This window comes from Thalassophryne amazonica, chromosome 23, assembly GCF_902500255.1.
Source record: "Thalassophryne amazonica chromosome 23, fThaAma1.1, whole genome shotgun sequence".
Classification (NCBI taxonomy): domain Eukaryota; kingdom Metazoa; phylum Chordata; class Actinopteri; order Batrachoidiformes; family Batrachoididae; genus Thalassophryne; species Thalassophryne amazonica.
This window is the reverse complement of record NC_047125.1, coordinates 35,633,331-35,705,419: the sequence shown is the minus strand read 5'-3', so window position 1 is coordinate 35,705,419 and position 72,089 is coordinate 35,633,331. Positions and strand designations below refer to the sequence as shown.

General features: G+C 42.8%; 3 protein-coding genes across 3 annotated transcripts; 1 reads left to right on the top strand and 2 right to left on the bottom strand.

Annotated features, from left to right (window-relative positions):
* Positions 1 to 19,017: 19,017 nt before the first annotated feature.
* LOC117504988 (early growth response protein 1-B-like) lies at positions 19,018 to 20,677 on the bottom strand. The gene is made up of 2 exons (XM_034164492.1): positions 20,344 to 20,677; positions 19,018 to 20,284 (listed from the first exon to the last, which is right to left on the bottom strand). Exons 1-2 carry the CDS (start codon positions 20,468 to 20,470, stop codon positions 19,293 to 19,295), a joined length of 1,119 nt encoding a protein of 372 aa, XP_034020383.1. The 5' UTR covers positions 20,471 to 20,677; the 3' UTR covers positions 19,018 to 19,292.
* Positions 20,678 to 26,665: 5,988 nt separating this feature from the next.
* Positions 26,666 to 30,162, top strand: LOC117504680 (steroid 17-alpha-hydroxylase/17,20 lyase). The gene is made up of 9 exons (XM_034164175.1): positions 26,666 to 26,720; positions 26,933 to 27,053; positions 27,188 to 27,326; positions 27,461 to 27,690; positions 28,036 to 28,122; positions 29,167 to 29,367; positions 29,463 to 29,632; positions 29,697 to 29,800; positions 29,870 to 30,162. The coding sequence occupies exons 2-9, from the start codon at positions 26,952 to 26,954 to the stop codon at positions 30,133 to 30,135; spliced, it is 1,299 nt and encodes a 432-aa protein (XP_034020066.1). The 5' UTR covers positions 26,666 to 26,720; positions 26,933 to 26,951; the 3' UTR covers positions 30,136 to 30,162.
* A 3,729-nt stretch (positions 30,163 to 33,891) lies between these two features.
* On the bottom strand, positions 33,892 to 44,681 carry LOC117504785 (mucin-5B-like). The gene is made up of 6 exons (XM_034164281.1): positions 44,550 to 44,681; positions 43,065 to 43,778; positions 42,626 to 42,787; positions 42,345 to 42,549; positions 38,990 to 41,326; positions 33,892 to 38,949 (listed from the first exon to the last, which is right to left on the bottom strand). The coding sequence occupies exons 2-5, from the start codon at positions 43,207 to 43,209 to the stop codon at positions 39,073 to 39,075; spliced, it is 2,766 nt and encodes a 921-aa protein (XP_034020172.1). The 5' UTR covers positions 43,210 to 43,778; positions 44,550 to 44,681; the 3' UTR covers positions 33,892 to 38,949; positions 38,990 to 39,072.
* Between the last annotated feature and the right edge of the window lie 27,408 nt (positions 44,682 to 72,089).

The window sequence follows — 72,089 nt, the reverse complement described above, 5'->3', positions numbered from 1 at the left end:
CCTCATTGGGAAATTCCCCTTGTAATATAAATTAACATAAGTTTATGGCACTCAATTCATGTGATTCTCGAGGATTCACAGCCCTGGTTCTTCTTTCCTGAAATTGTTGGCCATCAGTAAAGCCCCTTTCATACCAGCGCAAATGTAGAGTTGCGCATTGTGGCATACCTATTATGTTGAGTTATGCAGCTCTACGCAACTCAGTGCCGAGTTTTTGCTCCCTAACGCAGCAGTAAGTGGAAGAAATTAAACATGTTTAATTTTTTCTGCGTAGCACTCTGGATGATTAAAGTGTGATGTTTTAAGCAAGTTTGCGCTTCTGCATTTAAGTCTGCACTCCACTGAGCTACTGCATGCAAATCTACACAGCTGTACAGTACACTGTAGAAACTGAGTCGGTGGCTCTGAACGTTGCATGGTAGAAGCAGAAGCTGGTTTGTGAGCACTCCTCATTGCCGACACAATCATTGATGACTGTGTATTTAAGTTCACAGCAGGGAAGCTTTTGTTGTAGCTGCTGAGGGCTGACACGTTGATCTCTCAGAGCAAACTGCACCTCGGTTTGTGCAAACCAGTTTACAAAAGCATGACTTCAAGTGTGAAAAGGTTTCAGATTTGCATGTGAGCAGGTTTGATGCATGCAGCACTTGTGATCCAACGTGCGCGAGTCTGTGATAAATGATCCACACAACCCAGCGCATGTGCATGAGCCAGCAGGGATGCATCTGTTAAAATACACAATGGAAAACGTGGTTACATTCTTTCAATTCATGAAATGGATTTCTTTTGAAATCTAGACAACACAACAGCAGGTCTCGGAAAAAAAACAGCAGACAGAGACACAACGTGTGCTCTCTCTCTCCCTCTCTCTCCATATGCAGGAAAAATGAAGAGTATGCACACATTTCAGGCATACTCTAAACGCAACAAAACGCTACTCTATGTTTGCACCAGTGTGAAAGGGGCTTAAGACAAATAAAACAAAATATACAAAAACATCAGTGGTGGGCACAGCTAACTAAAAATTTAGCTTTGATAATTGGTAATCAGCTAACTGAAAAGTTATCTTTTATAACACTAAACCGATAAACTGCTTAAAAACTTGTTGGCAGCTACAGCTAACCAATAACTTTCAATTTTGTCTCCCATATGCTCTCAGCTACTAACAAACTGATTTTGAGTTTAAACACTGCCAAAGCTTCTTACAGAATCAAAGGCGATCACAAACCCAAACAGCCAATGAGCCAGCACTTCTATCTTTGTGCGCTCTGCCCCCTGCTGTAGGGAAGCATCATTTACCTTGACAGGATACAGTGGTCCAGCCATGAGGCAGAGGTCTTGAAATGGAAAGCAGGCTTGACTTATGGTTTTGTTTTATAAATCAAATTATTCCAGATAGTATAACTACATTAATGTAAACTCTTAAAATGTACAAAGTGATATATATATAACACATATCTGTTAATTTTAAAATAATGCACTTATTCTGAAGATTTGAACATTAACACACACACACACACAGATGCCCAAAGGGATTATGGGTAAACTTAGTCTCTGCTCATACTGATTGGTTGATTCATTCATTCTATGTAAAAACCAACACAAGTGAATCAATGTAACATGTGTTGGTGTTTACAAATAAATGTGCTTTTGTAAAATATGTCATTTTATAGTCATCGCCTTTTGAATGCTTGAATAACAATGTCAGTCGCACAAAGAAATTAAATAATAGTGAAAGCATGTTCATTGCACTCAGAATGTTGGTATTTTGGTCATTGAACTTTGTGGCGTGGTGTCATAATAACACATCAATCAGTCACAATGGATCAATCAGTCATTCTGTGAGGTGTCATAACATCCGATCGGTTAGCTCCATGTGGTGTCACAACGGATCAATAAGTCACTCTGTGAGGTGTCATAACAACAGATCTGTTAGGCCTGGTTCACATGGCAAGATAATTAGGCCCGATCTTCCCCTTCCGACAATCTTAAGGTCGCCCCGACAATCGTGATGATGCTAAATATAATCTTATCAGATAGTCCTGTTAAGAGCTCTCTGATCTGCTCGAAAGGACGTGAGGAGCTAAATGTGACGTGCAGCCAATCAGAAAGCGAGGTGTCTGGCCAAGTTACTAGCTATGTAAACAAACAAACAAACAAACAAACAAACAAACGTGTTAGCTAGGGATGTCCCAAGCCGATCACGTGATCAGAAATCAGGCCCGATCACATGGTTTCAGACTTGATCAAAATTGGATGTTGCATCCCGATTAGGAATCTGATATAGATTTTATCCTCATTATTTTGATCAGCGCTATTTCAAGGTCATTATTGCAGATTCATGGGCCTTTCACATGTCGGAAGCGTCAGAGGCATCAAAAATTGGTCTAAAAACCATTATTTTCAATGAGACGCATTACTTTTTAGAGACGTCAGAAGCGTCACGTCAAAAGCCGAGCTAAAGCGACGCTTCTAACGGGAGAGCGCATTGCCGCTTGTCAGCAGTCTGATGCGTTCAAAGTTCAACCCAATCCAACTTTTGCTGCTCTGAACAGTGACGTAGCTTTGCGCTGTCCAATAGGAAAGACGCGTCGGGCCAAAACACAGAAGACTAGTGGCAGAAACCACTGATCTGTACAAAACAGAAATGTGTCATATAAAGTAAGAATTACAAAACAAAAAGAAGAAAGAAAAGGCAAGGACATCTAAAAAGGAAGCAAAATCAAGATATATCCCCACAGATCTTTCTAGTTATTATGTTGGAGCGGCAAGATGAACTGCACATACAAGTGACAAGTTCCGAAGTTCTGGCCCGGCTCGGTTCAGTCCAACGTGCTGGTTCCAAATGGTTTCCACTAACACCCCCCTCCTCCGAATGGTTTGTGCCGACACCCCCCACTCAGCCCGTGCATTAGTCTCACCTGCTTTTCAGCCACCTGCACACGCCCAGCTGATGACGTATGATCACGTCACAGGTCAGATTGTCCTAAGCATGGAAATAAAGACCTGGAATGGACGTGTGCGCCTCAATCTATTAGCATCACTCAGGACAGGAAGGCGCCATTACTAAGGGTTGAGATGTGCAGATCATCAATAATAATTCTTAACGGTTTTTAATAAATGTAGGCTTGTTTGAAAGCCCTTTGAAAGCTCTTTCCAGTGAACCCATGCATGTGTGGATGAAAAAAACAACTTATATGTAAAATGCGGAAATTTGGGGAAATTATGACAAACTGTGCTGCTTTTCTCTCTCTATTGTCACTATTTGTTAACAGATTTTAATAAAAGTAGGCTTGTTTTAAAGCCCTTTAATTGATCTTTCTAATGAACCCATACATGTCTAGGTAGAAAAAAATGTTTTATGTAAAGTGTGGAAATTTGTGGAAAATATTCCATTCTGTTCATTTACTGTAATTTTTTTTTCCTGTCATCATAATTCTCTATGGATTTTTATAAATGAAACCTTGTAAGTTGTATTCAAGCTGATTAAAAGCTCGGATAAAAAAAAAAATCCTTATGTATTAAATATAAATCTGAAGTCTTGACATTGTGCTCATTTATCTTGCTGCTTTTTCCACTGTAATATTACTGCTAGTCTTTTAATGACAACAACATATATATGATTTTTACTAACATTTTATTCCAAGTAGATATAAAGCCATTCAGAATTGATGACTTTTGTCCCTCAGTCAGGGTAAAAAGTACCTCCTCCATCCCCTCCAACCACACTGTTCAAATTTAAATGCCGCCTGTCATCACCATGTACATATCATATTAAACAATACTGCAAGTATATAGACATAAATATATTTAAAAAATTTTGTTTCCGTATCTCTCTGCATGTGAACGTAGCTTAATGAAAAGAACTTATGGCGTTGAGTTATAGTCTCAGTTTATCGATATTAAATTGCGACATAAGGACTTTAAAATAGACATTTGTTTTACATAATTACATTAAAGCTCTTGTACAGTTCATTTTAGTATTGGAGAATTTGTTTTTCTAGTTGGTGCAGTTGATGGTGAAGCTGCCTTTTTTCCCTCATTTCTCTTCTGTTTAACAGGTACCTTAACTGGCTCAAGGTCTCTCTCCACCCTCAGTAATGGCCGCCGTGGAGCTAGTCACGTGACGTCCATTCCAGTCTCTATTTCCACGGTCCTAAGTTCTTTGAAACAAACCAAAGTCAACAGCGCCCCCAACAGTCCAGGTGGCGAAATGCAAAGAATAAAAATCTGCTGCTGGACTTACAGCTGGATGAAACATTTTAAAACTCTTTCATTAACAAAAAGAAAGAAAACAACATTTACAAAAAGTATAAATTCAACATTATTTACAAACAAATAAAAAATAAAACCCAATCTAATTTGCGTAAAAAATAGACCAAAAACAAAACCCTTAAAGTAACAAATGATCAACTTTAACCATTAATTTCTACGTGAACGTTTCTTTTGGTTTGGTTTTAGAAATTAACGGTTGGTTTTACTCGGTGATGTCTGTTAACTAGATCCTGATGGTTTTATTTTTATTTATTTTTTTCACAACTTTATGAAATCGTTGGTTTTACTGACCTGAGCACCTCCATGGCCTGATGACGTCACTGGAGCAAACAGCTGCTGTTGTGCTGTTGCTGGAACACTGGGGGGCGCCAGTGGCCTGCAGACGTGATAAGCTGGGTGGGAAAGATGACGATGTGCTCTTCATCATCTTCCTGAAACAGTAAAAGTCAGTCAGTTGTTTTCGTTCGGGGTGCCGCCGGATGCCCTTGCTGACACAACTCCACACTGCATGGAGAAATGTGTGGAACACTGTCAGAAACCAGTTATCACCATGGTAACATTCTTCCACGGGCTCACAACCGAACCCATGTCTAAAACGAAGCTCACGTGTCAGTTTTGAGATTTCACCCTGATGAAAAGAGCCCTTGCTAAATGTGCCAAACCTCAACACAATCACTGTAGAGACTTTAAACATGTGATGATGTTCTGGAGAAGGTAACAATCTGACTCCAAACATCAAATATGTCCTTTACATTGGAGGGAAATAAATCGGACTAAATCATCCTGAAACACTATTAAGTCAAATTGATTCATTTAATTTTAATTTCTACAGTCTTTTTGTTTGCTCATGTTTGTTTGATATTATTTAATGTTTTCCATATATTTTAAAACAGTATTGTCGTGTCTTACCATTAGGACCATAGGGGTCAAAGGTCAAAACTGACACCTGCGCTTCTTTTTAAACTTTGGTTCTGTTATGAGACCATAGAAAGAATGTTACCATGGTGATAAGTGGCTTCTGACAAAGTGATCTATTTACATCTCAGAAACTTGCAGCTTACAAATAACTGATTTTTATCTTGGAAAAGCTAAACCACATAACCAGAAGCATAACCACCACATCTGCAAACACATGCATGGACTGAATACCGTGCACTGTCTCTATTATTTTGCTTGGGATGTGGATCTCGTAAAAGAGGAAAAACAAATTGAAAAAAAATGTCATCTGTTGCTCTTTCTATGACAAACAACAGCTGTAACCATGGCAACAAGATGTCCACTGCAACAGTTTAGAAAAAATGATAAATAGAAACATCGTTTCCTGGCAACAGGAGAGTGGATGAACATCACAGTGCCAAACCTCACCCATGGTGATGACGACATCACAACCTCAGCGACGATGAAGATACAGGCGACAGTGATGACATCACAGACTCGATGATGATGAAGATACAGGCGACAGTGACATCACAAACTCAATGACGATGAAGATACAGGCGACAGTGACAACACAAAATCAATGACGATGAAGATACAGGCGACAGTGACATCACAAAGTCAATGACGATGACGATACAGGTGACAGTGACGACATCACAGACTCGATGACTATGAAGATACAGGCGACAGTGACATCACAAAGTCAATGATGAAGATACAGGCGACAGTGACATCACAAAGTCGATGACAATGAAGATACAGGCAACAGTGATGACATCACAGACTCGATGACAATGAAGATACAGGTGACAGTGACATCACAAAGTCAATGATGAAGATACAGGCGACAGTGACAACACAAACTCAATGACGATGAAGATACAGGCGACAGTGACATCACAAACTCAGCGATGATGAAGATATAGGCGACAGTGACAACACAAACTCAATGACGATGAAGATACAGGCGACAGTGACAACACAAACTCAATGACGGTGAAGATACAGGCGACAGTGACAACACAAACTCAATGACGGTGAAGATACAGGCGACAGTGACATCACAAAGTCGATGACAATGAAGATACAGGCAACAGTGATGACATCACAGACTCGATGACAATGAAGATACAGGTGACAGTGACATCACAAAGTCAATGATGAAGATACAGGCGACAGTGACAACACAAACTCAATGACGATGAAGATACAGGCGACAGTGACATCACAAACTCAATGACGGTGAAGATACAGGCGACAGTGATGACATCACAGACTCGGCGATGATGAAGATACAGGTGACAGTGACAACACAAACTCAATGACTATGAAGATACAGGCGACAGCGACAACACAAACTCAATGACTATGAAGATACAGGCGACAGTGACATCACAAACTCAGCGATGATGAAGATATAGGCGACAGTGACAACACAAACTCAATGACGATGAAGATACAGGCGACAGTGACATCACAAACTCAATGACGGTGAAGATACAGGCGACAGTGACAACACAAACTCAATGACGGTGAAGATACAGGCGACAGTGACATCACAAAGTCGATGACAATGAAGATACAGGCAACAGTGATGACATCACAGACTCGATGACAATGAAGATACAGATGACAGTGACATCACAAAGTCAATGATGAAGATACAGGCGACAGTGACAACACAAACTCAATGACGATGAAGATACAGGCGACAGTGACATCACAAACTCAATGACGGTGAAGATACAGGCGACAGTGATGACATCACAGACTCGGCGATGATGAAGATACAGGTGACAGTGACAACACAAACTCAATGACTATGAAGATACAGGCGACAGTGACATCACAAACTCAATGACGGTGAAGATACAGGCGACAGTGACAAGATACAGGCGACAGCGACAACACAAACTCAATGACTATGAAGATACAGGCGACAGCGACAACACAAACTCAATGACTATGAAGATACAGGCGACAGTGACATCACAAACTGAATGACGGTGAAGATACAGGCGACAGTGACATCACAAACTCAATGACGGTGAAGATACAGGCGACAGTGACAACACAAACTCAATGTTGATGAAGATACAGGTGACAGTGACATCACAAACTCAATGTTGATGAAGATACAGGCGACAGTGACAACACAAACTCAATGTTGATGAAGATACAGGCGACAGTGACAACACAAACTCAATGTTGATGAAGATACAGGCGACAGTGACAACACAAACTCAATGACTATGAAGATACAGGCGACAGTAACATCACAAACTCAATGACGGTGAAGATACAGGCGACAGTGACAACACAAACTCAATGATGATGAAGATACAGGCGACAGTGACATCACAAACTCAGCAATGATGAAGATACAGGCGACAGTGACAACACAAACTCAATGATGAAGATACAGGCGACAGTGACAACACAAACTCAGCGATGATGAAGATACAGGCGACAGTGACAACACAAACTCAATGATGAAGATACAGGTGACAGTGACAACACAAAATCAATGACGATGAAGATACAGGCGAGAGTGACGACATCACAAACTCAGTGATGATGAAGATACAGGCGACAGTGATGACATCACAGACTCGGCGATGATGAAGATACAGGCAACAGTGACATCACAAAGTCAGTGATGATGAAGATACAGGTGACAGTGACATCACAAAGTCAGTGACGATGAAGATACAGGCGACAGTGATGACATCTCAAACAATGACGATGAAGATACAGGCGACAGTGACATCACAAAGTCAATGACGATGAAGATACATGTGACAGTGACGACATCACAGACTTGGCGATGAAGATACAAGTGACAGTTCTGACATCTCAAACAATGATGATGAAGATACAGGCAACAGTGACAACACAAACTCAATGACGATGAAGATACAGGCGACAGTGACATCACAAACTCAATGACGATGAAGATACAGGCAACAGTGATGACATCACAGACTTGGCAATGAAGATACAGGCGACAGTGACAACACAAACTCAATGACGATGGAGATACAGGCAACAGTGACATCACAAACTCAATGTTGATGAACATACAGGCGACAGTAACAACACAAACTTGGCAATGATGAATATACAGGCGACAGTGACAACACAAACTCAATGACCATGAAGATACAGGTGACAGTGACAACACAAACTCAATGACGATGAAGATACAGGCGACAGTGACAACACAAATTCAATGACGGTGAAGATACAGGCGACAGTGACAACACAAATTCAATGACGGTGAAGATACAGGCGACAGTGACAACACAAACTCAATGACGATGAAGATACAGGCGACAAAGACAACACAAACTCAGTGAGGGTGAAGATCACAAAGTCAATGACGATGAGGTTACAGGCGACAGTGACGACATCACAAACTCGGCGATGATGAAGATACAGATGACAGTGACAACACAAACTCAATGACGGTGAAGATACAGGCGACAGTGACAACACAAACTCAATGACAGTGAAGATACAGGCGACAGTGACAACACAAACTCAATGACGATGAAGATACAGGTGACAGTGACGACATCACAGACTCGCGATGAAGATACAGGCGACAGTGACATCACAAACTCAATGACAGTGAAGATACAGGCGACAAAGACAACACAAACTCAATGAGGGTGAAGATACAGGCGACAGTGACAACACAAACTCAATGACGGTGAAGATCACAAACTCAATGACGATGAAGATACAGGCAACAGTGACATCACAAACTCAATGACAGTGAAGATACAGGCGACAAAGACAACACAAACTCAATGATGATGAAGATACTGGTGACAGTGACGACATCACAGACTTGCGATGAAGATACAGACGACAGTGACAACACAAAGTCAATGACGGTGAAGATACAGGCGACAGTGACGACATCTCAAACAGTGACGATGAAGATACAGGTGACAGTGACATCACAAAGTCAATGACGATGAAGATACATGTGACAGTGACGACATCACAGACTCGGCGATGAAGATACAAGTGACAGTTCTGACATCTCAAACAATGATGATGAAGATACAGGCGACAGTGACAACACAAACTCAATGACGAAGATACAGGCGACAGTGACATCACAAACTCAATGACGATGAAGATACAGGCGACAGTGATGACATCACAGACTCGGCGATGAAGATACAGGCAACAGTGACAATACAAACTTGGCAACGATAAATATACAGGCGACAGTGACAACACAAACTCAATGACGATGGAGATACAGGCAACACTGACATCACAAACTCAATGTTGATGAAGATACAGGCGACAGTGATGACATCACAGACTCGCGATGAAGATACAGACGACAGTGACAACACAAACTCAATGATGGTGAAGATACAGGCGACAGTGACATCACAAACTCAATGACAGTGAAGATACAGGCGACAAAGACAACACAAACTCAATGAGGGTGAAGATACAGGCGACAGTGACATCACAAACTCAATGACAGTGAAGATACAGGCGACAAAGACAACACAAACTCAATGATGATGAAGATACAGGCGACAGTGACATCACAAACTCAATGACGATGAAGATACAGGCGACAGTGATGACATCACAGACTCGGCGATGAAGATACAGGCGACAGTGACGACATCTCAAACAATGACGATGAAGATACAGGTGACAGTGACATCACAAAGTCAATGACGATGAAGATACATGTGACAGTGACAACATCACAGACTCGGCGATGAAGATACAAGTGACAGTTCTGACATCTCAAACAATGATGATGAAGATACAGGCGACAGTGACAACACAAACTCAATGATGATGAAGATACAGGCGACAGTGACATCACAAACTCAATGACGATGAAGATACATGTGACAGTGACGACATCACAGACTCGGCGATGAAGATACAAGTGACAGTTCTGACATCTCAAACAATGATGATGAAGATACAGGCGACAGTGATGACATCACAGACTCGCGATGAAGATACAGACGACAGTGACAACACAAACTCAATGACGGTGAAGATACAGGCGATAGTGACATCACAAACTCAATGAGGGTGAAGATACAGGCGACAATGACAACACAAACTCAATGACGGTGAAGATCACAAACTCAATGACGATGAAGATACAGGCAACAGTGACATCACAAACTCAATGAGGGTGAAGATACAGGCGACAATGACAACACAAACTCAATGACGGTGAAGATCACAAACTCAATGACGGTGAAGATACAGGCGACAGTGACATCACAAACTCAATGAGGGTGAAGATACAGGCGACAATGACAACACAAACTCAATGACGGTGAAGATCACAAACTCAATGACGATGAAGATACAGGCAACAGTGACATCACAAACTCAATGACAGTGAAGATACAGGCGACAAAGACAACACAAACTCAATGATGATGAAGATACAGGTGACAGTGACGACATCACAGACTCGCGATGAAGATACAGACGACAGTGACAACACAAACTCAATGAGGGTGAAGATACAGGCGACAGTGACGACATCTTAAACAATGACGATGAAGATACAGATGACAGTGACATCACAAAGTCAATGACGATGAAGATACATGTGACAGTGACGACATCACAGACTCGGCGATGAAGATACAAGTGACAGTTCTGACATCTCAAACAATGATGATGAAGATACAGGCGACAGTGACAACACAAACTCAATGACGATGAAGATACAGGCGACAGTGACATCACAAACTCAATGACGATGAAGATACAGGCGACAGTGATGACATCACAGACTCGGCGATGAAGATACAGGCGACAGTGACATCACAAACTCAATGACGATGAAGATACAGGCGACAGTGATGACATCACAGACTCGGCGATGAAGATACAGGCGACAGTGACAACACAAACTTGGCAACGATGAATATACAGGCGACAGTGATCAATCAATCAATCAACTTTTTTCTTATATAGCGCCAAATCACAACAAACAGTTGCCCCAAGGCGCTCCATATTGTAAGGCAAGGCCATACAATAATTATGAAAAACCCCAACGGTCAAAACGACCCCATATGAGCAAGCACTTGGCCACAGTGGGAAGGAAAAACTCCCTTTTAACAGGAAGAAACCTCCAGCAGAACCAGGCTCAGGGAGGGGCAGTCTTCTGCTGAGACTGGTTGGGGCTGAGGGAAAGAACCAGGAAAAAGACATGCCGAGAAGGGGGGCAGAGATCGATCACTAATGATTAAATGCAGAGTGATGCATACGGAGCAAAAAGAGAAAGAAACAGTGCATCATGGGAACCCCCCCACAGTCTACGTCTAAAGCAACATAACCAAGGGATGGTCCAGGGTCACCCGATCCAGCCCTAACTATAAGCCTTAGCGAAAAGGAAAGTTTTAAGCCTAATCTTAAAGTAGAGAGGGTGTCTGTCTCCCTGATCTGAATTGGGAGCTGGTTCCACAGGAGAGGAGCCTGAAAGCTGAAGGCTCTGCCTCCCATTCTACTCTTACAAACCCTAGGAACCACAAGTAAGCCCGCAGTCTGAGAGCGAAGCGCTCTAATGGGGTAATATGGTACTACGAGGTCCCTAAGATAAGATGGGACCTGATTATTCAAAACCTTATAAGTAAAAAGAAGAATTTTAAATTCTATTCTAGAATTAACAGGAAGCCAATGAAGAGAGGCCAACACGGGTGAGATATGCTCTCTCCTGCTAGTCCCCGTCAGTACTCTAGCTGCAGCATTCTGAACCAACTGAAGGCTTTTTAGGGAACTTTTAGGACAACCTGATAATAATGAATTACAATAGTCCAGCCTAGAGGAAATAAATGCATGAATTAGTTTTTCAGCATCACTCTGAGACAAGACCTTTCTGATTTTAGAGATATTGCGTAAATGCAAAAAGGCAGTCCTACATATTCGTTTAATATGCGCTTTGAATGACATATCCTGATCAAAAATGACTCCAAGATTTCTCACAGTATTACTAGAGATCAGGGAAATGCCATCCAGAATAACGATCTGGTTAGACACCATGCTTCTAAGATTTGTGGGGCCAAGTACAATAACTTCAGTTTTATCTGAGTTTAAAAGCAGGAAATTAGAGGTCATCCATGTCTTTATGTCTGTAAGACAATCCTGCAGTTTAGCTAATTGGTGTGTATCCTCTGGCTTCATGGATAGATAAAGCTGGGTATCATCTGCGTAACAATGAAAATTTAAGCAATACCGTCTAATAATACTGCCTAAGGGAAGCATGTATAAAGTGAATAAAATTGGTCCTAGCACAGACCCTTGTGGAACTCCATAATTAACTTTAGTCTGTGAAGAAGATTCCCCATTTACATGAACAAACTGTAATCTATTAGACAAATATGATTCAAACCACCGCAGGGCAGTGCCCTTAATACCTATGACATGCTCTAATCTCTGTAATAAAATTTTATGGTCAACAGTACAAAAGCAGCACTGAGGTCCAACAGAACAAGCACAGAGATAAGTCCACTGTCCGAAGCCATAAGAAGATCATTTGTAACCTTCACTAATGCTGTTTCTGTACTATGATGAATTCTAAAACCTGACTGAAACTCTTCAAATAGACCATTCCTCTGCAGGTGATCAGTTAGCTGTTTTACAACTACCCTCTCAAGAATCTTTGAGAGAAAAGGAAGGTTGGAGATTGGCTTATAATTAGCTAAGATAGCTGGGTCAAGTGATGGCTTTTTAAGTAATGGTTTAATTACTGCCACCTTAAAAGCCTGTGGTACATAACCAACTAACAAAGATAGATTGATCATATTTAAGATTGAAGCATTAAATAATGGTAGGACTTCCTTGAGCAGCCTGGCAGGAATGGGGTCTAATAAACATGTTGATGGTTTGGATGAAGTAACTAATGAAAATAACTCAGACAGAACAATCGGAGAGAAAGAGTCTAACCAAATACCGGCATCACTGAAAGCAGCCAAAGATAACGATACATCTTTGGGATGGTTATGAGTAATTTTTTCTCTAATAGTCAAAATTTTGTTAGCAAAGAAAGTCATGAAGTCATTACTAGTTAAAGTTAATGGAATACTCAGCTCAATAGAGCTCTGACTGTTTGTCAGCCTGGCTACAGTGCTGAAAAGAAACCTGGGGTTGTTCTTATTTTCTTCAATTAGTGATGAGTAGAAAGATGTCCTAGCTTTACGGAGGGCTTTTTTATAGAGCAACAAACTCTTTTTCCAGGCTAAGTGAAGATCTTCTAAATTAGTGAGACGCCATTTCCTCTCCAACTTACGGGTTATCTGCTTTAAGCTACGAGTTTGTGAGTTATACCACGGAGTCAGACACTTCTGATTTAAAGCTCTCTTTTTCAGAGGAGCTACAGCATCCAAAGTTGTCTTCAATGAGGATGTAAAACTATTGACGAGATACTCTATCTCCCTTACAGAGTTTAGGTAGCTACTCTGCTCTGTGTTGGTATATGACATTAGAGAACATAAAGAAGGAATCATATCCTTAAACCTAGTTACAGCGCTTTCTGAAAGACTTCTAGTGTAATGAAACTTATTCCCCACTGCAGGGTAGTCCAACAGGGTAAATGTAAATGTTATTAAAAAATGATCAGACAGAAGGGAGTTTTCAGGGAATACTGTTAAGTCTTCTATTTCCATACCATAAGTCAGAACAAGATCTAAAATATGATTAAAGTGGTGGGTGGACTCATTTACTTTTTGAGCAAAGCCGATAGAGTCTAATAATAGATTAAATGCAGTGTTGAGGCTGTCATTCTCAGCATCTGTGTGGATGTTAAAATCGACCACTATAATTATCTTATCTGAGCTAAGCACTAAGTCAGACAAAAGGTCTGAAAATTCACAGAGAAACTCACAGTAACGACCAGGTGGACGATAGATAATAACAAATAAACTGGTTTTTGGGACTTCCAATTTGGATGGACAAGACTAAGAGTCAAGCTTTCAAATGAATTAAAGCTCTGTCTAGGTTTTTGATTAATTAATAGGCTGGAATGGAAGATTGCTGCTAATCCTCTGCCCCGGCCCGTGCTACGAGCATTCTGACAGTTAGTGTGACTCGGGGGTGTTGACTCATTTAAACTAACATATTCATCCTGCTGTAACCAGGTTTCTGTTAGGCAGAATAAATCAATACGTTGATCAATTATTATATCATTTACCAACAGGGACTTAGAAGAGAGAGACCTAATGTTTAATAGACCACATTTAACTGTTTTAGTCTGTGGTGCAATTGAAGGTGCTATATTATTTTTTCTTTTGAATTTTTATGCTTAAATAGATTTTTGCTGGTTATTGGTGGTCTGGGAGCAGGCACCGTCTCTACGGGGATGGGGTAATGAGGGGATGGCAGGGGGAGAGAAGCTGCAGAGAGGTGTATAAGACCACAGCTCTGCCTCCTGGTCCCAACGCTAGACAGTCACAGTTTGGAGGATCCAAAAAAATTGGCCAGATTTCTAGAAATGAGAGCTGCTCCCTCTAAAGTGGGATGGATGCCGTCTCTCCTAACAAGACCAGGTTTTCCCCAGAAGCTTTGCCAATTATCAATGAAGCCCACCTCATTTTTTGGACACCACTCAGACAGCCAGCAATTCAAGGAGAACATGCGGCTAAACATGTCACTCCTGGTCTGGTTGGGGAGGGGCCCAGAGAAAACTACAGAGTCCGACATTGTTTTGCAAAGTTACACACCGATTTAATGTTAATTTTAGTGACCTCCGATTGGCGTAACCGAGTGTCATTGCTGCCGACGTGAATTACAATCTTACCAAATTTACGCTTAGCCTTAGCCAGCAATTTCAAATGTCCTTCGATGTCGCCTGCTCTGGCCCCCGGAAGACAATTGACAATGGTTGCTGGTGTCGCTAACTTCACATTTCTCAAAACAGAGTCGCCAATAACCAGAGTTTGATCCTCTGCGAGTGTATCGTCGAGTGGGGAAAAACGGTTAGAGATGTGAACGGGTTGACGGTGTACACGGGGCTTCTGTTTAGGGCTACGCTTCCTCCTCACAGTCACCCAGTCAGCCTGCTTTCCCGACTGCACGGGATCTGCCAGGGGGGAACTAACGGCGGCTAAGCTACCTTGGTCCGCACCGACTACAGGGGCCTGGCTAGCTGTAGAATTTTCCACGGTGCGGAGCCGAGCCTCCAATTCCCCCAGCCTGGCCTCCAAAGCTACGAATAAGCTGCACTTATTACAAGTACCGTTACTGCTAAAGGAGGCCGAGGAATAACTAAACATTTCACACCCAGAGCAGAAAAGTGCAGGAGAGACAGGAGAAGCCGCCATGCTAAATCGGCTAAGAGCTAGTAGCTGCACTAAGCTAGCGGATTCCCAAAAACACACAAAGTGAATAATGTGCAAATAATCCAGAGGTGATTCAGCAGAAGGAGTGCCCCAATCAAGGCACCAAACAGGCCATGAAGCAGCACAGGCAACGCACGACAACAGCGAACGCACGACAACGGTGCTAAAATAAAATAAAAATAAAAATAAATAAAAAATAAAAACGAAAGCGTTAGCAAGCTAGTTAGCTTGCCAACGCTAATGAAAGTTAGCTGATAAAAGTGCTCCGTCGCGATGTTTCGACCGTTAGAGGATATCATCGCCGATGAAGATACAGGCGACAGTGACATCACAAAGTCAATGACGATGAAGATACATGTGACAGTGACAACATCACAGACTCTGCGATGAAGATACAAGTGACAGTGATGACATCTCAAACAATGACGATGAAGATACAGGCGACAGTGACATCACAAAGTCAATGACGATGAAGATACATGTGACAGTGACAACATCACAGACTCTGCGATGAAGATACAAGTGACAGTTCTGACATCTCAAACAATGATGATGAAGATACAGGCGACAGTGACAACACAAACTCAATGACGATGAAGATACAGGCGACAGTGACATCACAAAGTCAATGACGATGAAGATACAGGCGACAGTGATGACATCACAGACTTGGCGATGATGAAGATACAGGTGACAGTGACATCACAAAGTCAATGATGATGAAGATACAGGTGACAGTGACATCACAAAGTCAATGATGATGAAGATACAGGCGACAGTGACATCACAAACTCAATGACGGTGAAGATACAGGCGACAGTGACATCACAAACTCAATGCTGATGAAGATACAGGCGACAGTGATGACATCACAGACTCGGCGATGATGAAGATACAGGTGACAGTGACAACACAAACTCAATGACGATGAAGATACAGGCGACAGTGACATCACAAAGTCAGTGATGATGAAGATACAGGTGACAGTGACATCACAAAGTCAGTGACGATGAAGTTACAGGCAACAGTGATGACATCACAAACTCGGCGATGATGAAGATACAGGCGACAGTGATGACATCTCAAACAATGACGATGAAGATACAGGCGACAGTGACATCACAAAGTCAATGACGATGAAGATACATGTGACAGTGACGACATCACAGACTCTGCGATGAAGATACAAGTGACAGTTCTGACATCTCAAACAATGATGATGAAGATACAGGCGACAGTGACAACACAAACTCAATGACAATGAAGATACAGGCGACAGTGACATCACAAAGTCAATGACGATGAAGATACAGGCGACAGTGACAACACAAACTTGGCAACGATAAATATACAGGCGACAGTGACATCACAAACTCAATGACGGTGAAGATACAGGCGACAAAGACAACACAAACTCAATGATGATGAAGATACAGGTGACAGTGACGACATCATAGACTCGCGATGAAGATACAGACGACAGTGACAACACAAACTCAATGACGGTGAAGATACAGGCGACAGTGACGACATCTCAAACAATGACGATAAAGATACAGGTGACAGTGACATCACAAAGTCAATGACGATGAAGATACAGGTGACAGTGACGACATCATAGACTCGCGATGAAGATACAGACGACAGTGACAACACAAACTCAATGACGATGAATATACAGGCGACAGTGACAACACAAACTCAATGATGATGAAGATACAGGCAACAGTGACATCACAAACTTAATGTTGATGAAGATACAGGCAACAGTGATGACATCACAGACTCGGCGATGAAGATACAGGCGACAGTGACATCACAAAGTCAATGACAATGAAGATACATGTGACAGTGACGACATCACAGACTCTGCGATGAAGATACAAGTGACAGTTCTGACATCTCAAACAATGATGATGAAGATACAGGCGACAGTGACAACACAAACTCAATGACAATGAAGATACAGGCGACAGTGACATCACAAAGTCAATGACGATGAAGATACAGGCGACAGTGATGACATCACAGACTCGGCGATGAAGATACAGGCGACAGTGACAACACAAACTTGGCAACGATAAATATACAGGCGACAGTGACAACACAAACTCAATGACGATGGAGATACAGGCAACACTGACATCACAAACTCAATGTTGATGAAGATACAGGCGACAGTGATGACATCACAGACTCGCGATGAAGATACAGACGACAGTGATAACACAAACTCAATGACGGTGAAGATACAGGCGACAGTGACATCACAAACTCAATGACAGTGAAGATACAGGCAACAAAGACAACACAAACTCAATGATGATGAAGATACAGGTGACAGTGACGACATCATAGACTCGCGATAAAGATACAGACGACAGTGACAACACAAACTCAATGACGGTGAAGATACAGGCGACAGTGACGACATCTCAAACAATGACGATAAAGATACAGGTGACAGTGACATCACAAACTCAATGACGATGAATATACAGGCGACAGTGACAACACAAACTCAATGATGATGAAGATACAGGCAACAGTGACATCACAAACTTAATGTTGATGAAGATACAGGCAACAGTGATGACATCACAGACTCGGCGATGAAGATACAGGCGACAGTGACGACATCTCAAACAATGACGATAAAGATACAGGTGACAGTGACATCACAAACTCAATGACGATGAATATACAGTTGACAGTGAAAACACCAACTCAATGACGGTCAAGATACAGGCGACAGTGACATCACAAACTCAATGACAGTGAAGATACAGGCGACAAAGACAACACAAACTCAATGAGGGTGAAGATCACAAAGTCAATGACGATGAGGTTACAGGCGACAGTGACGACATCACAAACTGCTGATGAAAATGTGGCAACAATGCAAATGAACTGTTGAAGATGACAACGTGCACTGTTAGGAAGCTGGCGGTGATGGTGTCAGAGATGACAACAAAGGTCAAGAAGCAGGTTTTTTTATTTGCTTGTTTGTTTTATTGACAGCCTCCATGCAGAACGAGGTAACGTCACATGAGCTGCTGAGAGCTCAGCTCACAATATAAGTCCAGTCAGAGGATTTGCACGCAATAGAAAAGTGACGTGATCACACATAGAAACATCATATTGCAGAATAAACAACAGAGGTAAACAAACACTATAAAAATATAAATATTTTACAAAGAATCAGTGACATCAAATATAAACATTTCTCAACATTTTAAAAACATTTTACTTCAAATCTGAAGCAAAAACAAATGGAGTGATTCTAATAATCAATTAATCAAGTTCTTATATTTGTTGTTTTTTTTGTTTTTCCAACACAAGGTGATCTTTTACTGAGAATATTGGTGAGTCATGAAAATAATTCTTTCTTGTTCACTGTATGAATATTAAAGTGAAGTCGTAATGAATAGCGTCACAATTGACAGAAGCATTGATAATAAAATAATTGATAACAAACATGCTTTTTAAAACTGTCTCTGAAGGTTTGAACCTCAGACCACCACGATGATCCGGCTGATCCGGATCAGACCTGAACCTCCCCGGTCCTCGTGCAGCAGCAGTCCTTCCAGAATGGACCGCTGCGCATTCGCCAAAATCTGGACTCGAAAATCGATCCTGTGACGTCATCAGGTTGTCGGTTCAAATCCCGAACTTTTTCTCCCATTTCTAGACGGACTTTAAATCCACGCCCACGCGCACTGATTACACGTCGGGCGCGTTCACGGCCAGAGAGTAGGCCGCCATCATCTGTGCACGCAGCTGCTGCTTGACGTGCACGCGCCCGTGCCTCTTCCTCTCGTCGCTGCGTGCAAAGCGCTTTCCGCACACGTCACATGAGAAGGGCTTCTCCCCGGTGTGCGTGCGCATGTGCGTGGTCAGGTGGTCACTGCGGCTGAAGCTGCGCGCGCAGATGGCGCACTGGAACGGCTTCTGTCCGGTGTGGATGCGCACGTGCCTGTTGAGCTCGTCGGAGCGCGAGAAGCGGCGCTCGCAGCCCTGCACGGAGCACGGGAAGGGTTTCACCTTTAGACCCCCTTTAGAGGGCGCTCTTCTGCCCGCACGGGACGATTTGGGAGCTACTGGCGCGTGCACGGCGGTCAGGTGGACCACAGGGAACGCGCCCTGCAAGAGGGAGGAAAGCAGCTGTGCGTCCAGGGTGGAGGAGGGGGAGGCGCTGACTTGGCGGCTGATGACGTAGCTGCTGAGGATCTCCCCGGTCCCCGGCAAATTCTTGATCCAGTCCTCCAGCCCTAACGGCTCTTGCTTGACGTCAGCGACGGACCTGAGAGCACCCTGAGGGCCTTCGTTGCTCAGCAGAGACTCGAAGAAGTCCACGTCCGCAGCAGAAGTGACTGGAAGCAGTGCCTCACACCCGCTGCTGCAGCTTGACGTCATAAACTCACTTTTAACGACCACCGGCTGTGACGCAGAAGCGAAGCACGGAGGCTCGGAGGGTCCGGGGGCTGTGGTCGGGGGCTGGTGCTCCATCTCGGTGCAGATCCCCACGATCTCTGTGATCATGTTCAGGATGGCGTCCGCGGTGCTGCTCAGACCTGCCGCCGTCGGCACCGGCTCCGGTTCGGTGACGAATCCGCCGGTGCCGCTGAGCGAGGGTGAGAGCCCGTCAGAGGAGCAGTCACTGAAGTCTGAGAAGAAATCCGAGTCTGAAAACACACACAGGGGAGTTAGAGTCTCTGCAGACACACACAACCGAACCGAACCGCGAACGTTCACGTCACGCAGCGTCACGCACCTTGGCTGAAAGGGGAGCCCACGTCAGAGTCCGCAGGGTCGCTGAGGCTCGAACCCACGCTGTCCACCCAGGCGCTGCACGCGTCCTCGAACTCCGACATGAAGCTGTCCTCACGTTCCAGAAGCATTGTGTGAGTGGTGCCGACCGGTTCCGTTAACGCTGCTCGGTGGTGCTGAGGATACCGGGCTCCCTCCGCTCTCTCAGCCTTTTATACTCTCCGTCTCCTTGGTAACCCCCAGTCGGCCCTCATTGGTGCAGGGATTCCCCCCGCCGCGCGCTTCGTAGCTGCCCAAACATGGACAGCATCCGGGTGTGACGACGGGTATCCCCATACCATATAAGGACAGACGGGGACAGTGACGTAGCACACGGGGGGAGGGGGGGTCCTTCCTTTTGAAGCTGCACTGCCGCATTGAGATAGATAGACAGAAGGGATAGAGAGAGAGAGAGACAGAGAGAGAGAGAGAGAGATGGATTGATGGAAACAAGAAGGTTTCGTAACAAACGTCTTTGTGGTTTTGTTTTTCTATAACTGATGTGATTGGCTGAGACAGTTGGGGACTCCTTCTGCAGAGGGGCTGGACTCAAAAATACAACTGTAAATCAGGGGTCTCAACCAGGTGACACGGGGCCAGAATGGGTCCTCAGCGTTCTGCTCAGTTTTTGAAAACAGGCTGATTTACATAAATCATGATGTCATAAAAGATGAGGCAACAACACACCTGTACTTTAAACAGAAGATAAGCTTCAGCTTAGTTTTGGTGTCCTGACACAAACAAAAGCTTGGTTCGAATATACTCGTATATGGACCCTACCAGACACACAATTATTATCGATTATCGTTAGTACAGTCTGTTACGTGTCTGTGGATGAGGACGTTCACAGACTCTGCCTTGATGACAGACTTTTTGCACAGTCTGTTACGTGTCTGTGGATGAGGACGTTCACAGACTCTGCCTTGATGACAGACTTTTTGCACAGTCTGTTACGTGTCTGTGGATGAGGACGTTCACAGACTCTGCCTTGATGACAGACTTTTTGCACAGTCTGTTACGTGTCTGTGGATGAGGACGTTCACAGACTCTGCCTTGATGACAGACTTTTTGCACAGCCTGTTACGTGTCTGTGGATGAGGACGTTCACAGACTCTGCCTTGATGACAGACTTTTTGCACAGTCTGTTACGTGTCTGTGGATGAGGATGTTCACAGACGCTGCCTTGATGACAGACCGCCGTAGGTGGTTTTTGCACAGCCTGTTACGTGTCTGTGGATGAGGACATTCACAGACTCTGCCTTGATGACAGACTGCTGTAGGTGGTTTTTGCACAGTCTGTTACGTGTCTGTGGATGAGGACATTCACAGACGCTGCCTTGTTGACAGACTTTTTGCACAGTCTGTTACGTGTCTGTGGATGAGGACATTCACAGACTTTTTGCACAGTCTGTTACGTGTCTGTGGATGAGGACATTCACAGACTCTGCCTTGATGACAGACTTTTTGCACAGTCTGTTACGTGTCTGTGGATGAGGACGTTCACAGACTCTGCCTTGATGACAGACTTTTTGCACAGTCTGTTACGTGTCTGTGGATGAGGACGTTCACAGACTCTGCCTTGATGACAGACTTTTTGCACAGTCTGTTACGTGTCTGTGGATGAGGACATTCACAGACGCTGCCTTGATGACAGACTGCTGTAGGTGGTTTTTGCACAGTCTGTTACGTGTCTGTGGATGAGGACATTCACAGACTCTGCCTTGATGACAGACTTTTTGCACAGTCTGTTACGTGTCTGTGGATGAGGACGTTCACAGACTCTGCCTTGATGACAGACTTTTTGCACAGTCTGTTACGTGTCTGTGGATGAGGACGTTCACAGACTCTGCCTTGATGACAGACTTTTTGCACAGTCTGTTACGTGTCTGTGGATGAGGACATTCACAGACGCTGCCTTGATGACAGACTGCTGTAGGTGGTTTTTGCACAGTCTGTTACGTGTCTGTGGATGAGGACGTTCACAGACTCTGCCTTGATGACAGACTTTTTGCACAGTCTGTTACGTGTCTGTGGATGAGGACATTCACAGACGCTGCCTTGATGACAGACTGCTGTAGGTGGTTTTTGCACAGTCTGTTACGTGTCTGTGGATGAGGACATTCACAGACTCTGCCTTGATGACAGACTTTTTGCACAGTCTGTTACGTGTCTGTGGATGAGGACGTTCACAGACTCTGCCTTGATGACAGACTTTTTGCACAGTCTGTTACGTGTCTGTGGATGAGGACGTTCACAGACTCTGCCTTGATGACAGACTTTTTGCACAGTCTGTTACGTGTCTGTGGATGAGGACGTTCACAGACTCTGCCTTGATGACAGACTTTTTGCACAGTCTGTTACGTGTCTGTGGATAAGCACGTTCACAGACGCTGCGTCGCTGACAGACCATCTGTGCGTTCTGCACTGCGGCGCTGTCCGAGGTGCTGCAGAGACGATCACTCCACATGTGACTTTCCCCAGTATCACTGTTTAAGCAATGTGATGTTGTCATGGAAACGGGAAGAGATTGAGGACAGGCGTTATGTAAAAGGACGTCAGAAATAGAAGCTCATATTTATTTAGACTGGTGGAAACATTCAGATTCATTTCATGTTTGAGTGATTTCTGGTTATGACACCATCAAACAAATTTTTATTGAAAAATTCACTTTGTTGCCTGTAAGAATAAAATCGCAAAAAGTTTCTTTAAAATTTTTAAACTTTTTTTTTTTTAAACTAAATTTTTTCCAAACAACATTGCCCCAATCATTCATTCAATCGTGTCGTCTCAGATGAACAGATTAACACAACTGGTTTCCAGCCGTCTGTAAAACTGTACATCATTCAGCTCAGAAGCTTTGGGTTCTGATGGTGTTCTCGGGATCCTGGTGGCCACTAGAGGCCGCCGTTGCCCGTGTGATAACTTTAAAAGCATTTATCACAGATTACAGAAAATGAGATTGTTTTAGGACATGTCCCTGTGATGGACCGGCGTCCTGTCCAGGGTGAGCCCCTCCTCTCTGTGACCATGACTGCTGGGATAGGCTCCACCCTTTTGTGACCCTTGAAATTAATTATCTTTAGATCAGTGAGAACGTCACATAGGGATCAAAGCGTCACCTGTCCACTCAGTGAACTAGCTCAAATTTTATAAAATATTATTTGTAACGTAATAAAATAGTAAAAATGTCAAAGCAGAAATCAGGGGTTTTTATTTTGACTTCATGAGGCCATCACAGAACCCGACCAGAGGACATGTGTTGTCACACAGTGCCACATGGCGGCCACAAATGGCAACTGCAGGTGCAGCTGGTAGCCGTCTACTGTTTCCAGCCTTCATGAAGGACATATGTGTGTTCTTGTGTCTGCTACTGCATTTCTCTCAAACACCTCTTTGTTTCCACAGAGGAGGAAACTCGTGAATCCTAACCAGGCGGGAGCCATCAAACCCTGACACGGCACAGATCACACACACGCTGCTCCAAAAGACAGGAATGATCTCAGCACATGCTGGATTTTCACTTTGCAGAATGGTCCTTTTTGTTTTCAGTGTGAGAAACGTTTGGTGTTCATCTGCAGCAGACGTTAGGACAAATGGAGGTCCAAGGTCGGGACAGTGGTCAGAATAACAATGACCCTCATCTCAACCATCAGATTAAATGCTCGCAATCCGCTCTGTTTGCATTTTGACATGAGCGCTCTGTTGCCTGGCCTACGTAGGATTAGCCGAGGCCCGAGCTGTGGTTGGCCTATAGCTGGGATGCGACCCACATGTGTAAATGGTCTGTTCTTGGAAGCGTTTGTACTACAGCAGACCAGGATCACAGTCTGGAACTTTCACTTTATCTCACACTGTCAGGGTGAACCAGTGTTGTCCCGGCAACCAGGGTCCTGATGTCTGATAACGCCAAGGCTAGTTGACTTAGATCAACATGGACACACTGTAAAAAAGAGGGAACATTCAAAGAAAACTCATTTTATTTTTGAATAAAAACCCAAAGTCCAGAAATGAAAAATTTCAATGTAACAGATTCTTTCTGGAAGTCAACGTCAGTTTGTCTCATTTTTACCGCAGTTTAATTCGGTTCTTGTCCTGAAGCACCGTGCTGGACATGGTGTTCTCATCCCAGTGGTGCTGCTGAGAAGACCATCCATGTTCACGTGGGAAAACAACGTCTAGACAACAGTAGGTCTTGTGGATTCTGACCACAGATTGCTGCCTCGTTGAGGATCTGCTCTGTGTCTCAGGTTAAATCTGTCTTCAACATCAGACTGCTCTTCTGGGATTTGCACAGTTTGGCTGGAGGACTTCCAGACGGACAGATCTTCTGATCCAAACAGGATGTGGCAGTTCTTCTGTGACCAGACCCTGAAAGATGCTGAGGACTGTGTTGGAGCTGCTCGTGTCCATAGAAGCAGGTGCTTCATATCAGAGGACACTCTAAACATCATCCAGAGGAGTCATGGTGCACGGCTTGATGGAGCTCTTAGGACACACAGGGAGCTGAGAAAGGGGGCTATGATAGTCCTGAGAATGGACGAGGAGGCCTTTGGTTGAGGAATCTCTGATCAGGTGACACACCATCCATGGTCTAGTGACCCTCGACCTGGTTACAGAGGAATGAAAGCACTGTGTACCTCCAGACCTACACCTCGTCCCACTGCAGTTATGGCAGAGGACGGTTCAGTTCGGACAGATGTCTCTGCTGATCTGTCATGCTGGGCTACTTCAGGCAGTTGTCCTGAGCTCATCCTCCTGCCGGGATTTTGGACATTTCTGACCCCAGGGTTCTTAGAGCTGATTCTTCAGTCAGCTGTGAACCACCCAATCTGGACGAGATTGCAAAGGCTGTGAAACAGTGGTGGAGTCAGCTCCAGAGGTTTGTGGGACAGGAACTGAGCTCCTCTAGGCAGGAGGAGACAGTCTGTGTTCCAGTCTAGAACTACGGACTGGAAGAAAAGGGTGATGGGATATGAGCGTCTCACACAGCTCTCTGTGCCTGGAGTCTTAAGATTTATTTCCAGCTTCTTGCTGCAGCAGGTCGCTGGTTCCTTTGGGGAGACTGATGGACTGGTCATCTGGCTGGGTGGTTGCTATCCAGGGTCCCAGGTGGTTTTACGGTGTGATGGATGCAGTGAGGTGCAGCCCGGGCACACGGCCCCAGACCTGACAGATTAAAAACAAACAAAAACTGAGAAACATGAGGTCATGTGACAGAGAAGTCAGTGAGTAGTTGGATTTGGTGATGTCATCACCAGTGTTGATGGATCTGCTGATCCTGGAACAAGATTAGTTTCAAATGAGCTTCAGTTTTGGCGAGTGTGAAGCGTCTAATCACACACTGTGTTCTCACTGCTGACCTCTATGGAAGCCAACACTAAGGTGCCATCCCACCGTGATCTGACAGGGACCCAAACCAGAGTGACAGAACCAAAGATAACCAGTGTCAACATCTCAAGTTGAACTTGAAAGTCAAACACTGAATCTGAATTTCAAGTTTCAGCTTTTTTTTTTCTTTTTTTTTTGCAGTGAAGCACAGTCTTGTTTATGTGTCCTTGTGAGGACACACACACACACACACACACACACAAGGTCTCACTGAGGACATTAAAAACCAGGACTCCTCCTCCTCCCTCCTCATTTTGCTCCTCTCCTCCATCATGCTCCTGAGTCTCTGCTCTCCTTTTGTCTTCGCTTCCTACCTCCCTTCCTCCTTATCACCTTCACTCGTCCTCTGCATTGTTGCTGTGGTCACCATTGTGGTCCTGGTTTCAAGCCGACTGCAATCCTCACCTTGTCCTCCCCCGGGTCGAAGCTCCATCCCCTGCCTCCCCCGGCTGCCAGTCCTTGGCAGTTTACCCTGGTTAGGAGGAAGTCTTGCTCCTCATCTCCTCTTCACCCACCTGGCCCACAAGTAAGAGTTCACATCCTCCTCGGCGTCCAGGTTCAGTTCGAGGTCCTGGTCCCGGAGTTCAGGTGAGTCACCGCTGCTCCTCGGCGTCCAGGTTCAGTTCGAGGTCCTGGTCCCGGAGTTCAGGTGAGTCACCGCTGCTCCTCGGCGTCCAGGTTCAGTTCGAGGTCCTGGTCCCGGAGTTCAGGTGAGTCACCGCTGCTCCTCGGCGTCCAGGTTCAGTTCGAGGTCCTGGTCCCGGAGTTCAGGTGAGTCACCGCTGCTCCTCGGCGTCCAGGTTCAGTTCGAGGTCCTGGTCCCGGAGTTCAGGTGAGTCACCGCTGCTCCTCGGCGTCCAGGTTCAGTTCGAGGTCCTGGTCCCGGAGTTCAGGTGAGTCACCGCTGCTCCTCGGGGTCCAGGTTCAGTTCGAGGTCCTGGTCCCGGAGTTCAGGTGAGTCACCGCTGCTCCTCGGCGTCCAGGTTCAGTTCGAGGTCCTGGTCCCGGAGTTCAGGTGAGTCACCGCTGCTCCTCGGGGTCCAGGTTCAGTTCGAAGTCCTGGTCCAGGAGTTCAGGTGAGTCACAGATTATAGGTCTGACTCCCCTATGCGTGGTGCCGTTCTGAGTGCTAACCAGTTGCGCGAGTTAACGTGTTTTGCGTGCAGGTACGGCTCGGTGTTTGCGATGTTTCTCGGCCCGCACTACACTGTGGTCATCAACAGTCATCAACATGCCAGAGAGGTTCTGCTGCAGAGGGGCCGGGACTTCGCTGGACGACCCTACATGGTGAGACCACGCCCCTGTCTGCCATCTTGATTTGCTGATGCTGTTTGAAAGTCAGTTGGTCAAAGTAGATGCAGGAAGTGCAGCGATAAAGACTCTGGGCTTTGCAAAACAAGCCACGCCTTCTCTGTGTCCAGGTGACCACGAGCCTGCTGACGCGCGACGGTAAAGACCTTGCCTTCGCAGATTACTCGCCGCTATGGAAGACGCACCGTCGCCTCGTCCACAACTCCTTCACCCTGTTCGGAGAAGGAACCAACCGACTGCAGGACATTGGTATCACTCCACCCAACTCTGCAGGCTCCACCCACACCCGATGGCACTCATCGGGTGTGGGTGGAGCCGAGACATGCATGCTGGGATCTCTGATGAATAGACAGCTCAGTTTTGATTTCTGTCCCTGTCCTTAGTTCTGTCCTGTGTGGACAGTCTGTGTGCCGAGCTCCTGTCCAATAAGGGGCGTGGCTTTGATCCATCTCCTGCAGTGACCCGAGCCGTGACTAACGTTGTGTGCACGCTGGTGTTCAGTGCCACCTATGGGCCAGGAGACGCCGAGCTACAGGAAGTGATGCAATACAACAATGGCATTGTGCAGACGATTGCCAGAGGAGCTCTGGTGGACATTTACCCGTGGATGAAGGTACACACAGACAGACACACTCACACACACTGAAGACACATGCACACAGTGAAGGCAATCAGAAACATGCTTGTTTAGGCTCTGCTCCTTTCTCTGCCCCTGAGCAAGGCAGCGTCTCTACATCTGGAGTTGGTCCCCGAGCACTGGACTGTGGCTTCACACTGCCCCTAGTGGTTGGATTGTGTCTAACTGTAATTAGGGTGGTTAAATGCAGAGGACACATTTCATTGTATGCATGTCCCATGACAAAGGCTCGATTCTACTAAAGACAAACACACACTGAAGCCAAACGAGCACACAGACACACACACTGAAGACAAACACTGACGGCGTGCGTGTCTTCAGGTGTTCCCGAGCGCCGCCCTCAGGAAGCTGAAGAAGTGCATCCAGGTCAGAGACCGACTGCTGACTCAGAAACTGCAGGAGCACAAGGTGACGTAACAGTGGAGGGCGGAGTCTGGGATGACGAGCTGAACCTACACAGCAGGCCCACAAGGTGGCGCTGGACGAATTTCACGGGATGAGGAGAAGCTTAATTTCTGTTGTTGGAATTACAGAAATTATTCCAAAAGACAAGCTTAATCTCCAGCGACAAAATTAAATATATCTGTTGTTTATTTAAAGTAATGAAATGTTCAGAAGGTGAACTTTGTGACATCACATTTTATCCAGCAGGAGGCAGCAAAGATCTGACAAAACTTTTTCTTCCTTATGAATCAAATTGTGTACAAACAGGTCCTGTGCAAAAACGTGAAACAGCTGCACATATAATAATAATAATAATAAAAAAAAAACATAAGGGGCTTATTGCATGTCAGTTACATATAATAAAATAAAATATACAGCAACCGAATATTTAGAGATCAAATTATTCTTGATTGATTGATTTGATCAAACTAGTTTTCAAGCATTATTGGGTTAAATCATTGATAAAGACTTTTTATAAAGTTTTAACTCATTTCTCCAATGAGTAATGTTTGGTTTGGTCTTGAAAAAACGACATTTGTGTAAGTAATGTTTTTATTGTTAATATCAATGCCATTATACATATGACAAAACTATTTTTTGACGAGAAACAATCAACAATCCAATCACAGCATGGGGGAGGAGCTGGTTCGCTCCACCCCCAAAAACATTTTTCTGTTCAGAAAAATTACAAAACTTCAACAAGCATATAAAAATCGAAATAAGTGGAATTTGCCCTTTTTAAAATAGATTTGTTTTCATGTGGTCTTTATGACATCATGTTTCCATGGTGATAGACAGACAGACAGGCGCAGATCTCAGTCCTGATGTCATCATCTCTTTGGAAATTACTGAAAAATGCAGCCAGTCCTCGTGAACAGAAAATCACATTTCCTTTTGGGGGGAAAAAAGGAACATGAAGTGAGTGGGACAAGGGGCGGGGCTAAGGAACATCCATCAAACAATTGATTTCTCAAATGTCTAACGAAAGTGTCTCAATGCCGTTTGCAGGCAGCCCTGAGTGACACTGATCCCCGTGACCTTTTGGACGCTCTGCTGCAGGGGCAGAGTCAGAGGTCATCGGGGTCAGAGGGTCAGGGGATTACAGACGACCATGTTCTGATGATTGCAGCAGAAGCGTTTGGGGCCGGCGTGGAGACGACTTCCACCACGCTGCTGTGGATCCTGGCCTACCTACTGCACCACCCTGAGGTACAGGTACTCCGAGTACTCCTACCCAATACTGTGTAGTACCACAATGGTTTGCTGAACTCGTGCTGAACTCGTCGCCTTGGGTCCGAGTCCAGGTCCAGCAGAGGGCTCAGAGGGAGCTGGACGAGCAGGTGGGTGGGGATCGAGCTGTGTGCATGTCAGACCGTGGACGCCTGCCATACCTGGACTGTGTCATCAATGAGGGCTTGAGGATCCGCCCGGTCAGCCCGGTGCTGATCCCGCACACTGCCGTCACCAACAGCAGGTACGTCCATACCCCACCCCCATGTCCTCAAAGGCTCCTCTGACTCCTGTGTCTCCGCCCACAGCATCGGCGGCCACACCATCAGCTGTGGTACTCGTGTTTTAGTGAACATGTGGTCAATCCACCATGACGCCGGCCTGTGGGACAAACCTGACCTCTTTAATCCAGGTACCACACCCAGAAACCCCCAAAACATGTCATCCTACCTCAAACTGCCGCCATCTTTTACTCCTTCAGATCGTTTCCTCGGTGACCACGGCCAGCGGGTGATGCCATCCTGCTTCATGCCATTCGGGGCGGGGCCTCGGGTCTGTGTTGGCGAGTCACTGGCCAGGCTAGAACTCTTCCTCTTCCTGTCCTCTCTGCTCCAGCGAATGAGCTTCCATGTGCCAAGTGGCACTGCCCCGCCCAACCTGCAGGGGCAGCTGGGTGTGGTTCTGCAGCCTTTACCTTATAAGGTCATTGTTACTCCGAGGGCGGGGTGGCAACACAAAATGAGCTGATGCTAATGTGTTTAAATGTGTGTAAAAAAAGACAAAAAACAAAAATCACCATCAAGAAATAAAACCCCAGAAAAATAAAGATAATAAAGATTCTCATTCTGTCATTTTGTGTTTGAACAGAGCTGCATATATGCACTGATTTGACTTTGTTTTTTAATGACGCAAGAGATGCAAAAGATGTTTTTGTAGGTGTGGTGCCTGATGACATCATAAAGGCAAAGATACAAAAATCAAAACAATCTTTTTAAAAGGTTGAAGGTTAACACACACACACACGTGTTCATTATGTTTGTTTACAAACCTCACACAAACACCAAGGACCATCGATTTCTATTTAGTCACTAGATGGAGGACCGCGGCGATCCGCCTATTCGCTGACTGTTGCCAGAGCGCCACCATCTTGGTTGGCGTTTAATAACCAGATATAAATAGAAATCAATGTGGACATGATCAATGTTTTCAAGAGAGTTTCAGGATAAATCTGTATTTTCCATGCTGCTACTTTGCTGTTACATTTATCCCACATTTGTACAGCGGCTATTTGTCCAAACAAATCCAGAAGAGGATCAGACGATTTATAGAATAGACTTGAATGAATTTGTTGGTCCCAGTTCAGATAGAAAATAATTCCATCAGTTTGTCAAACATACTCTCTGTCTGCCACGACACCAGATACTAGTCTGATCCTTAATTAATTTCATTATGAAGTTAAAGATGGGAAGTAATCAGGGGTGAAACTAAAAGCTTCACACGCTCTCATCATATTAAAGATATTAATATTAAAGACAGCTCTTAACCCACCTGCAGCTCTGCGAAAATATGAAATAATATAAATAAAATGAACCAGCCAGCCAGACAGGGGGAAAGTCGGATTATTCATTAATTTCTGTACCAAGTTGAAAGAAATCTGAAAACAGTTTACTGGAATATATCACAGAGAAATTAATCTCATTGGTGTATATTCTTATATTAGTAGAATATACAAAGTCAAAGCGAGTGTCATGTGACCCAGCAAACAGAAAAACAAACAAAAAAAACATTTTCATTCTGTGAATTTGCTCTGACAGAATATCTCAGGATGGAAAACCTGATGTGAAGAAAAACCTGAGGTTGATTAAAAAGGGATAAAGTGAAATTTATGAAAGTGAGACTTTTAATTGAATCACTAAATGTGAGATATTTATCACCATAAAACATTCAGGCAGTAAAACTGAAGTCACTACTTTACAGAATACAGATACACACTAAAAATCATTTTCTCACCTTTATTCACCATTTTTAGTCATTTCCCCACATCATTAATATTACATATAATACACACTTATGAAAGCTCACAACACAATTTATTATTTTTTATTTATTTAACCAGCTGATACTCCCTTGTCAGCTCCCGAATGCTGCATAAAACAGCATTTTCAGTCAGAAAATAATCTATTTCAGCACATCATAGAAGCAAGATGGCAGCTGATGGCAACAGTTCACAGGCCGCCATCCAATGGATTAAATAGAAACTGATGGCCAGGACCCAGAATGGCGTGGCAAGCCAACAGTGGACGCTCTGCTCTTGACCAAACAACGATATGCAGTTTCTGTATATTCGGTGTTAGTACGCGCCCGCGGCCCACATGCTTGATGAATTCCTGCACAAAACGTAGTTTCCAGACCTGCGATGACAGTTCATTTTAGGGGGGACAAATACATCATGTGGCACAAGAACTTGTGCATCTTGTGTGTTTTATGCCTAAATGATCATAAGCCAAATCCTCAGTCATCCAGCAGCATCATCTTATGTGGGAAAATTCAGTGCCGGTTCAGGCGAAAGTAGTCCGGCGAGCTATCCCACAATGCCAAAATAACAGAGATGTTGCTCTGACGAGAGTGGCACACTGAGCACGGTGCCAGAACAGGAGTCGCAGACCAAACAGTCCCCCCTAAAAATCGGTCCGCCCTGCCTTCACTGCACAATGCATCATTTTGGGGCTCAGCTGAGACAGAGTCTCTACACCCAAAGCGATCAAATGAATTTACATGATTATTAACCATCAGATGACAAAGTAAAACCTCTTAAATCATTCTAAAGTCAGCTTGAAGCAGAAATGAGCAGATACTTGGTGATGCAATTAAACGACTGAGGCGCAGTGAACACATCAGCTAGCAGCTCGTGTAGCCGCGGTGCTCTGATCACTTCCTCTGTCTTTCATTACTAAATAATGCTGAATTTATGTGGAAATGATTGTTGTAGAAAAGCTTCAGATATCTGTGGCTGAGACAGATGATGACTGGAGGCAGTTTGAAACAGAAACCAGGTGAATTTCTGAAGCTTGTTAAAGCATTTTTATTACAAACCCAATTCCAATGAAGTTGGGACGTTGTGTGAAATGTAAAGAAAAACAGAATACAATCATTTTCAAATCCTCTTCAACCTATATTCAACTGAATACACCACAAAGACAAGATATTTAATGTTCAAACTGAACAAAATGAGCAAATATTTGCACAAAAACAAAAAAAGTTTATCAGTTTGAACATTAAATATCTTGTCTTTGTGGTGTATTCAGTTGAATATAGGTTGAAGAGGATTTGAAAATGATTGTATTCTGTTTTTCTTTACATTTCACACAACGTCCCGACTTCACTGGAATTGGGGTTGTATTATTATAATTCTTTTTATGTAAAACAAAGTGAAAGGAGCCAAGCTGTAAACGCTTTCTCTCACACGGCAACAACAACTTTTACTCTTTTTCATCAGATTTAAAGAAAATATTAGTCTGTCAAAAACAAACACCATGCAAACTAAATATTCTAAAGGGAACAAACCACTTTCACAAATTACTCTCTTGCTTTAAAAATAAATTAAAAATAAATAAATTGAGGGGAGCCACATTAGCCCGACAAGATACTGGCCTCTCTCCTAGCCTGTGATTGGTTAGCGGTTGAGACGCTGACGTCAGCCCGCGCATCAGCCTCACGTGGATGTGCACCCTGCTCAGAGTGCTGCTCTGATTGGACCGACATCTCTGCCATTATGGAATTATGGGATATGTCGCGCCCACAGATTGAGCTCGCCGGACTACTTTGTCCATCCTGCTCCGCTCTCGATGGAGCGACGGCACACAGAATGTGTCTCTTTGTCCCAGATTGATCTCTTTCAGTGCAGCTTCTTGTTCTGACTTTAACACCAAGTTCACACCCAACTCTTTCACCTCCAACTGTAAATGGTCATCAAAACATTCCAGTCGTATCTTTCTGAACTCTTCTGCATCAAACTCCATCGTGTCAGTGTTTACAATGTGTTTGAACAATAACAGGTGAAGTTGTTCATAAACTTTAAGTTTCTTAAATATTTATTACGGCCGCTCTTAAAACTTCAGTTATCTTTATAATTTTATTACTGGTAAATTTTAGAATTAATTTAGATGAGATATACTCATTATCTCACAGGAACTACTTTTTGTGCAGGAATTCATGAAGCACGTCGGCCGCGGGCGCGTACCAACACAGAATACCCAGAAACTGGAGAGTTGTTTGGCCATAACGAGAGCGTCCACTTTTAGCTTGTCATAAGCTAAGCTAGTCGCGCTCGTGAGAGTGTGACTGATGTGGTACGATCGCTGCTCTCCTACTAGCACTGGTACCACAGTCTCTTATACAAAGAGACTGTGGTAGCTGTTTTTGAAAACATGGCTGTGATTGGTCCAGCTGATAAAGACTGCAGCCAATCAGAGAACAGCGTGTCTCAGCCAATCAGCAAAATGTCAGAATCTTGACTAAAAGTCATGTGACCAAATAACCTGATACCGACTCCTTTGCATTGGCTGGAGGAGTGGAACCAACCAAGGAGAGGGAATTCCAGCACTGCTCTCCTATTGGTGGCAAATCTCACGCCAGGATCCGGCCCAATTCATGGCCCGGCTGCGAATTTGTGAAACGTAGTATGGTAGGTGAAGGTTCCGCCCTTTTCGCCTCTGGGTTCCGCCCTTTTGTCCTCTGATTGGCTAGAAGGTGAGCAGCAGCAGAAGTCTGTTTGAAACGTTATCTGCTGCCCGAGCAGGACAGACTGACTGACAGACTGACTGACAGACTGACAGCTGAGCAGAGAGAAATGTTTGAAAAGTGCTAAATGTTTTAAGCTAAGTGGTAAAAATATCTGAAAAATAACTAGAAGGCTGTACTTGGTTATCGCAGGTGAATAGTTTATCAATGGCTGCCCACCAGACCTTAATTTGAATATAGCGGCCCGGCCGCGAGTATTTTAGTCATAGGATGTTTCTCCTGGAATGTAAATTCTCAGCCAATCACAAAGTCAGTACCCACTACGCCCTTCATGCAATTAGCATACGATTAACATACCAACGCGCATGCGCCAAAAGGTCTCAGGAAGACGCACAGTAAAAAACAGGTTACATCGTCTTTTTACAGTGTTTAGTATGATCCACCTGTGACATACATGTACTTTGTTTTTCTGGATACTACAGGGCGGGCCAGAAAAAGTACGTCTTGAACAAGAGGAAGTCTATTGTCTTTGCCTCTTTTTTTTTGGTTTTGTTTTGTTTTCTATTTGTTTGGAAATTGAATTTTTGAATCCTGATGGTTCTGATTATAGTTTATATTTATTTTGTTTAATAAAAGAAGATATAGTTGATGACATCAAATTTCACTGTTCCCTCTTTTCATTAACCCATGAATTATTTGGGACCATCTCAAAATAAAAGTGAAGCCAAGAAAACCACATTGAACAGATTCCACTGATCTACTACACTGAGAGATGGACACTATCTTAAACTGTGCTAACAGCAAATAATAATAATAATAATAATAAAATAAAATAAAAGCTAAAAAACATACACTATATTTATAATTCATTCATGAGGCAAACACAATGTCACCAATACGTGGTAGGTGAAGTTTGGAGTGGTGGCCAGTGTTTACTCTGTATTTGTTCATCTTTTGGCACAATTTTTTTAATGGCATGATACGTTAATATGAGTAACTTTAAGTGATACATTAATTCAAATAACTTTAATGTATCTTTAAACTATCTATCTTTAAAAATGTATCTCTAAACTAATGTTTCACTCTATAAATGGAGTGATACGTTAGTTTAAAGATTGAAACGCACCAGTCAGACAGTCAGCATTAAATTTTCTGCTTTTTGTGAGCAAACAGGAGAAATTTTTGAGATTATTCCAAAATCACTACACTCCAACAGCACGAAGCTCAGCTTTTTGAAGCACGAAGCTCAGCTTTTTGAAGCACGAAGCTCAGCTTTTTGAAGCACGTAATACCAATTCATTTATTATCAGTACATTTTACCCAGAATGCAAGTGGTGGCCAGTGTTTGCTCACCTTTTGGCGCATGCGCATTGGCGTGTTAATCGTATGCTAATCGCGTGAATGATGTAGTGGGTACTGATTTGTGACTGGCTGAGAATTTACATACCACGAGAAACATCCTACGAATAAAATACTCGCGGCCGGGCCAGTTGTCGGGCTAGAGCCACATTAAAGGGCGGAGCTGGTTTCAGGTTTCATGTGGTATCTTTTCAAAATAAAAGTCAGCATTCAAGTCATTTCTTCTTAAAAAGTCTTCAAATGCTCTTTCAGTTCACATAAAAAAAATAAATAAATCCACTTTGCAAACAGCTTGTTGGACCAAACAAACTGAAGGTAAGCTAATGTGCACTTGTTTGATTAGCTACAAGTTTTGTTGAGTAACTCCATAATATATAAAAATCAACATTCATGTGAAACAATCCTCTCTGTTCTAGAATCATTTTATGCTCAAGTGAAGTCTGATGAAAAAACTCTTCAGAAAGTATAAAAACAGATAAAGTCCGTTTCAAAGTTAGCATAGCGCTAACGTCAGCCTCATGCAAGGACACACTAAGAATTCACCAAGCGGGAATCAGACCTCCAACCCTGGCAGAACTGCTGCCTTGCTGTAGAGCAACACAGAAACAGCCCTGGTATCCAGTGCCGTGATTCAAGTCCGGTTATACAGCGCCCCCCAGTGGCTTGGACTGGATAGTGCAGCAGGTAACTGGAAAAAATCCTGCAAATGATGAAACAAGAACCACATTTAACACAAATACTCCTCAGATGTGAATTTTCAATAGGTGGCCAGGTCAGGGGTCAAAACTTAAAAATTGAAGTGGCCAGTTGGAGTTCATGTCTATCTGGTGCTTGTATCACCATCTGAAGGATTCCTCTGTAAACGTTCTGTTATCTGCTCCGCTGCTGGGCTTCGTCTGCTGCTTCTCCAGTCACAGCAACAACAAGAAATAAATACAATTCAAGTCTCTGTCAGGAGGAGCCAAATCATAAACTTTGTGATCATTCTTCAGATTTATCATTCAGTAGTTTTATGAGCAGAAATTAATCACAGATCTTCCTTCATGAGGCTGATGTCAGAGCTGCAAAGGCTTCTGGGAACTTGAGTTCCAGACATTCTATTCTAAAGGCCACATCCAGACAGAGCAGTAACAGCGCTAATGCTAAAGTACTGACAGACATCACTCTGTAACCATGGAGACACACATGACCTCATCGGGTCAACAAAAACAACAGCTTTGTGTTCATCCACGACCTCCATCAGTCCAGAATCGGCACCCACAAAAGAGTCCTTTCAGAGGTTTGAAAACTGCACGGCAGTCCTGCCTCGTGCACGCTGAGTCCACCGTGGCACCGCCATCACAACAATACCATGCCACCTGTCGAATAGCAAGGGTTTGTCTGTCACAGGCACCTGTACCACCACCTGCCGGGTACCCACAGTCCTTCATAACCAACATGTGATGAAGTAAGATGAGTTCCTGTTGGAGCATGAACATGGGGTTCCATGGGACCCCTCCAGATCCACGGGGTCCCTCCCAGAACCACTGGGCCCCTTGCAGATCCACACCGCCCTCTGAGGTCAAGATGTTCATGGTTCGACAGTCTGATGATGTCACTGGCCCCTCCCCTCCAGAGGAGTAAAACAGGGTTTGACCAGCAGCATCTGTTTTTGGCGCGCTTGGATCAGAACACTTCAGAGCGTCACTCTGGCACAAAGGCGGCAGTGATGGTGACTCGTCTTGTTTTTTCTGACACGAAGGTGCCTTTGTTTACTGTCATTACATTGACGCGTTTGTTGACCAAGTATAAACCCCCCAGCCACACTGAACACATTATATCTGAGACCACGCCCTCATTCAAGTCTGTTCAGACTGACTCCGCCTCCAAACCACCACCATCGACAAACCTCAAAAACATCTTTTTCTGACACATTTATATGAAAAACTGCTAGTCAGATATTTAATTCACTTTTTCAGTCACTCACTGACTTCATGCCAAGTTGCATAAGTTTAATTAACGTGTATGACTCAAACAACAAAGTGACCTTTTTTGAGTGAAAAGTCGTAATGTGTCTGCAACAGAAAGGTTTGCGTTTTAACATTTTTATTTCTGTCTGTTAGCCTGTGGAAGCTAATGTTAGCAGGCTAACACCAACGGTGTTGCTAAGCTAGGAGGCTAACACATTTTGGGATTTGAACGCTGAACTTTTGGGTTGAAAGTGTTTAAAAATGGGACAAAGGCTGGAATTCTCTTTACCTCCTCTTTGTCACATTCCAGAGGGAGAAAATAATCACGTCTGCACAAAGCCAAAGTTACTCTGCCGCCATGTTTTCCACTAACTTCTGACGTCCTTAAAAATGTTACATGTTGCTGACGCCGTTCAATGCTACCAGCAATAAAGTGAGAAAAACAACACCACGAGTGTCAGCCACCGTTCCAAAGCTGCCACCTTCTGGCTACGTGATGTTATAAAACACATTTTGAACAAAAACATGAAAACCCTCCGAGGTACCAAAACTGTGTAATTAGCCATGTGGCTCACAAAGCAAGAAGCTAAATTTCTGGCCTAGCGAGGCACTACACATTACTAACTGCGACAGTTGTGGAGGAACTGCTATATCTACGCCACATGGGGGCGCCATTTGTCCAGAAGACCACATGTGAAGCCATAACAATCTTTGCTCTTTGTCTGATGGTAAAAACACAACACAATAGGTCTCGGAGAGAGAGAACATCTGCTGAACCCGAAGAAAAAGAAGTAATCCAGGAAAGCCTAAGCAGGAATCAAAGTGGCACAGATGTACACGCAAGAGCGGCGAGTGGCTCGCTGTCCTGCCACATCAAATCAGATACAACTTTGTGCCATCTCAGGTTTTAGATTTCTTCAGTGTTTACAGATCCAAGTACGAATAAAAACAGCTCATTTATCACAAGCAAAGCCTTTGATATTTAAATATTGCAGGGGGGTGTGGCCTCAGCACGCTCCAGATCACACCTTCAGATGCTGGACTGAAACACGACTAGGTTTTAAGACAGTGTGCAGATGTTCAAGCTGTTATTTTTAGGCGCTGTAGCAGCTCCTCTCCACTAGAGGGAGGATCATCTCCTTAAATGTTGGTTTTATTCACGCAGTTGGAGTTTTTAACGTGCAGCTGAAGCGACAGATTCAAAATCAAGCTTTGTGCTGGTTTGTTTGAAGCAAATACTTGTTTGGGTTTATATCCCACAAAATCAACAAACTAAAATTTTAAAGCGCATTTCAGCGATACAAAGATACCGACTAGCACAAGTGTCGCAACAGAACGGATCAATAGAACAAAGGATAGTTTTCCAAAAACATTTTGCGGCTCCAGGTGGAACTTCAGTTACCCCCCCCCGGGGTTTACGCTTTCTACACAGCTGAGAGGCGTCTGACCCAAAGGGAATGAAATCACTGAGCAAACGTCCAAGCGTGTTCCAACGTGTACTCCCCAACCTGCCACACACACAATTCCTCCACAACAAACTGCTTTCACAAGCGTCCAGCTACACTAATTAGTTATTAGTTAACTTATTGACCTCTGGTTTTAGGTGACAAACAGGTTGATCAACCATTTCTGTCAATCACACAGTCTCCATGACTACAACAGCTTCTTCACCAACACCAGAGTCTGGCGGGGTGGTCGGGATGGGGTTACACAGTGTCAGACCTTCCTCGGAGGTTAACTGACCTCTGGCAGGGCAGTCCACTGAGTCATGGTAACTCGTGACATCACCTCCCCGCTTATCCTTCTCTCCTCCATTTTCTACTCCTAGCCTGCCATCCTCCTTCCTCGCCTCCACGTTGTCTTCATCTTCCTCATCCTCCTTTACTCGACACCTGCACACCTCAATCCCAGAATCCCCAGTCAGTCGCCGATGTCTGTATTGGCTCTCGTCAGCTCCCATGTCCTCATCTTCATCATCAGCATGGTCTACTTCCTCCTGGTCCTCCCCGCCATCCTCTTCCCAACTTGGAGGTCCAGGCTCTATGACATCCACACAAGGGGAGAAGAGGGTCTGTTTTGGTGGAGACTGAGTGGACCGAGGTGAAGGAGAGAGGGAGGAAGCATGGCCAGAGGACAAGCACCCTTGTTCGGACTGGTGCAGAGCAGTGAGGGGGTCTAGAAGTAGAGTTGGGCCCAGAAGGGAGGTGGGGGACACAACTGCAGAGGAGAGGACAGAAGGTGCAGAGGGAAGTGATGGAAGAAAGGACAGGGAGGGTACTGCAAGGAGAGACTGAGGAGATAAAGAAGGATCAAACTCTACAGTAATGCTTGGGCAGGTAGAAGTGGTCAGAGCTGGGGAAGGAAGTAGTGATGCAGCAAGGAAGCCAAAACCATGATGTGGTCCAGAACCAGAAGGAAAACTTGGCTGGCTATCACATAGCAACTGACTGACAGGGTTCAACTGTGAAGACTGAGGCCCGATCACTGAAGGACCTAAACCTGGTGTTGGAGCAGTATCTGTGATAAATGAAAGAATTCCAACACCCTCTGGATGTGGAAATGGGCCTGACACTGGGCTTAGAGGAACTACAGACAGACCTGACTGAGAAAACAGTCCAGAGTCCTGGCAATGGGCTAAGGCAGATGTGCTGGATGCCGTGGCTGGAACTAGAGTAAGGCTCGAGTGTGTAGGTGCTTGAACTACAGTTGGGTTCGATAGTAAGCCTGGCACCAGAGAGACATTAGATGATGAGCTCAGCACCAGAGTGAGATTTGTGGTTATTGGGTCTACAGGGTATGCTGATACAGGGGCTAGAGTATAGCAACAGTTTGTTTGCAATGGTTCTACAGCCTGGATATGGTTTGTTTGTTCAGGATATGGAGCCTGTGAAAGATTTGTTAGAACTCTGGGAGTACTGGATTGAAATGGTCCTGGAACATGGGGAACATTCACTGCAACAGGTTCTGGAACTTGGCAAATATTTGTTTGGAATGTGTCTGTAATCTGGTTATGGTCTCCAGGTTTTAAGACAGGGACTTGGGTAATGCTGCTATATAAAGGGTCTTCTTGTGTTGGGGTCGTTTTTGTTGGTTTTGGAGTTCGGATGTAGTCTGTAGATATTGGGTTTGGAGTTTTGATATGGTTTGGAGAAACTGGAACTAGAACTGCAGAGGAAATGGATCCAGAGGTTGAAAGAGCAAGAGATCCTGGAATCAGGGGAAAAGCTCTGCCACTTTCAGGAGACGGTTTGGAGGATGGACTACAAACATCATAAGCTGTATCTGAAGCTGGATTGACGGGTTTGAAGGACTGAGCAAAATTTGGGACATCAGGAATGTCGGCAGCTGGAGTTGACGTGCCTGAAGTCAAGGTGGCGTCTGAGGCACTGGTAGGTTCAAGGTCCTTGGTACAGCTTCCTATGTTTGCTGGCTGGCTATCACTAGTTGGACTAGAACCTGTACTTGACCTACAGATGCTGATTTGTGGGGTATGTGGTGCCAAGTCCAGCTGCTGCATGATGGGAGATGTAGTTTTAACAGGCATAGCCTTTTCTGAACAGGTAGAGGGCAAAGACTCCCTGGTTACACCCACCACAGTAGCAGTTTGGCTCAGATGCGCTGAGTCGGAAGCCACGGTTCCTCCAGCAGTAGCTGTGTTGCAGATGTCAATGGTGACAGTGGGAGCCATGGTCTGAGGAGGAGGCGGAGCCTCGTCCAGCTCCAGGCGGGTTGCAGCGGTGGCGATGGTCTCCAAGGTGACATCACGTGTGAGGGGAGCTGCCTCATTGGGCGTGGAATTGTGACTTGTGTCAGTCTCATAGGTGGCAGGTGCGGAGAGGGAGGAGCTACATGGAGAGGAGGGGCAGCAGGAGTCACAGGAACAACTGGAGCTACAAGAATTAAGACAAAAAAAAATGTAAAGTCACAAAGCAATAAAACCAAACATTTATTCTATATGGAAAAACAAAAACTAGACAATCAACCAGTGTTGGGTCAGAAAGTAAGCTCATTCACTCAAGTTTGACACCACTAATCACAAAAAGCAGCTTCAGAAGCACAGTTTTTAAACCAGGTTCACCGTAATATCGTTTATGGCGTCAAAGAGGTGTATGAAAGTGCAGCTTTTGCTTCAATGCTTGATAAAAGAAATATGTTTTTATATCTCAAAAATGTGATGTGATTATCAAAAACTGACACCAGATTCAGATTCAGCACCCCCAAATGACCCAATGCTAAAAAAACTCCAAGGAAGAAAAATCATGTTGACCAGTGTAATGGATCAGACAGATCGCTGACATCATGTGTGATATGATCTGAAAACACATCAGCAAGCTCAAAGATCTGACAGGTTTGGATTCAAAACAGTCGAAAACCCATTTCTTGTTTTGCAGTTGAAACAAGAAACGACAAGCAAAAAGTTAGCATGTAGGTAACAACGAGAAAAACTCCAGCTGGTGTCACAGTACAAACAGCTCAGACTAAAAAAAAAAAAAACCCTAACCTCACCTCCTAATCAAACCCCTAACCTCCCAACTCCACCAAATCCCCTAACCTCACCTCCTAACCCCTAACTCCACTTCCTAACCCCAAACCCTAATCTAACCCTATCCTCACCTCCTAACCCTCTAACCTAATCCTAACCCTAACACCTAACCTCCTAACCCAGAGGTGGCCAAATTCGGTCCTCGAGAGCCACCTTCCTGACACTCTTAGTTGTCTCCCTGCCCCAACACACCTGAATCCAATGAAAGAATCGTTAGCAGACTTTTAATGAGCCTTTCATTGGATTCAGGTGTGTTGGGGCAGGGAGACAACTAAGAGTGTCAGGAAGGTGGCTCTCGAGGACCGAACTTGGCCACCCCTGTCCTAACCACATCGCCTAACTCCCTAACCTTCCGGCAGTTTCACCTGTTGTCGGAGCTCAGGGAGGATGGACCGTCATTGAGCGGCCTGTGCAGCAGGGGGCTATGTTGCGTCAGCAGGTGGGGTTCTGCAGCACGGGGCGGCTGCAGGTAACGAGGGGTGGTGAACACCGAGCTGTACGGGGGGGGAGGGGTGGAGGGCTGAGCAGCAACCTCATCATAGGACGGCAGCTTCAAAGACGCCAAGAAACCTGAACAGGAAGCACATCAGAACATCTGATTGGAGCCTTGGCACGTCAGCAATAGACACAGAGTCTGGAGTCTTACTGAGATCCAGCATGGAGGATGGGTAAGATGTGGCTCCATGGTAGGCCAGGAGGCTGATGTCCCGCTGCCTCTGCTGCTGCTGGACTCTGAGTTTGGCTCGACGGTGTTGGTACGCGCAACAGCAGCTGAACAGGATCAGGACGGTCCACAGCAGCCAAAACCCTGCAGCCGCATTCAGAAACCACCACATCAGTTTTCACTGCACAGTCAAACGGCCGAGTCTGGAAGAGAAACCAGCTCCAAAAAGGGTTGGAGATGTTTTACTGAGAGAACTTCAGGACTGGAGGTTTTTAGTGGGGAAAATTCATTCTGGTGCAGAATATGAAGCCTGTAAAGTTTAAACATTGTGAGAAAAGGTTTGGTTGAGCCTGGACATGTCAGCTCAGAAAAATACACAGAAACTTGAGTGATCTGGCCGAGGTATTTGAAACAAACTTACACCAGAGTTCGTAGTAGTAGGTGCAGCAGCCGCTCTCTCCGCAGCAGTGTCCCGTCTCACACAGGTATCCTCCGTTAGCGCTGGTCCCGGCGCAGTACCGTGGTCTCCCTAGCAGGGGCAGGCTGCCACCGGAGTGGTACTCCATCGCACCCCTGCTCTACCCGGACTTAGCCCCACCGCGCCACCGCTACCTGCTGTTAGCCACTAGCCGCTAACTAACGTTAGCTGCTAAAATGTAATTGATGTGTGAAAGCAGCTACATTTTTCTAAAGTTTAACTTTTTTAGGTGCCGTCCGGTTAGGGTTAGGGTCAGTGTTGCTCCGGGGCCCAAATTTGATAATCTCTTCTCGCTGCAAATAAACACAAAGCTAGCTCACATTTTCAATGAAAAGCAGCAGCTCTTTGGAAGACTGCATCCTCGCCAGGTCAACCGAGGAAGGCGGAGCAAATCAGTAGGCCCCAAATTTGAAGAGGCCCCCAGAAATCTGATGGGTTTCCATTTGAAGAAGCCAGTGTAAGTACAAACTCAACAGCATCTCAAATCAGGGCAGGTCTGAGGACTCATTAGCGCCCCCTACAGCTGACAGGAACTCTAAATCTGATGCTAACCTTGAATGATGCTGCTGTTCCGCTGTGCCACAACTAGCTAACACAGCCCCAACCCACTGCGTAGTACTGCAATGATACCGTGAACAGAAAACAGGAAGTCTGCAGCTGGACAAAGAAAAAAGAAAAGACAGGAAAAAAAGTTAGGATTTGATGACATCATGAATCCAGTCAAAATGTATCCAGCTTCAGTTTTTACAATTTTCTCCCTCCTCAGATGTTTTAGCATTTTTGGGCTGTCAACTGTAATGGGAAACTTTAGAGACAATTAACAACTTCAACACATAAAACTGATCAACAATGAAACACAGACTGATGAACGCCCCGCCCACAGTTTACAGGGCGTGTCCAGGTGTGCCGCCAACAAACACTGCGCAAAACTTTTAGGCCCCTCCCACCGCTGTCATCGACCAACGACAACATCAAAAAGACAAATTATAAAGACACGAAAACAAGACAGCCACACTTCCAGCAGGACCAGAAGTATTTGGACACAAGTATTTCTCATCTGAATAGAACTAAATTAAGTCAGGATATAATATTAACACAACATTTAAAAAGTAGACGTTTAATTTCCACCATCACAACAAACTGGAGACACACCAATGTCAAAACAATGAATCAATTTGTCACCAAACTGCCAAAAACCGGGGGAAGGTGAATAAACAGACATTTAGACCAACAAATCAATGCGTTTGTAGTATAAACACACAAAAAACAACTTAATAAATCAGACTTAGGCTGGACGGAGTGAAAACGGCGGAAGATTTTCCTGATTAATTAATGTCACCGGAACAAACATTCCACCGACGGTCCCGGAACGTAGCGCACACGTGCGCAGGCACAGCTCGTGCACGTAAACATGAGACCTTTACATACATGTAGCGTGTTAGGTGGCTGAGCCTGGCGGCCGTTTAACAGTCACTAACGGTTCCGCCGGGCCTCCGCTGCCCGCTGCTCCGCGCGACCCTCCGACAGCCCGCCGCCATCAGCGACAGCGGCACCGCAAGCACGCGGCACCACGCGCAACACTTCCGTCGCGTCCCTGACGCTTCAAAATAAAAGCTGGCGCTGCCGTCGTTCAAAGAAAAACAAGCACATTTAATTAAAACGGATTCACATAATTTAACAAATAAAAGTTGAACACTTATGAAAACTTCCGTTGATAAAGAAGGTCGTAACCTGCACGTGTCCATCCGTCCTCAAATATAATCAAACTTGATTGTGCAAGAGAAGAACATTTTGGGTTACATATGTTTGATTTTCCAACATTAACAACCGGTGAAATACCAGAACACCAAAAAGGAGGAGTCTGTCAAAACACAGTCAAAACACAAACACTGTCAAAACACAAACACAGTCAAAACACAAACACTGTCAAAACACAAACACAGTCAAAACACAAACACAGTCAAAACACAAACACTGTCAAAACAGTCAAAACACAAACACTGTCAAAACACAGTCAAAACACAAACAGTCAAAACACAGTCAAAACACAAACACAGTCAAAACACAAACACTGTCAAAACACAAACACTGTCAAAACACAGTCAAAACACAGTCAAAACACAAACACAGTCAAAACACAAACACTGTCAAAACACAAACACTGTCAAAACAGTCAAAACACAAACACTGTCAAAACACAGTCAAAACACCAACACAGTCAAAACACAGTGTTAAGGATTTTATATATATATATATATATATATATATATATATATATATATATATGTTATCACTGTTAAACATTTGTACCTTTGTCTTCTTTCTTATGAAAACGGTGTTGTGCTGTTTGCACCTAACCCCGAGAATGTATGTGTTATTCAACCTTGTTTTAGCATGCTGGGGTCAATCTGAACTGGGAATGAAGAGCTGGATGTACTTATTATTATTATTATTATACAACTTGTTTTTGTAGCCGCTAACGACTGGGAGTGAAGCATGACGGGGTCAGTCATGAACTGGGAGTAATAGACCTGAAGGTTGTTTTTGACTGTTGTGACGTGATGCTTAGTGTGAAGACCAGGACACTCCAGGCAGATGCACAACAGCTGATAACTGCAACAGACGAACGAGATGTGCTGACCTCCGACGATAAGAGTAAAAGAAAGAAACTGTATGTTACGGGAAGAAACTTGTCTCGCGTTGTCCCCCCCCCCCCCCCCCTTAGGACAAGTTTTATGATGTAATGAGGGCATCTCTAATAAAAGAGCGGGAACACAGGCCAGCAGAAGTATTGGATTCTGCTTCATTGCCATCCTCATTTTCAGCACAAGCAGCTGAAAAACAGATGTGGATAAATAAAGGAGCTACGTATGCAAATGATTTGTACGTATGCCCACAAAAGAAACCCATATTGCCAAAAAATATGTTTAAATGGGCAGCTATTATAAGCCATGGCGTGACGCATGTCTCATCAGGGGGTATGATATCGCAATTGCAATCTATTTTTTGTCTTTATGGGTTCGATGCATATGCAAAACAGCATTGTAGAGCATGCATGACATGTGCAAAACACAATTCACAAGGCAATTTGAGACCCCAAAGAGGCAAATTTCCAACACCACAATATCCCTTTCAAGTGATTCACATGGATTATATACAGCTGAGTAAACATGAAGGGAAGGAATTTTGTTTAGTCGTAATTGATGCCTTCTCAAAATGGGTAGAATTGTTCCCTACAAAACATGCAGATGCACTTACAGTGGCTAAGGCATTGTGCAAAGACATCATTCCACGATTTGGAATACCAGAAACAGTTTATTCAGATAATGGAGCGCATTTTGTTAATACAATAGTGCAATATGTAGGAGAAGCGCTACAGGTCAATCTCAAAAATCATTGTGCTTATCAACCACACAGTGCCGGATTAGTGGAAAGGACAAAGGGCACAATAAAAATAAGATTAAGGAAATGTATAGAAGAGACAAAACGAACCTGGATTGAATGTTGGACCTAGTAAAATTGTATATGAGAATAACACCAACACCATCAGGGTTAACACCATTTGAGATACTTTATGGACGACCATATCGTCTACCAATTTTGACATGGATACTAAAACAGCAGATGAGGAACAAACATTAGCAAATTTTATGAAAAAGACATTAACATAGAAAGAGATAACTTAAACACATTTACTGCCGAATAATTTTGATCTTCCACAGGACGGCCTTCCAGTAGTCTAGCCAGGAGACTGGGTGTTCATCAGAGTCCAGTCCTCGTTGGGAAGGTCTATACCAAGTGCTGTTAACAACACCAACTGCAGTAAAGATAGCGGAGAGATCAACGTGGATACATCACTGTAAGATACAGCGTGTGTTGGCGGCCTCCACAGTGTAAGGGGAAGTCTGGCTACAAAGGGAGTCTATTTAATTAGCAATAGATTGTCTCAATGCCAGTGAAGCAGGGAGATCCTTGCACTATTAGGTGAGGTGGTTAACAACACTGTATCCTAGCAATCATGACTGAACTACAGCAGACCCCGGAGCGGCGTGCTCAGCGCCGCCGCTGCCGGACTGTTGGTAGGGCAGCCGGTTGCGTTGTGATCTTAGTGTGTTTCGTGCTCCTCGGATTCCTGGCCTGGTGGTTGACCCAAGAATTGCAGCTCACTGTGGACCGAGCCAGAGAACAACGCAAGCAACGTCAGAAGAGGTTTATTCATAATGTGAATGAGACAGATGGACACCCTCATATATACCATACTAATATGTGGTACAGATATGTTCTATGGAATTACGTTACTAATTGTTATGTTTGTTCGCAAATACCTATATCCTCAACACACCCAGCTCTGACGGCTAAACAGTACCCTGCTAGGGTGACAGAATGTCTTATCATACGGATGCATAATCAAACTGTATTTCGGGGGCAGTTCTAACACCACTTGCCTCAGTGCAACCACTTATATGATAGGGATTTCAACAGAGGACGTACAAGCGTGCCCAAGTGCTGCTCCATTGACTAGACTGAAGGGAAACGCAAAAATATCATCACGTTAAATTGTCATCACAACGGCCATTCCCAAATTGCTTTTACGGGACAGGGAATAAAACTGTAGGTAAAATTAAGAAACGTCTGTGTACCCAAACGTATGTTTTATCAAATAATTTAAGCCTAGCCAAAACATAATATGTGGATGGTACTTATCTTCATCACATTGGACGGGGATGTAATTATACAGGCTCCTGTCCATGGGGAACGGATGAATCATGTGCTTATGTTAGTAAGTTTTTGCTACCACCTGTAAATGGTACTCCGGTGTATGATGACATCTATTGGCTTTGTGGTTCCAGACTGTACATGAGTCTCCCACCAAACTGGGGTGGTGTGTGTGCACCTACCCAGGTGACTGACCATACATATGTGGTAGGACCTCCACAGAGAAGAATGGCAGCACCAGACGGAGGAGATTGATATACCCAGATGTGTTACCACATGATCACATGTGGGGCTCGGATGTACTAAAGGACCAAAAAATTGTGGTCTGTAGGAGATAAAATAGCACATTCATTGTTCCCCTGGATAGGAGTGGGAAAAAATTAATTAATGATTGAAACTCTGAATTATCGATTGGGTCTGTTCATGAATGTAACTAAAAAAATAGTAGCAGCTCAAAACACTGAAATAGATGCTTTACGTACCATGGTGATGCAAAATTGCATGGTTTTAGACTTGCTTACTGGTTCACAGGGAGGAATTTGTGTTCTGCTGAACACAACATGCTGTACTTTCATCCCAGACTCCATTCATTCAGTGGATATGCAGGACGCATTGGAAGAGCTGAATAAACTTCGTGATGCAATGCATAAAGACACCCTAGCCGTGAACCGGTGGAATCCCTGGTCCTGGTTGACTTCAGGACCATGTTGGCAGTTACTATTGAAAATGGTGACACCAGTTATTATAGTCCTAATTCTGATTGGACTTTGCATGTGTTGTGTGATCCCTTATATCAAAACAATGGTTGGCAAAATGGTGTCAAATACATTTGTACAGTGTAATCTGGCCTTCCAACAAACTATGCCAAAATATCAAGCATTGAAACAGTCAGACCTTAGTGGAGAAAACTATAATGACTGTACTGAGAATTATGATGATATTGAAAAGCTCACAACTCCAGTTCAAGCTTGAACTGTTGACGTGATGAGTTAACACACTCTTAGCCTATGAAGCTTTAGCTGAAAAAGTAATAAGACAAGTGGTGTAGTCGAATAATACAGAAAAACGGTTCATTTATACCAGTCAGCCGAAGTGATGTATGGTGGTGGTGTGGTGATAACAGAATCTTTGACAGACTGCCACGAAATGTGTCAGGTTATTGTGCATTAATATCATTATTGTTACCCATGACCCCTGAAGACGTTACGACATATGCAGCCTCTCTTATTCCTGAGGATTGGCAGAAAGGCATAGCCAGACATAGAGTAAAAAGAGATTGGAAAGGAGTAGGAAATCCAACATATATTGACGCAATAGGAGTCCCCAGAGGAGTGCCTGACGAGTATAAAATGGTTGATCAAATAGCAGCTGGATTCGAATCTTCCATCTGTTGGTGGTGTTCAATTAATAAAAACGTGGACAGAATAAACTAAGTTAATAAACTAACTAACTAAGCTGGGTGATGCCTACTATATGTTTAACAGGCGATAAACAGGTGGGAAATGTTAAGGATTTTTTTTATATATATATATATATATATATGTTATCACTGTTAAACATTTGTACCTTCGTCTTCTTTCTTATGAAAACGGTGTTGTGCTGTTTGCACCTAACCCCGAGAATGTATGTGTTATTCAACCTTGTTTTAGCATGCTGGGGTCAATCTGAACTGGGAATGAAGAGCTGGATGTACTTATTATTATTATTATACAACTTGTTTTTGTAGCCGCTAACGACTGGGAGTGAAGCATGACGGGGTCAGTCATGAACTGGGAGTAATAGACCTGAAGGTTGTTTTTGACTGTTGTGACGTGATGCTTAGTGTGAAGACCAGGACACTCCAGGCAGATGCACAACAGCTGATAACTGCAACAGACGAACGAGATGTGCTGACCTCCGACGATAAGAGTAAAAGAAAGAAACTGTATGTTACGGGAAGAAACTTGTCTCGCGTTGTCCCCCCCCCCCCCCTTAGGACAAGTTTTATGATGTAATGAGGGCATCTCTAATAAAAAGAGCGGGAGCACAGGCCAGACTTTAGTGTAGCCTTGGTGTACAGCCTGGCCGCACTCCGCGCGTGATTAATTTGACTTTCTGTCTCACTGGTGTTTCTTGACTCTGTTTGTCTTATCAAAGGTTTTAAGAATGTTTGGAGGAGAAAATACCCAACACACAGTCAAAACACAAACACTGTCAAAACACTCTGTCAAAACACACTGTCAAAACACAAACACTGTCAAAACACAAACACTGTCAAAACAGTCAAAACACAAACACTGTCAAAACAGTCAAAACACAGTCAAAACACAAACACTGTCAAAACACAGTCAAAACACAAACACTGTCAAAACACAAACACTGTCAAAACAGTCAAAACACAAACACTGTCAAAACACAGTCAAAACACTCTGTCAAAACACAAACACAGTCAAAACACAGTCAAAACACTCTGTCAAAACACAAACACTGTCAAAACACAGTCAAAACACTCTGTCAAAACACAAACACTGTCAAAACACAGTCAAAACACTCTGTCAAAACACAAACACTGTCAAAACACAGTCAAAACACAAACACTGTCAAAACACTCTGTCAAAACACAAACACTGTCAAAACACAGTCAAAACACAGTCAAAACACTCTGTCAAAACACAAACACTGTCAAAACACAGTCAAAACACAAACAGTCAAAACACTCTGTCAAAACACAAACACTGTCAAAACACAGTCAAAACACAAACACAGTCAAAACACACTGTCAAAACACAAACACTGTCAAAACAGTCAAAACACAAACACAGTCAAAACACAGTCAAAACACAAACACTGTCAAAACACAGTCAAAACACAAACACTGTCAAAACACTCTGTCAAAACACAAACACTGTCAAAACACAGTCAAAACACTCTGTCAAAACACAAACACTGTCAAAACACAGTCAAAACACAGTCAAAACACAAACACTGTCAAAACACAGTCAAAACACAGTCAAAACACAAACACAGTCAAAACACAGTCAAAACACAAACACTGTCAAAACACAGTCAAAACACACTGTCAAAACACAAACACTGTCAAAACACAAACACTGTCAAAACACAAACACTGTCAAAACACAGTCAAAACACAAACACTGTCAAAACACACTGTCAAAACACAGTCAAAACACAAACACTGTCAAAACACAGTCAAAACACTGTCAAAACACAAACACAGTCAAAACACAGTCAAAACACAAACACTGTCAAAACACTCTGTCAAAACACACTGTCAAAACACAAACACTGTCAAAACACAGTCAAAACACAAACACTGTCAACGCACTCTGTCAAAACACACTGTCAAAACACAAACACTGTCAACGCACTCTGTCAAAACACACTGTCAAAACACAGTCAAAACACAAACACTGTCAACGCACTCTGTCAAAACACACTGTCAAAACACAGTCAAAACACAAACACTGTCAACGCACTCTGTCAAAACAGTCAAAACACAAACACTGTCAACGCACTCTGTCAAAACACTCTGTCAAAACACAAACACTGTCAAAACACTGTCAAAACACACTGTCAAAACACAAACACTGTCAAAACACAAACACTGTCAAAACACAGTCAAAACACAAACACTGTCAAAACACAAACACTGTCAAAACACAAACACTGTCAAAACACAAACACTGTCAAAACACAGTCAAAACACAAACACTGTCAAAACACTCTGTCAAAACACACTGTCAAAACACTCTGTCAAAACACAAACACTGTCAAAACACAAACACTGTCAAAACACAGTCAAAACACAAACACTGTCAAAACACACTGTCAAAACACAGTCAAAACACTGTCAAAACACAAACACAGTCAAAACACAGTCAAAACACAAACACTGTCAAAACACTCTGTCAAAACACACTGTCAAAACACAAACACTGTCAAAACACAGTCAAAACACAGTCAAAACACAAACACTGTCAACGCACTCTGTCAAAACACACTGTCAAAACACAATGTCAAAACACAAACACTGTCAACGCACTGTCAAAACACAATGTCAAAACACAAACACTGTCAACGCACTCTGTCAAAACACACTGTCAAAACACAATGTCAAAACACAAACACTGTCAACGCACTCTGTCAAAACAGTCAAAACACAGTTAAAACACAAACACTGTCAACGCACTCTGTCAAAACACACTGTCAAAACACAGTCAAAACACAAACACTGTCAACGCACTCTGTCAAAACACACTGTCAAAACACAGTCAAAACACAAACACTGTCAACGCACTCTGTCAAAACACACTGTCAAAACACAAACACTGTCAACGCACTCTGTCAAAACACACTGTCAAAACACAGTCAAAACACAAACACTGTCAACGCACTCTGTCAAAACACACTGTCAAAACACAGTCAAAACACAAACACTGTCAACGCACTGTCAAAACACACTGTCAAAACACACTGTCAAAACACAAACACTGTCAACGCACTCTGTCAAAACACAAACACTGTCAAAACACTCTGTCAAAACACAAACACTGTCAACGCACTCTGTCAAAACACAAACTCTGTCAAAACACTGTCAAAACAGAAACACTGTCAAAAAACTCTGTCAAAACACAAACACTGTCAAAACACTCTGTCAAAACACAAACACTGTCAACGCACTCTGTCAAAACACAAACACTGTCAAAACACTCTGTCAAAACACAAACACTGTCAAAACACAAACACTGTCAAAACACAAACACTGTCAAAACACAGTCAAAACACAAACACTGTCAAAACACTCTGTCAAAACACACTGTCAAAACACAAACACTGTCAAAACACAAACACTGTCAAAACACAGTCAAAACACAAACACTGTCAAAACACACTGTCAAAACACAGTCAAAACACAAACACTGTCAAAACACACTGTCAAAACACTGTCAAAACACACTGTCAAAACACAAACACAGTCAAAACACAGTCAAAACACAAACACTGTCAACGCACTCTGTCAAAACACAATGTCAAAACACAATGTCAAAACACAAACACTGTCAACGCACTCTGTCAAAACACACTGTCAAAACACAAACACTGTCAACGCACTCTGTCAAAACACAGTCAAAACACAGTCAAAACACAAACACTGTCAACGCACTCTGTCAAAACACAATGTCAAAACACAAACACTGTCAACGCACTCTGTCAAAACACACTGTCAAAACACAAACACTGTCAACGCACTCTGTCAAAACACAGTCAAAACACAGTCAAAACACAAACACTGTCAACGCACTCTGTCAAAACACAGTCAAAACACAGGCGAAACACAGTCAAAACACAAACACTGTCAACGCACTCTGTCAAAACACAATGTCAAAACACAGTCAAAACACAAACACTGTCAACGCACTCTGTCAAAACACAGTCAAAACACAGTCAAAACACAGTCAAAACACAAACACTGTCAACGCACTCTGTCAAAACACAGTCAAAACACAGTCAAAACACAAACACTGTCAACGCACTCTGTCAAAACACAGTCAAAACACAGTCAAAACACAAACACTGTCAACGCACTCTGTCAAAACACAATGTCAAAACACAAACACTGTCAACGCACTCTGTCAAAACACACTGTCAAAACACAAACACTGTCAACGCACTCTGTCAAAACACAGTCAAAACACAAACACTGTCAACGCACTCTGTCAAAACACACTGTCAAAACACAGTCAAAACACAAACACTGTCAACGCACTCTGTCAAAACACACTGTCAAAACACAAACACTGTCAACGCACTCTGTCAAAACACACTGTCAAAACACAGTCAAAACACAAACACTGTCAACGCACTCTGTCAAAACACACTGTCAAAACACAGTCAAAACACAAACACTGTCAACGCACTCTGTCAAAACACTCTGTCAAAACACAAACACTGTCAAAACACTGTCAAAACACACTGTCAAAACACAAACACTGTCAAAACACAAACACTGTCAAAACACAGTCAAAACACAAACACTGTCAAAACACAAACACTGTCAAAACACAAACACTGTCAAAACACAGTCAAAACACAAACACTGTCAAAACACTGTCAAAACACACTGTCAAAACACTCTGTCAAAACACAAACACTGTCAAAACACAAACACTGTCAAAACACAGTCAAAACACAAACACTGTCAAAACACACTGTCAAAACACACTGTCAAAACACAGTCAAAACACAAACACAGTCAAAACACAGTCAAAACACAAACACTGTCAAAACACTCTGTCAAAACACACTGTCAAAACACAAACACTGTCAAAACACAGTCAAAACACAAACACTGTCAACGCACTCTGGCAAAACACACTGTCAAAACACAATGTCAAAACACAAACACTGTCAACGCACTGTCAAAACACAGTCAAAACACAAACACTGTCAACACAAACACTGTCAAAACACAATGTCAAAACACAGTCAAAACACAAACACTGTCAACGCACTCTGTCAAAACACACTGTCAAAACACAATGTCAAAACACAAACACTGTCAACGCACTCTGTCAAAACACAGTCAAAACACAGTCAAAACACAAACACTGTCAACGCACTCTGTCAAAACACACTGTCAAAACACAGTCAAAACACAAACACTGTCAACGCACTCTGTCAAAACACACTGTCAAAACACAGTCAAAACGCAAACACTGTCAACGCACTCTGTCAAAACACACTGTCAAAACACAGTCAAAACACAAACACTGTCAACGCACTCTGTCAAAACACTCTGTCAAAACACAAACACTGTCAAAACACAAACACTGTCAAAACACAGTCAAAACACAAACACTGTCAAAACACAAACACTGTCAAAACACAGTCAAAACACAAACACTGTCAAAACACTCTGTCAAAACACACTGTCAAAACACAAACACTGTCAAAACACAAACACTGTCAAAACACAGTCAAAACACAAACACTGTCAAAACACACTGTCAAAACACAGTCAAAACACTGTCAAAACACAAACACAGTCAAAACACAGTCAAAACACAAACACTGTCAAAACACACTGTCAAAACACACTGTCAAAACACAAACACTGTCAAAACACAGTCAAAACACAAACACTGTCAACGCACTCTGTCAAAACACACTGTCAAAACACAATGTCAAAACACAAACACTGTCAACGCACTGTCAAAACACAGTCAAAACACAAACACTGTCAACGCACTCTGTCAAAACACAATGTCAAAACACAAACACTGTCAACGCACTCTGTCAAAACACACTGTCAAAACACAATGTCAAAACACAAACACTGTCAACGCACTCTGTCAAAACACAGTCAAAACACAAACACTGTCAACGCACTCTGTCAAAACACACTGTCAAAACACAGTCAAAACACAAACACTGTCAACGCACTCTGTCAAAACACACTGTCAAAACACAGTCAAAACACAAACACTGTCAAAACACACTGTCAAAACACACTGTCAAAACACAAACACTGTCAACGCACTCTGTCAAAACACAAACACTGTCAACGCACTCTGTCAAAACACAAACACTGTCAAAACACTGTCAAAACACAAACACTGTCAAAACACTCTGTCAAAACACAAACACTGTCAACGCACTCTGTCAAAACACAAACACTGTCAAAACACTCTGTCAAAACACAAACACTGTCAACGCACTCTGTCAAAACACAAACACTGTCAAAACACTCTGTCAAAACACAAACACTGTCAAAACACAAACACTGTCAACGCACTCTGTCAAAACACAAACACTGTCAAAACACAGTCAAAACACAAACACTGTCAAAACACTGTCAAAACACAAACACTGTCAAAACACACTGTCAAAACACAGTCAAAACACAAACACTGTCAAAACACTCTGTCAAAACACAAACACTGTCAAAACACTCTGTCAAAACACAGTCAAAACACAAACACTGTCAAAACACAGTCAAAACACAAACACTGTCAAAACACACTGTCAAAACACAGTCAAAACACTGTCAAAACACAAACACAGTCAAAACACAGTCAAAACACAAACACTGTCAAAACACTCTGTCAAAACACACTGTCAAAACACAAACACTGTCAAAACACAGTCAAAACACAGTCAAAACACAAACACTGTCAACGCACTCTGTCAAAACACACTGTCAAAACACAATGTCAAAACACAAACACTGTCAACGCACTGTCAAAACACAATGTCAAAACACAAACACTGTCAACGCACTCTGTCAAAACACACTGTCAAAACACAATGTCAAAACACAAACACTGTCAACGCACTCTGTCAAAACACACTGTCAAAACACAGTCAAAACACAAACACTGTCAACGCACTCTGTCAAAACACACTGTCAAAACACAGTCAAAACACAAACACTGTCAACGCACTCTGTCAAAACACACTGTCAAAACACAGTCAAAACACAAACACTGTCAACGCACTCTGTCAAAACACACTGTCAAAACACAGTCAAAACACAAACACTGTCAACGCACTGTCAAAACACATTGTCAAAACACACTGTCAAAACACAAACACTGTCAACGCACTCTGTCAAAACACAAACACTGTCAAAACACTCTGTCAAAACACAAACACTGTCAACGCACTCTGTCAAAACACAAACTCTGTCAAAACACTGTCAAAACACAAACACTGTCAACGCACTCTGTCAAAACACAAACACTGTCAAAACACTCTGTCAAAACACAAACACTGTCAAAACACAAACACTGTCAAAACACAAACACTGTCAAAACACAGTCAAAACACAAACACTGTCAAAACACTCTGTCAAAACACACTGTCAAAACACAAACACTGTCAAAACACAGTCAAAACACACTGTCAAAACACAAACACTGTCAAAACACAGTCAAAACACAAACACTGTCAAAACACACTGTCAAAACACAGTCAAAACACAAACACTGTCAAAACACACTGTCAAAACACAGTCAAAACACTGTCAAAACACAAACACAGTCAAAACACAGTCAAAACACACTGTCAAAACACAAACACAGTCAAAACACAAACACTGTCAACGCACTCTGTCAAAACACACTGTCAAAACACAATGTCAAAACACAAACACTGTCAACGCACTGTCAAAACACAGTCAAAACACAAACACTGTCAACGCACTCTGTCAAAACACAATGTCAAAACACAAACACTGTCAACGCACTCTGTCAAAACACACTGTCAAAACACAAACACTGTCAACGCACTCTGTCAAAACACAGTCAAAACACAGTCAAAACACAAACACTGTCAACGCACTCTGTCAAAACACAGTCAAAACACAGTCAAAACACAAACACTGTCAACGCACTCTGTCAAAACACACTGTCAAAACACAGTCAAAACACAAACACTGTCAACACACTCTGTCAAAACACACTGTCAAAACACAGTCAAAACACAAACACTGTCAACGCACTCTGTCAAAACACACTGTCAAAACACAGTCAAAACACAAACACTGTCAACGCACTCTGTCAAAACACTCTGTCAAAACACAAACACTGTCAAAACACTGTCAAAACACACTGTCAAAACACAAACACTGTCAAAACACAAACACTGTCAAAACACAGTCAAACACAGTGGAAACACTGTCAAACACAAACACTGTCAAAACACAGTCAAAACACAAACACTGTCAAAACACTCTGTCAAAACACACTGTCAAAACACTCTGTCAAAACACAAACACTGTCAAAACACAAACACTGTCAAAACACAGCACACACAGTGGAAACACTGTCAAAACACACTGTCAAAACACAGTCAAAACACTGTCAAAACACAAACACAGTCAAAACACAGTCAAAACACAAACACTGTCAAAACACTCTGTCAAAACACACTGTCAAAACACAAACACTGTCAAAACACAGTCAAAACACAGTCAAAACACAAACACTGTCAACGCACTCTGGCAAAACACACTGTCAAAACACAATGTCAAAACACAAACACTGTCAACGCACTGTCAAAACACAGTCAAAACACAAACACTGTCAACACACTCTGTCAAAACACAATGTCAAAACACAATGTCAAAACACAAACACTGTCAACGCACTCTGTCAAAACACACTGTCAAAACACAATGTCAAAACACAAACACTGTCAACGCACTCTGTCAAAACACAGTCAAAACACAGTCAAAACACAAACACTGTCAACGCACTCTGTCAAAACACACTGTCAAAACACAAACACTGTCAACGCACTCTGTCAAAACACACTGTCAAAACGCAAACACTGTCAACGCACTCTGTCAAAACACACTGTCAAAACACAGTCAAAACACAAACACTGTCAACGCACTCTGTCAAAACACTCTGTCAAAACACAAACACTGTCAAAACACAAACACTGTCAAAACACAGTCAAAACACAAACACTGTCAAAACACACTGTCAAAACACAGTCAAAACACTGTCAAAACACAAACACAGTCAAAACACAGTCAAAACACAAACACTGTCAAAACACTCTGTCAAAACACACTGTCAAAACACAAACACTGTCAAAACACAGTCAAAACACAGTCAAAACACAAACACTGTCAACGCACTCTGTCAAAACACACTGTCAAAACACAATGTCAAAACACAAACACTGTCAACGCACTGTCAAAACACAGTCAAAACACAAACACTGTCAACGCACTCTGTCAAAACACAAACACTGTCAACGCACTCTGTCAAAACACAATGTCAAAACACAAACACTGTCAACGCACTCTGTCAAAACACACTGTCAAAACACAATGTCAAAACACAAACACTGTCAACGCACTCTGTCAAAACACAGTCAAAACACAAACACTGTCAACGCACTCTGTCAAAACACACTGTCAAAACACAGTCAAAACACAAACACTGTCAACGCACTCTGTCAAAACACACTGTCAAAACACAGTCAAAACACAAACACTGTCAACGCACTCTGTCAAAACACAGTCAAAACACAGTCAAAACACAAACACTGTCAACGCACTCTGGCAAAACACACTGTCAAAACACAATGTCAAAACACAAACACTGTCAACGCACTGTCAAAACACAGTCAAAACACAAACACTGTCAACACACTCTGTCAAAACACAATGTCAAAACACAATGTCAAAACACAAACACTGTCAACGCACTCTGTCAAAACACACTGTCAAAACACAATGTCAAAACACAAACACTGTCAACGCACTCTGTCAAAACACAGTCAAAACACAGTCAAAACACAAACACTGTCAACGCACTCTGTCAAAACACACTGTCAAAACACAAACACTGTCAACGCACTCTGTCAAAACACACTGTCAAAACGCAAACACTGTCAACGCACTCTGTCAAAACACACTGTCAAAACACAGTCAAAACACAAACACTGTCAACGCACTCTGTCAAAACACACTGTCAAAACACAATGTCAAAACACAAACACTGTCAACGCACTGTCAAAACACAGTCAAAACACAAACACTGTCAACGCACTCTGTCAAAACACAAACACTGTCAACGCACTCTGTCAAAACACAATGTCAAAACACAAACACTGTCAACGCACTCTGTCAAAACACAGTCAAAACACAATGTCAAAACACAAACACTGTCAACGCACTCTGTCAAAACACAGTCAAAACACAAACACTGTCAACGCACTCTGTCAAAACACACTGTCAAAACACAGTCAAAACACAAACACTGTCAACGCACTCTGTCAAAACACACTGTCAAAACACAGTCAAAACACAAACACTGTCAACGCACTCTGTCAAAACACACTGTCAAAACACAGTCAAAACACAAACACTGTCAACGCACTCTGTCAAAACACACTGTCAAAACACACTGTCAAAACACACTGTCAAAACACAAACACTGTCAACGCACTCTGTCAAAACACAAACACTGTCAAAACACTCTGTCAAAACACAAACACTGTCAACGCACTCTGTCAAAACACAAACACTGTCAAAACACTGTCAAAACACAAACACTGTCAAAACACTCTGTCAAAACACAAACACTGTCAAAACACAAACACTGTCAACGCACTCTGTCAAAACACAAACACTGTCAAAACACTCTGTCAAAACACAAACACTGTCAAAACACAAACACTGTCAACGCACTCTGTCAAAACACAAACACTGTCAAAACACTCTGTCAAAACACAAACACTGTCAACGCACTCTGTCAAAACACAAACACTGTCAAAACACAGTCAAAACACAAACACTGTCAAAACACTGTCAAAACACAGTCAAAACACAAACACTGTCAAAACACTCTGTCAAAACACACTGTCAAAACACAAACACTGTCAAAACACAATGTCAAAACACAAACACTGTCAACGCACTCTGTCAAAACACAATGTCAAAACACAAACACTGTCAACGCACTCTGTCAAAACACAGTCAAAACACAAACACTGTCAAAACACAGTCAAAACACAAAAACTGTCAAAACACAGTCAAAACACACTGTCAAAACACTCTGTCAAAACACAAACACTGTCAAAACACAAACACTGTCAAAACACAGTCAAAACACAAACACTGTCAAAACACTCTGTCAAAACACAAACACTGTCAAAACACTCTGTCAAAACACAAACACTGTCAAAACACAGTCAAAACACAAACACTGTCAAAACACTCTGTCAAAACACACTGTCAAAACACAAACACTGTCAAAACACAAACACTATCAAAACACAAACACTGTCAAAACACAGTCAAAACACAAACACCGTCAAAACACAGTCAAAACACAAACACTGTCAAAACACAGTCAAAACACAGTCAAAACACAAACACAGTCAAAACACACTGTCAAAACACACTGTCAAAACACAAACACTGTCAAAACACAGTCAAAACACACTGTCAAAACACAGTCAAAACACAAACATTGTCAAAACACAAACACTGTCAAAACACAGTCAAAACACAAACACTGTCAAAACACAAACACTGTCAAAACACAAACACTGTCAAAACACAGTCAAAACACAAACACTGTCAAAACACTCTGTTAAAACACAAACACTGTCAAAACACAGTCAAAACACAGTCAAAACACAAACACTGTCAAAACACTCTGTCAAAACACACTGTCAAAACACAAACACTGTCAAAACACAGTCAAAACACAAAAACTGTCAAAACACAGTCAAAACACAAACACTGTCAACGCACTCTGTCAAAACACACTGTCAAAATACAATGTCAAAACACAAACACTGTCAACGCACTCTGTCAAAACACAGTCAAAACACAAACACTGTCAACGCACTCTGTCAAAACACAATGTCAAAACACAATGTCAAAACACAAACACTGTCAACGCACTCTGTCAAAACACACTGTCAAAGCACAATGTCAAAACACAAACACTGTCAACGCACTCTGTCAAAACACACTGTCAAAACACACTGTCAAAACACAAACACTGTCAACGCACTCTGTCAAAACACAAACACTGTCAAAACACTCTGTCAAAACACAAACACTGTCAACGCACTCCGTCAAAACACAAACACTGTCAAAACACAAACACTGTCAAAACACAGTCAAAACACAAACACTGTCAAAACACTCTGTCAAAACACACTGTCAAAACACAAACACTGTCAAAACACAAACACTGTCAAAACACAAACACTGTCAAAACACAGTCAAAACACAAACACTGTCAAAACACACTGTCAAAACACAGTCAAAACACAAACACTGTCAAAACACACTGTCAAAACACAGTCAAAACACTGTCAAAACACAAACACAGTCAAAACACAGTCAAAACACAAACACTGTCAAAACACTCTGTCAAAACACACTGTCAAAACACAAACACTGTCAAAACACAGTCAAAACACAAACAATGTCAAAACACAATGTCAAAACACAAACACTGTCAACGCACTGTCAAAACACAGTCAAAACACAAACACTGTCAACGCACTCTGTCAAAACACAATGTCAAAACACAAACACTGTCAACGCACTCTGTCAAAACACACTGTCAAAACACAATGTCAAAACACAAACACTGTCAACGCACTCTGTCAAAACACACTGTCAAAACACAAACACTGTCAACGCACTCTGTCAAAACACTGTCAAAACACAGTCAAAACACAAACACTGTCAATGCACTCTGTCAAAACACAGTCAAAACACAAACACTGTCAACACACTCTGTCAAAACACACTGTCAAAACACAGTCAAAACACAAACACTGTCAACGCACTCTGTCAAAACACACAGTCAAAACACAAACACTGTCAACGCACTCTGTCAAAACACACAGTCAAAACACAGTCAAAACACAAACACTGTCAACGCACTCTGTCAAAACACTCTGTCAAAACACAAACACTGTCAAAACACTGTCAAAACACACTGTCAAAACACAAACACTGTCAAAACACAAACACTGTCAAAACACACTGTCAAAACACAGTCAAAACACTGTCAAAACACAAACACAGTCAAAACACAGTCAAAACACAAACACTGTCAAAACACTGTCAAAACACAAACACAGTCAAAACACACTGTCAAAACACAGTCAAAACACTGTCAAAACACAAACACAGTCAAAACACAGTCAAAACACAAACACTGTCAAAACACTGTCAAAACACAAACACAGTCAAAACACACTGTCAAAACACAGTCAAAACACTGTCAAAACACAAACACTGTCAAAACACTGTCAAAACACAAACACAGTCAAAACACACTGTCAAAACACAAACACTGTCAAAACACAGTCAAAACACAGTCAAAACACAAACACTGTCAACGCACTCTGTCAAAACACACTGTCAAAACACAATGTCAAAACACAAACACTGTCAACGCACTGTCAAAACACAGTCAAAACACAAACACTGTCAACGCACTCTGTCAAAACACAAACACTGTCAACGCACTCTGTCAAAACACACTGTCAAAACACAATGTCAAAACACAAACACTGTCAACGCACTCTGTCAAAACACAGTCAAAACACAGTCAAAACACAAACACTGTCAACGCACTCTGTCAAAACACACTGTCAAAACACAGTCAAAACACAAACACTGTCAACGCACTCTGTCAAAACACACTGTCAAAACACAGTCAAAACACAAACACTGTCAACGCACTCTGTCAAAACACACTGTCAAAACACACTGTCAAAACACAAACACTGTCAACGCACTCTGTCAAAACACAAACACTGTCAAAACACTCTGTCAAAACACAAACACTGTCAACGCACTCTGTCAAAACACAAACACTGTCAAAACACTGTCAAAACACAAACACTGTCAAAACACTCTGTCAAAACACAAACACTGTCAAAACACAAACACTGTCAACGCACTCTGTCAAAACACAAACACTGTCAAAACACTCTGTCAAAACACACTGTCAACGCACTCTGTCAAAACACAAACACTGTCAAAACACAAACACTGTCAAAACACAGTCAAAACACAAACACTGTCAAAACACAGTCAAAACACAAACACTGTCAAAACACAGTCAAAACACAAACACTGTCAAAACACACTGTCAAAACACAAACACTGTCAAAACACACTGTCAAAACACAAACACTGTCAAAACACAATGTCAAAACACAAACACTGTCAAAACACAGTCAAAACACAAACACTGTCAAAACACAGTCAAAACACAAACACTGTCAAAACACACTGTCAAAACACAAACACTGTCAAAACACACTGTCAAAACACAAACACTGTCAAAACACAGTCAAAACACAAACACTGTCAAAACACAAACACTGTCAAAACACAAACACTGTCAAAACACAGTCAAAACACAAACACTGTCAAAACACTCTGTCAAAACACAAACACTGTCAAAACACTCTGTCAAAACACAAACACTGTCAAAACACTCTGTCAAAACACACTGTCAAAACACAAACACTGTCAAAACACAATGTCAAAACACAAACACTGTCAAAACACAGTCAAAACACAAACACTGTCAAAACACAAACACTGTCAAAACACAAACACTGTCAAAACACAATGTCAAAACACAAACACTGTCAAAACACAGTCAAAACACAAACACTGTCAAAACACAAACACTGTCAAAACACAAACACTGTCAAAACACAGTCAAAACACAAACACTGTCAAAACACTCTGTCAAAACACAAACACTGTCAAAACACTCTGTCAAAACACAAACACTGTCAAAACACAAACACTGTCAAAACACAGTCAAAACACAAACACTGTCAAAACACACTGTCAAAACACAGTCAAAACATACTGTCAAAACACAGTCAAAACACAGTCAAAACACAGTCAAAACACAGTCAAAACACAAACACTGTCAAAACACTCTGTCAAAACACACTGTCAAAACACAAACACTGTCAAAACACAGTCAAAACACAGTCAAAACACAAACACTGTCAACGCACTCTGTCAAAACACAAACACTGTCAAAACACAGTCAAAACACAGTCAAAACACAAACACTGTCAACGCACTCTGTCAAAACACACTGTCAAAGCACAATGTCAAAACACAAACACTGTCAACGCACTGTCAAAACACAGTCAAAACACAAACACTGTCAACGCACTCTGTCAAAACACACTGTCAAAACACAATGTCAAAACACAAACACTGTCAACGCACTCTGTCAAAACACAGTCAAAACACAAACACTGTCAACGCACTCTGTCAAAACAACTGTCAAAACACAAACAACTGTCAAAGTGTCTCTGGACAGAAAGCATGTTTGTCAACTGAAAATGTGTTATTTCTTTAAAACAGCTGTGAACAAATTTACAGCAAAAATTACCACAAAAAATCTTGAAAATAATGTTGCAACAATAAAGCTACAATATTCTGAGGAAGAAAATGTGGTTTTAAAAGAGCAAATTAAGGTGATGTGGCACTGTTATATATTTTAAAATCAAACACGTTTAAAAATTCTCAAATGTGACCAATTTAAATAAGAGTCATATTAATAAAACTATATGAAAATCAAACTTTTACATGTTGGATTTCAGAGCTATATCAACATGACAATAATTTCATGAAACATAAGAAAACATATCCGTTGTATTTATAGTTAATGCAAGATGAGCATATAAAGTTGCATTATTTGTGTATTTTTGTTTTTAAAAGAATTACAAGAATTACATATGTTGCTCTTGTGTAATTCAGACACGCGCCACCGTGCGTTTGCCTGAGTGCACTGCATGTGGACGTGGAATAAAACTGCTTAAAATTATTTTATTCTGTAAAGCAGCAGCAACATCTTTAAACCGGATATCCAGTGTGCGTTTCCTCTAGCTTGACAGCCACCGTCAGGCTGCAGTGTTATTATTATTTATTATTATTACTTTAAATCTCTCAGCTGACATTAAAGTCCACAGCGCCAAAACAACACTGTGCATATTACAATGTGTCGCACTTAGCAGATTTTTTTAGCCGTCTGATCCAAAACCGACCATGTGAAACATTGGGGATTCAGATGGTGGCCATCGATGAGATCTGATTGGCTCCAGGGGACAGGCAGCGGTCCAATCACAGCGCTCCCTACAGGCAGCGGGTGCTCCTAGCAACAAAAAGCCACTTCGGTTTTTAGCTGGAATTATGGAGATAAAACCTCTCGGCTGGTTTGGTGTGGTCAGGACCTCCCAGAGTGAGCACAGACTGGGGTCAGGACCTCCCAGAGTGAGCACAGACTGGGGTCAGGACCTCCTAGACTAAGCACAGACTGGGGTCAGGACCTCCCAGAGTGAGCACAGACTGGGGTCAGGACCTCCCACACTAAGCACAGACTGGGGTCAGGACCTCCCAGAGTGAGCACAGACTGGGGTCAGGACCTCCCAGACTAAGCACAGACTGGGGTCAGGACCTCCCAGACTAAGCACAGACTGGGGTCAGGACCTCCCAGACTAAGCACAGACTGGGGTCAGGACCTCCCAGAGTGAGCACAGACTGGGGTCAGGACCTCCCAGAGTGAGCACAGACTGGGGTCAGGACCTCTCAGACTGACACAGTTTGTTTGTTTGTTTGTCTGTCTGTTTGTCAGCAGGATAACTCAAAAAGTTTTGAACGGATTTTGATGAAATGTTGTGGAGTGGTTGGAAATGACAAGAGGAACAAGTGATTAAATTTTAGTGGTGATCCGGATCATGATCCGGATACAGAAATTTTTAAAGGATTCTTCACCATTGTGAGATAGGGGGAATTTTGACATTCTAGTTTCTAACTCCACAAAAACAAGGCAGAAAGGCTTGAAAAAAATTAGGGTGTAACAGTCAAATGTTCTATCAAACAACAAAGTTTGATGACGATCGGATCCGGATTCTGGATCTGGTGATCCAGAATATGCATAAATATAGGGAAAATAGAAAAATGTGTCAGTGTGAGGTGACAAACGAAGCTAGAGATGCACAACTAACACCAAATTGTAGCTGAATCTGTACTGATTCAGTAAGGTGTCATCAGATTTGATGTAGCTTCAAATGTTGCCCCTCAGCCCCAACCAGTCCCAGCAGAAGACTGCCCCTCCCTGAGCCTGGTTCTGCTGGAGGTTTCTTCCTGTTAAAAGGGAGTTTTTCCTTCCCACTGTCGCCAAGTGCTTGCTCATAGGGGGTCGTTTTGACCGTTGGGGTTTTTACGTAATTATTGTATGGCCTTGCCTTACAATATAAAGCGCCTTGGGGCAACTGTTTGTTGTGATTTGGCGCTATATAAATAAAATTGATTGATTGATTGATGTTATGGAGCTAGATCCAGAAGAAAACCGCCATTACCGAAAAATTGTTTTTATACAATAACTTTTGAACTAAAAGACATAAAAGTGATTCCAAGTTCTAGTGGTATGTTTTCATGGTCAAAGATGTCAAATATAAAGGAAAGAAAAATGTATGTATCATAGTTTTGGTTGTAACACTGAATTGTTGAATAGATCACTGTGCCAAGGAGGGAATCTCTTTAGGGTCAGTGACCCTATGGCCTTGTTTAGAGAAGTGTTTCATAAATGTTAAAAGAAATTCCTATATTTGTAGTTTAGTTGAATAATAAATTGAATTTTGTCTCTTATTTGTTTTTGTCTATAAGCACATGCAATATCAATATCAGTGCTCAGATGACAGCAGCTTCTGGGAAAGGTGCAAGTTGCAATAAACTGTGATGCCAAGTGCTAAGGATACATGCTATCCAGTCACAGCAGATGAAACTGTTTTACTACTGAGCAAACATCATTGTTAGACTTTTTTAGGTTCAATGATTCCACGGCGTGTAGATGTTATGGCGTCAGTGACCCCATGACCTTGGTGGAGCTTTTCACTCTCTGAGTGCTTCTAGTGTTAGTTTTTCAACACCCACTATCCATCCATCCATCCATCCATTTTCTTCCGCTTTATCCGGAGTTGGGTCGCGGGGGCAGCAGCTCAAGCAAAGCCGCCCAGACCTCCTGATCCACACACACCTCCCCCAGCTCCTCAGGGGGAACCCCAAGGCGTTCCCAAGCCAGCCGAGAAATGTAGTCCCTCCAGCATGTCCTAGGTCTCCCCCGGGGCCTCCTCCCAGTGGGACGTGCCCGGAACACCTCTCCAGCGAGGCGTCCAGGGGGCATCCGGAAAAGATGCCCGAGCCACCTCAACTGACTCTTTTCGACGTGGAGGAGCAGCGGCTTGACTCCAAGCTCCTCCCGAGTGACCGAGCTCCTCACCCTATCTCTAAGGGAGCGACCAGCCACCCTGCGGAGGAAACTCATCTCGGCCGCTTGTACTCGCGATCTCGTTCTTTCGGTCATGAGCCCATGAGTCTGATTCTCATGACCGAACACCCACTATGATAGCAATAGTTTGATGTAATGAACATTTTACTTATAATTAAAGTTTTATCTATTTGTAATCATGTAACTATATTCTACTAATGTAATCATAAAATATTATTAATTTGGTGTATTACGCAACATGTTTTACTGTAATCTGAAGTTTGACATAATTTAGGTGACATCTGACCTCAAGCGAAACCCCGAAGGTCAAGGTCAATCACCTATGCCAGGTAATGGGCAAGACCTATGACTGTGTTCATGGCAAATTTGTAGGCAAAATTTCAAAAATTGCGACCAGGAAAGTTGTTTAGTTGAATTTAGTGTTTGACCTTCCTGTGACCTTGATCTTGATCCTTTTGTGTACTGAAAGGTACCTTACTAGGGTTGCTATATGTGAAGTTGCAAGAGTCGATGTAAACTGTGAGCTGCACAGCGAGTTAAAGGTGAAACACGCAATGATTACAAACACAAACATACAGTGAGGAAAATAAGTATTTGAACACCCTGCAGTTTTACAAGTTCTCCCACTTAGAAATCATGGAGGGGTCTGAAATTTTCATTTTAGGTTCATGTCCACTGTGAGAGACATAATCTTAAAAAAAAAAAAAAAAAAAAAAAAATCCAGAAATCACAATGTATGATTTTTTTTTAAATAATTTATTTGTATGTTACTGCTGCAAATAAGTATTTGAACACCTACCAACCAGCAAGAATTCTATCTCTCACAGACCTGTTAATTTTTCTCTTATTCTGCACTCTTTACCTGTATTAATTGCACCTGTTTGAACTTGTTACCTGTATAAAAGACACCTGTTCACACACTCAATCAATCACACTCCAACCTGTCCACCATAGCCAAGACCAAAGAGCTGTCTAAGGACACCAGGGACAAAACTGTAGACCCGCACAAGGCTGGGATGGACTACAGGACAACAGCCAAGCAGCTTGGTAGAAGACAACAACTGTTAGGATTATTTATTAGAAAGTGGAAGAAACACAAGATGACTGTCAATCTCCCTCGGTCTGGGATTCCATGCAAGATCTCACTTTGTGGGGTAAGGATGATTCTGAGAAAGCTCAGAACTACACAGGAGGACCTGGTCAATGACCTGAAGAGAGCTGGGACCACAGTCACAAAGATTACATTAGTAACACATGATGCTGTCATGGTTTAAAATCCTGCAGGGCAGCAAGGTCCCCCTGCTCAAGCCAGCACATGTCCAGGCCCGTTTGAAGTTCACCAGTGACCATCTGGATGATCCAGAGGAGGCATGGGAGAAGGTCATGTGGTCAGATGAGACCAGAATAGAGTTTTTTGGAATCAACTCCACTTACCATGTTTAGAGGATGAGAACAACCCCAAGAAAACCATCCCAACCGTGAAGTATGGGGGTGGAAACATCATACTCTGGGGGTGCTCTTCTGCAATGGGGACAGGACGACTGCACCGTATTGAAGGGAGGATGGATGGGGTCATGTATTGAGAGATTTTGGCAAACAACCTCCTTCCCTCAGTAAGAACACTGAAGATGGGTCATGGCTGGGTCTTCAACATGACAATGACCCCAAACACACAGCCAGGGCAACTAAGGAGGGGCTTTGTAAGAAGCATTTCAAGGTCCTGGAGTGGCCTGGCCAGTCTCCAGACCTGAACTCAATAGAAAATCTTTGGAGGGAGCTGAAACTCCAAACCTGAAAGATCTAGAGAAGATCTGTATGGAGGAGTGGACCAAAATCCCTGCTGCAGTGTGTGAAAACCTGGTGAAAAACTACAGGAAACGTTTGACCTCTGTAATTGCAAAACAAAGGTTACTGTACCAAATATTAACATTGATTTTCACAGGTGATCAAATACTTATTTGCAGCAGTAACATACAAATAAATTATTAAACAATTATATATTGTGATTTCCGGAATTTTTTTTAGATTATGTCTCTCACAGTGGACATGCACCTAAGATGAAAATTTCAGACCCCTCCATGATTTCAAAGTGGGAGAACTTGCAAAATCGCAGGGTGTTCAAATACTTATTTTCCTCACTGTATATACATACTGACAAACATATCATGGGGAGGATATCCAGGGTGGGGGGTAACATATCCATGACAACTTCCCCCGGGGTGGTGGGGGTGGGGTGGAGGGTATCCAGGGGGTAAGATGAACTGATAAACTGTTACACCCGAGTATCCCACCTTCTCCTTTTGAATGACGTGTGAAGCATCTTGCTGAGAGGCGGGAACATGCAGCTATAACGGTCATGTCTGCTCCACCCCAAACTGTGGAGAGGGTCTGGCTGCAGGTGATAGACAGGTGGCCCTCCGGTCTGGGCTGGAGCAGAGGTCCACTCTCTTCACCACCTGCAACCAGATGCTTCTGGACATTGTTGCAAATCCACAGATGCTTAGGAGAGGTTATATTCTGACGATGCATCGACCTCATGTCCCCTCAAAACTGACCAATCACAACCCATCATAATGATTCCTACAAGCCTGGTCCCCTGCTATGAGGTTCTGCAGAAACTGGAACCCAGAGGGAGGAGGGAGCCACAGGATGTTAGCAGGAGAAAATCTTTAAGTACTGGATAACAGACAGACCAAAGACCAGCAATGGCAATGAAATGATAACCGAGGTTATTCCAGGTCAGACCCTGAACTCCAGGAAAGACCAAGTTGTGTTCTGAGGTATGGTGCTGGTGGACATCAGTTCTTCACATGCACAGCGATTATAACAGATGTTTGAAGAGGAGTCAGTCGGTCTTGACTTGATCTGGTTCTGTGGGTCCAATATGGGCCCGTTGTCCAGGAATTAGGATAAACTTCACAAAGTTGTTCCAGGGAAACCTGGACTGATGATATCAGGACTCTGATTACTGACACATACTTCACTGTTTTAACAGTTTAACAGTTTATTTGTTTAGTGCATAATAATAAACATCTCAATGCACTTACAATAAATTAAATAAAAATAAAAGTAAAACACAGATATAACTAAAATGATAAAATATAATAATAGCTTAAAATGCTTGTTTAAAATAATATAACTTTAAGTGTCTCTTAAAATTGTCCAAATCTAGGATTTTAATGTCAGTGGGTAGAGAGTTCCACATGTGGTGCAGTGTGTGTGAAAGCTCGAGTCCCAACCTGAGTTCGACATCTTGGAACCTTCAGGTTGAGCTGGCTACTGGATCGTGGGGTATGCTTCAGTAAGACCTCTTAAGTAAGGTGGTGCGAGCCCGCTCAGACATTTATATGTCAGAAGGGCAATCTTCAAGGAAATACGATATTTCACCGGTAACCAGTGGACATCTTTCAACAACGGTGTGACATGATGGTATTTCCTGGCCCCACACACCACTTTTCTTGTCTGCAGGTGTTATTAGAGCTCTGTTTGTCCAGACAAGGACACAGTTAAACCCAGACCGAGTGCTTCACTAAATGGTAAATGGACTGCATTTATATAGCGCTTTTCCTTCTGCATCAGACGCTCAAAGCGCTTTACAATAATGCCTCACATTCACCCCGATGTCAGGGTGCTGCCATACAGGTTCTCACTACACACTGGGAGCAATAGGGGATTAAAGGCCTTGCCCAAGGGCCCTTAGTGATTTTATGGTCAGGCTGGGATTTGAACAGAGGATCCTTTGGTCTCAAGCCCAACACCTTAACCACTAGACCATCAGCAGGTGGGATGAGGTGTGTACTTACTATACTGACCTCTGTGACTCTGATGGAGTTTTAACAGACAGTGTGCACGTTAGTTAATACATGGCTGACATTGACTTACAAATACAGTTATTTTAAGAAAAAACAATGACTTTAATCCAATGTGGTCAGATATATACAACCCCTGGCAAAAATGATGGAATCACCGGCCTCAGAGGATGTTCATTCAGTTGTTTAATTTTGTAGAAAAAAGCAGATCACAGACATGACACAAAACTAAAGTCATTTCAGATGGAAACTTTCTGGCTTTAAGAAACACTATAAGAAATCAAGAAAAAAAGATTGTGGCAGTCAGTAATGGTTACTTTTTTAGACCAAGCAGAGGAAAAAAGTACGAGGTCTGTCAATAAAGTATAGGTCCTTTTTATTTTTTTCAAAAACTATATGGATTTCATTCATATGTTTTTACGTCAGACATGCTTGAACCCTCGTGCGCATGCGTGAGTTTTTCCACGTTTGTCGGTGACATCATTCGCCTGTGAGCACTCCTTGTGGGAGGAGCCATCCAGAACCCCTCGTCGGAATTCCTTTGTCTGAGAAGTTGCTGAGAGACTGGCGATTTGTTTGATCAAAATTTTGAGGTGATACTGTCACTTTAAGGACTT

Coding starts and splice junctions, on each gene's coding strand:
- LOC117504785 (XM_034164281.1), bottom strand. CDS start 43,209: ATGGAGTACCACTCCGGTGGCAGCCTGCCCCTGCTAGGGAGACCACGG. Junction 42,788..43,064: donor CTACTACTACGAACTCTGGT/GTAAGTTTGTTT, acceptor ATGCGGCTGCAG/GGTTTTGGCTGCTGTGGACC. Junction 41,327..42,344: donor TCCCTGAGCTCCGACAACAG/GTGAAACTGCCG, acceptor TAATTCTTGTAG/CTCCAGTTGTTCCTGTGACT.
- LOC117504988 (XM_034164492.1), bottom strand. CDS start 20,470: ATGCTTCTGGAACGTGAGGACAGCTTCATGTCGGAGTTCGAGGACGCG. Junction 20,285..20,343: donor GGGCTCCCCTTTCAGCCAAG/GTGCGTGACGCT, acceptor GTGTGTCTGCAG/AGACTCTAACTCCCCTGTGT.
- LOC117504680 (XM_034164175.1), top strand. CDS start 26,952: ATGTTTCTCGGCCCGCACTACACTGTGGTCATCAACAGTCATCAACAT. Junction 29,368..29,462: donor ACCTACTGCACCACCCTGAG/GTACAGGTACTC, acceptor GTCCGAGTCCAG/GTCCAGCAGAGGGCTCAGAG. Junction 29,801..29,869: donor ACCTGACCTCTTTAATCCAG/GTACCACACCCA, acceptor TTACTCCTTCAG/ATCGTTTCCTCGGTGACCAC.